The sequence below is a fragment of the Diospyros lotus genome, chromosome 14 (assembly GCF_014633365.1).
Source record: "Diospyros lotus cultivar Yz01 chromosome 14, ASM1463336v1, whole genome shotgun sequence".
Classification (NCBI taxonomy): domain Eukaryota; kingdom Viridiplantae; phylum Streptophyta; class Magnoliopsida; order Ericales; family Ebenaceae; genus Diospyros; species Diospyros lotus.
The window spans coordinates 5715874-5787427 of NC_068351.1; the positions used below are offsets into that span (position 1 = coordinate 5715874).

The 71554-nt window shown below is 35.7% G+C and overlaps 6 protein-coding genes across 11 annotated transcripts; 2 read left to right on the forward strand and 4 right to left on the reverse strand.

Moving 5' to 3' along the window:
* Window positions 1–258: 258 nt before the first annotated feature.
* On the reverse strand, window positions 259–1183 carry LOC127790592 (transcription repressor OFP6-like). The gene has a single exon (XM_052320162.1). The coding sequence runs from the start codon at window positions 1133–1135 to the stop codon at window positions 446–448; it is 690 nt and encodes a 229-aa protein (XP_052176122.1). The 5' UTR covers window positions 1136–1183; the 3' UTR covers window positions 259–445.
* Window positions 1184–9060: 7877 nt separating this feature from the next.
* LOC127790085 (putative HVA22-like protein g) lies at window positions 9061–11352 on the forward strand. The gene is made up of 8 exons (XM_052319362.1): window positions 9061–9247; window positions 9353–9441; window positions 9681–9736; window positions 9911–10009; window positions 10438–10482; window positions 10582–10645; window positions 10820–11026; window positions 11132–11352. The coding sequence occupies exons 3-8, from the start codon at window positions 9705–9707 to the stop codon at window positions 11144–11146; spliced, it is 462 nt and encodes a 153-aa protein (XP_052175322.1). The 5' UTR covers window positions 9061–9247; window positions 9353–9441; window positions 9681–9704; the 3' UTR covers window positions 11147–11352.
* A 2264-nt stretch (window positions 11353–13616) lies between these two features.
* Window positions 13617–15040, reverse strand: LOC127790086 (uncharacterized). The gene is made up of 2 exons (XM_052319364.1): window positions 14165–15040; window positions 13617–14068 (listed from the first exon to the last, which is right to left on the reverse strand). Exon 1 carries the CDS (start codon window positions 14718–14720, stop codon window positions 14178–14180), a length of 543 nt encoding a protein of 180 aa, XP_052175324.1. The 5' UTR covers window positions 14721–15040; the 3' UTR covers window positions 13617–14068; window positions 14165–14177.
* Window positions 15041–28143: 13103 nt separating this feature from the next.
* LOC127790087 (transcription factor E2FA-like) lies at window positions 28144–41224 on the reverse strand. Of its 6 annotated transcripts, none has more exons than XM_052319367.1 (14): window positions 40018–41224; window positions 31288–31477; window positions 30946–30999; window positions 30754–30839; window positions 30587–30675; window positions 30424–30478; window positions 30113–30165; window positions 29976–30026; window positions 29840–29888; window positions 29661–29729; window positions 29508–29584; window positions 29200–29419; window positions 28530–28596; window positions 28144–28430 (listed from the first exon to the last, which is right to left on the reverse strand). In XM_052319367.1, the coding sequence occupies exons 1-14, from the start codon at window positions 40969–40971 to the stop codon at window positions 28288–28290; spliced, it is 2157 nt and encodes a 718-aa protein (XP_052175327.1). In that variant the 5' UTR covers window positions 40972–41224; the 3' UTR covers window positions 28144–28287. The 6 variants fall into 6 exon arrangements, with proteins under 6 accessions (XP_052175327.1, XP_052175325.1, XP_052175326.1 ...); XM_052319365.1 differs by having other exon boundaries at window positions 31288–31480; XM_052319366.1 differs by having other exon boundaries at window positions 29661–29726; window positions 31288–31480; window positions 40018–41223.
* Window positions 41225–42111: 887 nt separating this feature from the next.
* On the forward strand, window positions 42112–49270 carry LOC127790572 (2-Cys peroxiredoxin BAS1, chloroplastic-like). The gene is made up of 7 exons (XM_052320144.1): window positions 42112–42523; window positions 43071–43145; window positions 43903–43984; window positions 44113–44192; window positions 45531–45656; window positions 48702–48815; window positions 48930–49270. Exons 1-7 carry the CDS (start codon window positions 42302–42304, stop codon window positions 49044–49046), a joined length of 816 nt encoding a protein of 271 aa, XP_052176104.1. The 5' UTR covers window positions 42112–42301; the 3' UTR covers window positions 49047–49270.
* A 2549-nt stretch (window positions 49271–51819) lies between these two features.
* On the reverse strand, window positions 51820–56442 carry LOC127790466 (cytokinin riboside 5'-monophosphate phosphoribohydrolase LOG7). The gene is made up of 7 exons (XM_052319995.1): window positions 56236–56442; window positions 55138–55235; window positions 53927–53957; window positions 53472–53571; window positions 53313–53383; window positions 52623–52766; window positions 51820–52257 (listed from the first exon to the last, which is right to left on the reverse strand). Exons 1-7 carry the CDS (start codon window positions 56344–56346, stop codon window positions 52162–52164), a joined length of 651 nt encoding a protein of 216 aa, XP_052175955.1. The 5' UTR covers window positions 56347–56442; the 3' UTR covers window positions 51820–52161.
* Window positions 56443–71554: the final 15112 nt, after the last annotated feature.

Below are 71554 nucleotides of genomic sequence, written 5' to 3' on the forward strand. Positions count from 1 at the left end.
CCAATTCTATAACAATGAATTTTAATTACTACCTTACCCAGTGATGAGAACATTTAATGATCTGAGTCTAAGGAGAAGATTAATTTTACGTCTAAAGATTAATCCCACATGCTTTTTCATTAATGGTGCACAATATTATAACTACAAAATTATCAATTTTGTTGAGACGAGGATGTTATGGTAAAGGGAAGAATAATGTTAGAAATCATGATTGATGACGGTGTCATAAGTTATGTGATACTTTTTTATTAAAGGAATTTAAGAAGACCGTGTGTTATTGTCTTCTAAATTTAGTATATCCTTTAATAAAAATACGACACATAACAAATAACACTAATTTATAATTTAGTATATCATAAATTATCAATTCTAGCATTAATTTTATTAATAAATCCTGCTACAGTGCTACCGATAAAAGTACATTCATGACGGCATGTGCGATGCCTTAGAAGGCACGTGACACGCGCCCACCATGCAGATGCAGGTTGGGAGATTTGACGGAGATTACGCCGTTCCAGATCTCAGTGAAAGCTCGAACGATGACGCCATGGAAGCACGGCGAATTCAGCTGCAAGAAACAGTTGAGCAGCTCCCGAAGATCTTCCCTGGAGTAAATCTCCCTCTCCAAAATCATCTGAAGCATCGACCGCCGGAAGTCGAGATAAGGGTCGTCGGAGTCCTTCTCCACCGCCACGCTCCCGCCGCCTACCCTTCCGAAGCCCTGCACCGCCCTCAGGCTCCTTATGTCCGACTCCTCAGGATCGGAGTAACACTGCGGCGTGCCGGTGTTCGGAGAGAAGGTGGAGGAGGCGGAGGCGGTCGCCGTCGTGGTGGTGGTGGTGGTGTAGTCGTCGGCATACCGGGGGTCGACTTTGTGGTATGTGGGTCGTTTGGAGTTGGGTTTTGGGTGGAAGATCTTGGAGAGCCTTGGCCGCCGGCAGCTGCTGCAGCCTATGTCCACTGCCACTGTGTTGAGCCGGAGCTTTCTCCGTCCGCCCGACATTGTAGAGAGAGAGAGGGTGGAGGGAGTGCCGGGGAGGCTAGGTTGAGAGATAACTGAGAGGGATTTGAATGACAATGAGAGAGGCATGGTTCGCTCTGTATAAATGGAAAACCATATTAATGCAACCTTCATTTTTTTTTTTTTTTTAATTCTCTGGAACACCGGCGAGCGACCGGGCCCCCCCCCCCCCCCCCCCCCCCCCCGCGAGGGAGGGCATCCCAAAATAATATAATAATATTATTATTTATATTAAAAGGAAGGAGAAAAAGAAGGAGAAGTTATTTTACAGCCTAATCTTATGTAGACCAACACTTAAATGTGGGAAAGATGTTTAAAGATGTGTGCATTCTATCTATCTATCTATATATATTTATCTGAAGAAAGTTGAGGACGCTGACATGACTGACAGTGGGTATGATGACCTAGGGATTAATACCAGATTAAATAAATTATTTGATTTAATTTGATGAATTTAAGTTAACTGCGTACTGATTTGGTGGGCTCGGCTGTCAGCTCTGCAACGAACTGCTGCATCGCCATGAAAAATCTTATCCATTCAACAGGTAAGTATTATTGGGCCTCATTTGGGCTTGTGGATTACTATGGGCCCAAAGAATTGGGACGAAGTAGGTTTAGGTATTAAAACCATTGTTTGTTTGGGAAAGATATATTAAACAATAATAAATGTTCATTATTACTAATCTCTCCCCCAAACTATTTTACGCAATGGAGAAGTTTCTTCTACGATTTAAATTTCATCCTTTGTCCTAAATGCACTGTTTGTTAATATTATTATTTTTTAGTTTAAAGACAAATAATATATAAATAGAGAAAGGCAGAAAAATGATTCTATTCTATTTTAGTGAATATGTAATGTAAACATATATATACCGCTCACAAGACAACAGCAGTATTTCATTTGCACACTACTTCACAGCAGTATTGATTTTGTTTTCATGTTTTAATTAGCAAAAATATATATTTTTTAGTAAGGAAGAGAGAATTATAAAAATATTTTTATTTTTTCTCCCAACCAAGAAATTATTCTTCCCATAATTTATCCTTCAGAATTTTTGTGCTGTGGCCCAAAACAAACCACAATTTATGAGCGGCCGTCGTACATTGCCCAAGGGTTTATCGAGAGACTTACCGAATATAGTCAAAAAGATTAAAATGTCCTCCCAAAATACAAATTTGCAAGGGATGTCACGCCTCTCTCTCTTCTCATGGCCGCAATGCAACCGCCAACTACTGCTGCCTTCGCCTCGTTGCCTCTCTGTCATCGCCTTGTCGCCATCGCCTCACTGATTGTCGCTACATCCTCCAATGGTCGGTGAGGTGATGGCAGTGAGGCGAAGGCAATAGCAGTCGAAGGTTGGTAGTCGCATCACGGGCATGGGAAGGGAGAGAGAAGAGAGGCGAAAGCAGTGACATAGGCATTTTGATTTTTTTACCCCCATTCGGTAAGCCCATCAGTAAATCCCTCGGGCAAAGTAATGTTTTCCATTTATGAGAAATGTGTTAATTGCCATCCATGAATGATTTTACACTAATTTTTATCCCAAAATATGTAGTTAACTCTGTTTTTTTTTTTTTTTTTTCTGCCATTGATCTAACATCGTCTCCATCTCTATCGAGCTCTTCCTGCTTCGTCGCCACTTGTGTTCGTTGATTCCTTTTGCGTCATAGCCTTTATCCTCAAGTTCCACTTGTGTCGCTATCTCCATCCAGATTTACCCTTCTACTTTGCCATCTCAGTCTTCACCTGTCTGTTTATCGAGCTCCGCCTTTGTTATCGTCTCCATCATTGCCTTCGGCCAAATTGACCTATTTATGTTGTCATCTTCGTCCTTCTGCACCAAATCCACCTCACTACGTCGTTGTCTCTGCCTCTGTCCATCTTCGCTTGGGTTTTCGTTGTCGTCGTAGTGTTCGCCTGCTTCACTATCTAGCCCTCTATTTGGCACTCTCTCTTATTCACTATTAGGTATTTTTAGGCTGAATTTATGCATTTGGTGAGCTATTATTCATTTTGTTCTTCATTGATATGTTTGTTTGATAATCTATCAGTGATGTTGTTTGTTGGTGATCTATTATTCCTTGGGGATCTATTATTAATTTTTTTTTTTGTCATTGTTCATGATTTATTATTGTTGTTGCCTGTTGGTGATGCTCCATTCTTCCATATTGTGTCTGTTGTTATTTTTTATTTGCAATGCTTTTGATGTCTTTGTGTTTTTGTTGTTGCCTTAAAATATTGAACAAAACTCTTTTTTATACTTTTGTACAATATAATAGGATTGTTCTAATTTGATCAAGTTTTGATAACAATTTGTGTTCTCGTATCAATCTGCTCTATATAGATGGGACAACCAATTTATTCGTATTATATGCAAAAAGGTTGTTGCAATTGTAGTTGCAGTAAACGGTTTAGTCATTGATGAGTGTAAAAATAGTAATAGCATACAAAGATAACATCGTCTTGATGCCAACCTCTTTAAAAATATTTTACATACTCATGTAATTAATTAAATCAAGGTGATAGGCATTGTTTTGAATAACTTTGTATGATGCCAAAAATATTTCATCAGTTATGTCATGTCTTAGAAACATTTAAATTTTTACAATCAATTTCAAATATGAGTGTCATGAACCAAGTGATGATTTTCTTGCAAATAATAGGACACAATATTAAGTTTCGAATTATTGGTGACAATGTCTAAAGATGAGTTAAAAGTGAACATTACTATTTTAGAATTGTACTATGTGCAAGTTTAAAATTATACAATATTAAAGATCTTGAAAGTGCCATCCTTGCACAAATGGTCAACAATGAAATATATTATCCATATTTTATGTGTTTAGTTTGCCAATCTAACAAAAGAAAAAGTTTTCACAAAGTTTTTTTTTTTTTTTTAATTAATTAGGATTGTGTTGGAGCACATGATGGAACTCATGTTCATGCAAATATATCTTACGAAATTCAATAGAAATTTTATGGTCAAAAGTATGGAACTACACAAAATGTGTTTGCAGCCATCTTTTTTGATTTAAAGTTTATGTATACTTTAGTTGGTTGAGAAAGAAATGCACATGATTTAGTATTTTAAATGGTGTATTATCAAGAGATGAGGGGTTAAGATTTTTAAAGGTATTCATAAAATTAAAATTTGTTATAATTATACAAATATAGACATGTTTTTTAGTTGTAATATATTTTTGTATTAAATGTGTAAAACAATATTATCTTGCCGGTTATGGCACCCAAGGTGGAGTAATAACTCCATACCATGGTATTCAATATTATCTCAAAGAATTTACTAATCACCCATTTAAAAATAAAAACAAGATGTTTAATTTTTGTCGCTCTTCACTTAGAAGCACAATTAAATGCAATTTTGATATACTAAACTAATGATTTCGTGCAATATATTCTCATCCATATTGGTCCTATAAAACACAAATTGATGTTCTGTTTGCTAGTTGTATTCTAATAACCATATAACGGGAGGAGATCCTAATGATTTTATTATGAAAGAAATTATTGCATCGAGTTAGAGTAACACACAAAGAACCTTTTCAAGTCAAAGAAATGAAAGAGAAGAACAACGGGAATATGCATAAAAAAGAGATACGATAGCCCCAACTATGAGAAATGATTATATTGTAGCAAGCGTAGAATAAATATGACATTCTTTTTTTATCTATAATTTTTTGTGATGGTTATAGATATAAGCAAAGTAAAAGACAATAAAAGTAAGATGAAATATTTTAAATGAGCTAAACTTATGTCTTACATGCTACTTCAAATCTTAGGTTAGGAGGCTACGAAAGGGAATAAATCTTCTTTATCTTTCAATTCTAAAAGTTTTCAACATGTTGCTAGATTAATCAACTTGAAATTTGGGGTGAATTGTGTTCCTCATCACGTTGAAAACCACTTGAAGATAGTGAAGAAGAAATGGAGAATTTTAAGCCAACTAAAGAAGAAAAGTAGTTTTGATCGGGATGATTTTTGTAAAGATAAGAACTACTGCAAAGGATGTATACGATAAGGAAATAATAGTAACTATTTTACTTTATTTTTTATGCATATTTTTTTTCTGTTTGCTTTATATTAATGATTCAAATTTAAACTTTGTTTGTGCGTTTGATTATGCAGGCACATTCTAATAATGAAAAGTGCTTGTAGAAGAAAATAGAGATATACAATGAGATGACACTTGTTGGAGAAAATGATACGGCAATTAAAAGTTTTGCCAAGTTATTTCACGATATCAATTTTGATGAGATCTTAAAAATTCAATCGATTTAATTAGATGATGATGTTGAGATGTAGGAGATGCAAAAAAATAAGAGAGACATTATCATCTAATGTACCTTTTGTAAATGGATCTCACAAAAAAAAAAGAAAAAAAATTACAAGTACGAGGATACAACTAATTCAATCTTGGTGTGTTTGATTGGAAAAAGATGGAAAAATAAAATATTTTTCAATTTCATGAAAAACAATTCTCATCCCCCTAGTTGCAATTTTTTATGAAAAATTGGTCAAAACATGTTTTAATGTGTTGTACTATGAAAATTTTTCATGAAAAATGCTAAACAATCAAACATGCAAGTATGAAATTTTTTTCATTAATGTGACATTTTTCATGAAAAACAATTTCAATCAAACATACTCTTAGTTGTGGACGTTAAGGAAGTGGCTGTAGCAATTGCAAAACTAAGCAAAAAGACACTTCGGGTGTGTTTGATTGAAAGAATATAAAAAAGAAAAATATTTTTCAATTCTATAGAAAACAATTCCTCCATTCCCTAGTTGCAATTTTCTACGAAGAATGGGTCAAAATATGCTTCAATATGTTGTATTATGAAGTTTTTCTATGAAAAATGTTAAGCAATCAAACATACAAGTACGAAATTTTTTTTATTGATGTGATATTTTTTATGGAAAATAATTCTAATAAAACACATCCTTGATTTGACATTTTATATAAAATAATAATAATAATAAATTTGACAAAATTACCCTTCCTTCATCTTTGATTACTTGCTTGAAAATGAGAAGACCACACAAGGTTTATGGCCAAAAGTGATAGACTAAGGAAGCTTTGCGCGTGTAACTTTATCAAAAGAGAGATGGTGGATATATATAGGGATAGATATAATAATAAAAAACTGATATTATAAATAGTGTTACTTGAAACTATTTTTTAGGGAAATTATTTTTTACTTTCCTACAAGAAACGGAGATCAAGGACGAGGAATTTAATATGAAATTATAATGGAGTTGCGGCGGTATTCAAACTCTAATTCGTTGAGGGATCCCCCAATAAGAATCCGTTTGGATCACGTAATTAAACATACCTAAATTAATCCCAATTTAGTCCTTAAACAATTCAAAGCTTACCTAAACATGTGATCTGAGAAATTAAATTATTATTAACATAAAAAAAAAATCACAATGTCTAAATTATAATTAAATATTCAACAGAAATTAAGATTGCGAATTAAGAAGAAGATCACAAGTATCACCTTAACACGTCTCTATAGTTTGAATATATTTGGAGAAAACCTTTTTCTTTTCTTTTTCTTAACAAAAAGAACTTTCGTTTAAAAAAAAATTAAACAAATGGTGAGGAAATTAAGTCAACTAAATTATATATTGATATTATAATTCACCATTTATATAAATATTTCTAATTAAACTTAGGGTGCGTTTAATTGCAAGTATGAAATTTATATATAAAAAAAATAAGTTATATCAAATTCAATTACTTAAAAATTATTTACATGAAAATTATTAATTAAAAATGTTTGATTGCAATTTTTTTTTTTATGAAATTTTCTTCCCAAACCCACCTTCATCTCCTTCCAGCCTTCTCCCATCTCTCTCTTTCTCCCCCTATATATCTCACAAACCCAGTTCTTCTCCCTGCCTTCCCCCCATCACCGCCATCATTGGAGAATGAAGAAATCCAGTAGCACGAAACCGATAGAACCTGCCTTCTCCCCTTACTAGAGAAAGCATAGTCGCCATTGCTGCCTTCTCCCATCAAGACCTGGAGAATAAAAAGACGTTAGAGGAAAGAGATGAGGTCAATGAGGCGTCCGTCGATCGGACGCCATGGTCGGTTGTAGCGGTAAGCGTCGCTGCCCATCTCTTTCTCCATTCCAAATCCATTTTTTCTCCCTACCTCCTCCCCCTATCATCGCCATCGTCAGTTGCAGCGGCCATCTTCGTCATTGCCATCTTCGTCGCCACCATTGTTGATGGCCGTTGCAACCGCTAATCTTCGCTACTCTTTTTTTGTGTGCAGTGGTGGAAGAGGAAGCAATTGTGTGCTTTCCGTGTGTGGTTTCATGAAAAATGAAATCTAACCCTCCATGAGAAAATCAATTACAACAAAAGTGAAATTGAGAGCCACGTGACTGCACTATGAAAAATATTTTTTATGAAAAGTTTGATCAATCAAACACTTTAAAAACAGGAATTTGAATGGATAATATTAATTTTTTATAAAAAAATGACCAATCAAACGTGCCCTTAAATGTCCCTGTCTTGCATGTAAGCCATGAATTCATTAAGATTCCGTTCACTTACGCCATGAGTGATGCAAATTAAATTAAGCACCAGCCTCAGATAAACCCACCATCAACCTAATCTCATCGGTCCATCCTTCCTACCTTTAATATATTTCATTTGGTACGTGAATCAATTAATATTACTATTTATTGTAGCAGTTTCTTGGACATATCAGTCGGTCAACCAAACCAACATTAATAAAAAACCATTCCTTCACGTGAAGAGTACCATTTTTATTTTATTTTAAATTAAAATGAACATGTATATATATTAATTGTTTTATAATTAATTTATACAACTATATATATTATTAAAACCAAACAATATATATCCGCCCGTCTTTTATATAAGATTCGAGTCATTGTTTGAACCCAACTTTGCTATCATATGCATCAACACTAAATAATTTAAAGATCAATAAATTAAATTACATAAAGCGATAAACATAAGTATCTCATGCACCAAGGGGCGGAGCTAAGAAAATTCTTCAGGGCAAAATTTATTAAAAAAATAATAATAGAGTAATATAAATATACTAAAAGTTAATAAAATTCATTCAATATCTTATAATAGTTTTTTTTTTTTGTGAGAATTTGAAATTGGATTATCAAAATTTATAATTTAAATTTATTAATTAATTTTTTTCATAACTAAAGTAATTGGGTTTAAATTAAAACCCAATCTAACATAAATAAAGACTTATTAAAAAATTTAGACCAATATAAACCTCAATGAATGGCGGGTCACACTCACTGGCCTTCACTGGCTCGCCCCTGCATGCACCACCTAACTTGCTTCATAACAAAGTATTCCTTATTTAATAAAGTTGAACAAAAAGCAGCCAGTGTTTTGGCGTATGGTAAGTAAGCTAATGCCCAGTAAAGGGCATACATACCTAAATTCTAAGAATTTGATACCACGGTTTGGTCGAAACTTAACCTAAACTTCAACTGCTCTTATAATTAGTTGAAAATTAAGTTCGAATAATCAAATAAACCCTGGATGTTATTTAATACTAATTTCTAGCCAGAATTTAGTTCCTAAATACATAATAATTTTTATTTTAAAGGGATGTATTTGATTAGAATTATTTTCTATAGAAAATGTCATATCAATGAAAAACTTTCCATTCTTGCATGTTTAGTTGCTGAACATTTTCTATGGAAAATTTCACGGTACAACACATTAAAGTATGTTTTGACCCATTTTTCATAAAAAATTGTAACTAGGAGAAGAATGTGAGAATTGTTTTCTACAGAATTAAGAAATATTTTTTTTTTATCTTTTTCTAATCAAACACACCCTTATTTTATTTTAAAATTAAAATCCTCATAATTGTGAATAATGTGATTCCCGTTGACTTGGAATTCAAAGTCTGCAGATTAAAATAACGTAAAACGCCATAAAAATAACGAATAACGGTAAATGAATCCGTTGGCCAATTCCGAAGATATCCTAAGCATCTATTTAATCCGCAAGGCGTCCGGCGCACGAAATCCCGCGCCTTCCTTCTCTCTGTCTCTCTCTGCCTTCTAAGTTTCATCCAAAACCAAATCCAATCGAATCGAATCGAATCGCCGTTTAACTTCCCAGGCACAACTGCTCATTCATAACCAACTTCTTCTTCTTCTTCGCGCTCGCCTGAAACACACCAGGTAATGTAATTACAGAAGCATGTATCAGAAACTGTTCGATTTTTCTCTCTTTTCTTCGTCGCCTTTTCATTTTGTTGACTGAAAGTTTCCGTCCCAATAATGCAGTCTCTGAATCCCCTGCTCGCGTTTCGAATCGTGTGATCCTTGTGGAGAGGGATCGCGATCACAAGTTCGTTTGTCTTGTCGCTTAACAGGTACGATTCCACTGTCTTTTGGATTGGATTTCAAAATATGAAAAGCTAAAGTTAAGATTAGGATATTTTAAGTTCAAGTCTTGATTAATCTAGATCTGTAGGTTTATCTTTATTTCTTGTGTATTTCACTTTATAAATTGATCTATTTGACAATTATATAATTCATTCAAAGCAATACAAAATCTATTGTTTTAAATTCCTTGTTTCTGATGAACAAGAATATTAATTTGGTTGTTTAGGAATTCGACACACCGGGATAGAAGATGCTGGGAGAGTTCATCTCCAGAGGACTTGTGTATGTTGGAAGCCAATTAATTGTTCCTCCTGGGATCATTCTTTCGCTTTCTCTGTTTTGTCTCTTGTTTTCGAATCTATCCTTCATCTTCAGCTTGAGCTGTTCAGAAAGAGAAATCTTGAATATTGACTGGGCTAATTAAAGATTGAATTGTATGCGTTTGGACTGTTGCAGAATGGTTCTGGGGTACGCCTACCCTGCGCTTGAATGTTTCAAAGCTTTAGAGGGGAACAGAGTTGAGACGGCAGACCTTCGCTTTTGGTGTCAATATTGGTAATAAATATTTAAACCCCATTCGTTTATGTTTTCTCTTTTGTTTCTTTTGAGCTTTAGTTCTAGATGCGGTTGACCGGCATCTGTTCAACTTCCAACATTTTGAAGGTTCCGTAGAGTTCTATACCAATGAAATTTCTAAACTGGAGTTATTTGACGAATATATATTTGTGTAAGAAAAAATGGATTGACCAAAAGGAATTATAGAAAACAAAGTTGAAAGAGATTAATCAAGAAAAACTTCATAAAAAATAATTAACGAGCTAAAAATAAGAACGAACTAGGACCACAGCGGTCAATATGTTTGACTTGTTCCCCCCCCCACCCCCCCCCAAAAAAAAAAAAAAAAAATTAAAATGTCACCTTCCCATTGAATTTTGAAGTCCAGATTTCCTAATGAGCTGAGTGTGTATATATGAATTTTTCAGGATTATTATAGCAATTTTGACGGTGATGGAGAGATTTGTTTCATGGTAATGCAGTGTTTAATTTCTTCCCTAAATCTTAATTAATTGATTGGCTGCTGTTTTCTGCTCTCCATTAATTATTAATGAACACGTTCTCTCCTGAAGGGTTCCAATGTATGACGAGGTGAAGCTTGCAGTGATCATCTATTTGTGGCATCCGAAAACCAAGGTCTTACAAATTAACCCTCATTAACTAATAACTACTAGTAGAAGCAATTGTAACCCCTAATAGTCTGTCTGCCTAGTTGTAAGAGATTACAATGATCGCCCATAAACCCTTTGCGACTGAATAGCAGTCTACTTATCTCGTGTTTATGATTCTGGTTCTGGGCATGTAATATAGGGAACTGGGTATATCTACGAGACATTCTTGCGGCCGTACGTGGCGAAGTACGAGCCCGGCATGGACCGGAACTTACAGGAGGTGAGGGCGAGGGCGTGGAACGTGGCCCTGTACTATTGGAAAAACTGCACCGAGCTGGGGCAATCAGCCTTTGTAGATATTATGGACTATTTGGCTCATGGGAAGGTTTCAAGATCGAGCAAGAAGGTAATATATACATAACATTTTTAATTGCTTTAAGCTTTGTTAAAACTCCATGGATGCTTTTCTACAAATATGAAGAGGAATTTGATCGGATGTGTGCACCAACAGGACAAGAAGAAGTGAAGTTGCAGCTTGGATTAATTCAAATGGGAGCAATACTTGTACAGAAATGTTTGTCTAAAACAAACCATACCTAGTTTTGTACTTCTATTGTTATGCTTAGAATTACTTGCCAAGATCTTTAATTGATGTTGTGAGTGAGGATCATCTTTATTCTTGTTAAGATAAATATCATTTTTATTAGATTTTATCGTCAAACGTTATGTCTATTTATTTTTTTCGGTTGCTATTAATTTTTTTTTTCAATGTATATTTGACTAAAATTGTTAAGTAACATTAAGGAGGTATGGTTGAAATTCAAAATAAATAAGAGACTCAATATATAATACAAGAAAAGGAAATTAAGTAAAATAATCATTTTAAACCTAAAAAGACCGAGAGGCTCGAAATGCCATACGATGATTTTTGAAGGCCTAAAAGTGCGAATTAGGGAATTAATTGCGGGTATTGCGAGGCGAAACTTAGAACTTAACTGCGATGGATGGGGGTCCAATTATAATGAGATTCAGAGCTCTAGCTGACAGTTTAATGCTAGAAATAAGGAAAATGATTTTTGGGCCTACTAGTTGGCTCAGGTTGGCCGACGGCGGGGGCAAATTTGTTCAATTGATCCAATCAGCTCCAAACATTGCAGTCCTAGAAATAAAGTTGGGGCGGATGGGGTTGGTCAATGGTCAACCCTTTTATCATTTGTCCATTGAGAGAACAATTGAAGAGTGTCAATAATAAATTTGCTCCAATTATAAAAAGTGGGCGAAGTTGAGAGGAAGGAATTGGGCTAGTATAATCAATACAATGGGCCCAAAGCTGAAGGTATGGGCTAGATGTGTTATGCACGTGATGAAAAAACAAAAGCCCAAATGAAAATGGGCTAATACTCACGTGTAATTAGAGTTGAAAAATAAGCGGGTCGGGCCGCCTCCTGCTTGGCCCACCGATTTCATGGGCCGAGTAAAATTTGGTCCACGAGGGAGGTGGGTTAGGCCAGGCAATAGAAAATGGGAGCGCAACACAGCCCTATGACTCTTAATAAACGAACTAAGGCAGGCCGGGCATGACCATTTTGGTGGGCCACCTCTATTTTTGGTGAGCTAGGCCACAAAACACTGACCCGGCACGTCCCGTTTGATATAATACTTGGTTAGGTTGCGAGACGGGCCACCCGACCTATTTACCAACTCTACCTGTAATGTGAAAAATTTATGAGATAATTATAGAATTGCATACAAAATTAAAATTTAATGATCTTTTTGTATCTTAGTAAAAAGTTTAGTAACATTTTTGTTACAAATTAAAGTTCAGTGATCTTTTTATATTTTAGTGCAAAATTCAACGACTATTTTTGTAATTTGGCCATAAATGAGATAACTAAAATTGAGAATTCATAGAAAAAAATCAAAATACCTTCTTGGTGGAAGGGCATATATAGAAGGAAAAAAGAGCGTTTTTGTTTATTTTAATATATTATATTTAATATCACCATTCTGCAAGATGTAATTCTAGTTTTACAAGGCTGTGCCCATGGCAAACTTTAACATTTGAATTAATGAAAATTTAATAATTTGGCCCTTGGGATTTTTTTTTTTATTTTAGTCAATTTAGCTCCTGAATATATATATATATATATATTTGCTAAAATTAACTCTTAAAATTTTTGAATGATTTTAATTATTAGGTAAATTTGAGAGAGAAAAAAAACTAACATTTAAGGAGCAAAGAAAACGATTTAAAAAAAAAAATTAAACGATAAATTTAGCACGATTTCAAGTTTAAAGGGTAAAGGCTAAACTAAAAAAATAACAAAAGTTGGGAGGCCAACGGTTTTTTATTTTCTTTTAACAAGACAATGGAAACTAAAAAGGTTGAGAGGCCACAGTACAGACCCACAGTTGTAGACGGGACACCACGAATTTCCTATGAAGACCAAGTACGCACGAGCCTAAACAATTTGTTTTGTCTGAACGTACGTGGCTGGGTCAGGACTCAGGGCTCAGGAGTCAGGAGGACTCACGACTTAAATACACGTTCACAGGTGGATGTGTGAGGTTTTGTGTCGCCATCCATTGCGACGAGGCTCTCTGTCACATGACATTTCAAGCTCATCTCTAAGCTTCATTTCAGTCCAAGGAGTCACATGTTAACCAAATAGCCTTCACATCAGCAACAATAAAGCTGTTGGATTTTTTTTTTTTTTTTTGCTGGTTCTGTGGTTGCAAGCAGCAAACAATTGCTGTTTGCTTGTTCTATGGTTCAGGTTAATGTTATGTGGATCCAACCTTTAGCGTGGCACCTAAAAGACAATATCGCTGTTTCTGTTGTTTAAATGTTAATTTTTTTACAGCAACAATGCTGTTTGCAATCAGACGAACGAATTGTAAATATGTCCACGCCTACATTTACTAATAAAACAAATATATGGGCCTAATTTTTTGAAAGAAATTAGGCTGCAGTGAACAAAATTGTATGCACAGAATATGCACCCAAAAATACATATATATATATATGTATACACAGGAATACATCTTCTTCTCCATACCCTCTACTCTATGTTGGTAACAAGAGTAACAGTTCACTGCATCATCACCAACACCATGGCTTCTACTATATTATATATATATACACGCAATTGCAAGGTCTAATTATATGCTTTACCAATATTTCCTTCCTGAATACTGCAAACCACCGCCGCACTTCATCGGCTCCTCCGCCCCTCCCACTGGAAGCAACCGCGCCAACATTGCCCGGTGCCATCCCACAACTCCCAGCAGGAAGCTGAACCACCAGACTCGAGCTCGAAAGTTGCAAAAACGAACAATTAATTCCCAACAGAGTTCATTTCAGTCAGGAAAACTCCGAATTAAGTTTTATTCTTTTCATTCTCTCTCTGTACATTGTAAGGAGATTCAAATCAACGAGCCCAAAAGCCTTGAATAAAACCAAAAACAAGATTTGGATCATTCCAAATAAATATTGAAAATAGTACACACATATACAAAGGGAAACAAGCGCCGTTAGTCTTACCGTCAGGGTTTCGCTATCTAGAGCTCCGGTCCGGGAGAGCTCCGACCAAGCAGTCCAAGGCATGGCTCAAGGTGCGAGTGAAGAAGCGGAAGAACGCGGCGAAGGGCCTGCGGCCGGTGATCGCGGCCCAAAGGCGGCGGAGGAAGTTGTCGCCGGGGGCGCCAGGGGAGGTGGACATGGGCTGGAGGTATGCCCAGGCCGCCTGCTTGACGAGGCGGTTGCGGATGGAGATTTCGTAGCCGGAGTTGCCGCCGTAGGAGGCGCAGCTGGGGGACTGGACGCCGGAGGAGGCCCCAGGGAGCAGGTCCCTCAGGGAGGTGTAGGAGGGGGGCTTGAATATAGCCATCGGGATGAGCTCGAAATCGACTGACGACGATGACGAGCACGACGTCGAGAAGTCGCTGAAGATTGTGGTGGTGAAGCTGGCGGCGCGATCAGTCTTAGTTGGCACCACCTTGAGCTTTCCAGGAACGACAACCGGCGCCGTGATGGAGTTTCTTCGGTGGAGTGGAGGATCTGGCGTCGGTGTCATCTCCGGCGAATCCATTAGTCGCATGCTCAGAGGCAGAATCGGAAGCCGTCCGGGAATGGTCTACGATGGATCGTTGATCTCTCTCTCTCTCTCTCTCTCTCTCTCTCAATGGCGGCGTCTCATCTTCAGATGTGCTCTGCAATGCTCTCTCCTGCTCGCAATTATTGGCTTGAACCGTCTCGTTATGATTTGATTTGTTTTGTTTTATTTTTCTTTGGCATTCATTCTTTCTTTCTTTCTTTCTATCTATTTTGGTGGACTGCGTAACACTCAGTGATGGGGCATTTTGTCAATTAGCATTAGTATCGGAACCAATAAATGTTGGGAAATGATTCAATCACCGTTTTGTGGTTCCACCACATTCACCACTTGTGCCTCCTCAATTTTGAGGCTGCAATAATCCTCTCATCTGATTTATTGTTATGATCTGTCCACGTGGAAATAGTAGAAAACGCGTTTACCTTTTAGAAAAAATTTAAGAGAAAACAAACACTCCCTACACGTCACAGTGTAACACCTTGGCAGTGAGAATTGTCTTTAAACTAAACCTATGTTTACAGAGGTTATGCCGTGTTTGACTTTTAGCCTGCCTTCTCTATTTGCCTAATCCACTCATTTTCACTCCTTTTATCTACACACTTGTATTATCCTTCCTTTGCCATAGATTTATACCACTATTTGTTTCACTTTGAACCTAAAACAACTCATCAAATTACTATTGACTGTGTTGATTTATGATTCAAAATTAATTAATATATTTTATATATTTCAATTTCATTTTATTTGCATGTCATTTGACTTTATTAATATATAAATCGACTAGTATTTGTGAGTTGTTGATCATCTCTTTAAACCCTCAATCCAAGGATTGTCATCAAAGCCCCTTTGTATATAAAGCCTGAACAAAAGCCAAAAGTCGTGCGAGAGAGCAGATACGATCGGAACCTTAAATCGCGAGAGAACAGATACGATCGGAACCTTAAATCGAGAATCAAGTACATGTATTGATCTTGCACTATTTTTTCGTGGGATTGAGTGTGAGAGATGCATATAAGATTGTCTTGAGAGTGCTGGAATCACTTGATTGATTAAGTATTGTATTATCTGTTTGTATCATCTTCTTGCTTCGGTTGTTGGTCTTGATTTCATTGTAATCGCTGTAAATTTTTGTAAATCCACTGTCTATCATTTTAGTGGATTGACTATGGTAAAATCCTGTCGTGAGTAAGATCTATTTCAGATTTGAACACGCAAACGTTGTCTCGTTATTTTGTGGTGTGTGCACCGTGGTTAGTGTGTTCATGTGCGTTTGTTGGCTTTTTGTTTTGGTATTTCCACATTGTTCTTGGTATTACCGTGGATGTGGTGCGTTGATAGGTTAAAGATATTGACAAGTGGTATCAAAGCCACTCGAGGGACTCAAGATCTTGATCGCGTCTCTAAATAGACAAAGGAGATCAAGACCAGAGAATCACGAAGGTGATCAGAAGAAGAAAAGATCGCGACACAAAAGGGAGATCAGAGACCGTAATCGGCTTCTGACTCTGTAAGTGCATCATATCCTTTTGTGCCCTAACCTCTCATTGTGTTCTTGAGTGCAATTGTGTTCGTTTATTTTCAGTTCTTCAATTTTTGTTTTGGTTATCTCGATTTTTGTTACTGCCACTGTTGTTTCTGTTTATTGTCACGTTTCTTTGTAGTCTATTGCAAGATTCATTAGGGATTGAAGTGTTATTACTCCCTGTTGTAAGTGTGAATCACTTGATTGTGTGGGAGAGATTGGTGAGGTTGATTGCATGTTATTGCTCGGCATATTTGGAGAATTGTAATATGATATTTGTAATGTTCTTGAGATTTTCTTTGAAACCTAGTTAGGGTTATAAGGATTTTAGCGAGCATTTTTCTTATTTTCGATCCATTTTTTTTGTTGATTCATTTTTCTTTTGTAGTCTGTGTTTTGTGTACGCCGTTTGTCTAGTGTTGTTGTTCCATTTTTTTGTTTTTTTTTTCTTCAATTATGTGTTGCAGTTGTTTCTTTGTTTTTCCTTGCAAAAATCGAACCAAAGATGACACCTATGAAAGTAGAGCTCGAAAAGTTTGACGGCCACAGGGACTTCCACACATGGAAGAAAAAGATGAAGGCTGTGTTAGTCCAACACCGATGTGTGAAGGCCTTGACAAAATAAAAGGAAGGAAAGAAAGGAAATGAGACACCGAAAGCAATGTTTGATTAGGAGAGATAAGACATTAACGAATTAGCCTCCAGCCTTCTAATTCTCAATCTCTCCGACAATATCCTTAGGCAAGTAAACAATAAGTAAACCATTACAAAGGTATAGAGTAAATTAGAGTCTTTGTATATGGTTAAGTCTTTGTCAAATAAAATATATCTTAAAGAACAATTCTTTGGTTTTAAGATGGATCCTTTAAAAACCCTAGAAGAAAATCTGGATGATTTCAAAGTTATCACCATAGGGTTAACAAATATAGATGAGAAAATTTCTGATGAAAACCAAGCAATTATTGTAACACCCCTATTTTATATTTAATATTTATATATCTTTTTCTAGGGATGCGACGCTAGCACGGCTATCAAAAACTCGTGGCGACCTCTTCCTTGGAAACTCCGGCCGAGGAAATCAAGGGGAAACGTCAGAATGATTAACGCCTGCCAGAGTCTTAAAAAAAGTACAAAAGCTGGCATACTTATTCCTGACATCAAAGCTTTGATATTGTCTTATCAATCATTTAACACATTCTTAAGCATTCGTCAGGATCAGTTACATTAGGCAACACTGAAGTTTACATGTTATCCTATTACAATATCTGCAGCAAAAAGACACCAGCAGGACCTTATGGTTGGAATTCTATACATGTCTAAACCCCGCCTCAAGCACTGCTTAGCTTGCCAATATCCGAAGCCTAGCCCTTACTTGGAATGATGCAAGCAAACGTGAGCCACAAGGCTCGCAAGCATAATAGAATAAAGACAACAGGTTAAGAATAGAACTTTTCCCATACCATATGAGTTTCATGCCAATGCAACAATTCATCACGCCATGTACAATATGTGTTTTTTCCCTAAATGCATAAACATAAAGTAAACTGCACATCTTATATGGGACTTGGGGCCCACATAAGATGTATACAATGGCGCCCAAGTCCTATATACAAACCTACTAGCAACTAAGCATAGGCTACCGAATCATTATTCTTCTAGTACTATTTATTTCATCATTTAACATCCCACGCCATCATGCATAACCATCATACATAACATATCGTTATCGTGGGTCTTATCCCCACAGTCTTACACATCTCTCTCTGATATTTTACTCTTGAGTAATGAAATGGTTTTGATGAATGTCTATATGAAAATCAATCTATATGGATTTTGTGAATGAGAAAATGAATTTTTAATATATGAGTTTTGAAGCAAGGTATGAAAACCTATAGAAGAAATATTGAGTAAGGTTGAGTGTGATTTGTTTCAAAATATACTTTTGATAATCTCAACTTGCTTTAAAGATAATCAAAATGAGTTTTTAAAGAATCGAATAAGGTTGTTTTGAAAATTCAAGTTTTTCTAAAGAATAGTCGACTATCAGGATCTTTCTGTCGACTATGCTTCAAAATAGTCGACTGTTTTTAATGTTCTGTCGACTATTTCAGCAACTGTCGACTATCGAGTGAAAATAGTCGACTGTGCATTCTGATCTGTCGACTATTTTTGTTCATAAAATTCAAAAATTTCTTCTCATTTCAGCAACTGTCGACTATTCAAGTATGTCTGTCGACTATTGAATTTTTGTATTAAAAATAGTCGACTATCAGTATATGTCTGTCGACTATTCTTAGTTTTACTTGTAAAAATAGTTGACTAATCTTTTCTTCTGTCAACTATTATGTTTCACAGATTTTATAACGGCTAGTTTCTTCTTCAATCTTTATGGATGCTTATATATTCAACTCATGGATGATCAAGGAGAGGCTAATGGACTGAAATGAGATGATCTAGCAATTGCAAACAATTTTATTCGAGCTTACAGTGTTTGGGCTTTCATTGTTTTATTTTTCTCTCCAAGGCTTTGCTATTCTATCATTGTAAATTTATTGTTAAGCCTTGTTTTTCATTGTGAGAGAACTTGTAACTAAGAGTGTTAACTCTTAGCTTATCTCTTTCATTTGTATTGTTTCCATTTTCCTAGCTTGTGTAGCTAGAGGGCCCATTAAATTGGGAGGTTGTATTTCCTAGCTTGTGTAGCTAGAGGGCCTACTTGTGTAAGTAGGAGGTTTTAGTGAATTGGTTTAAAATCCTTAGTGGGAGCTAAGGTAGTGGATTAGGCTTGGTTTAAGCCGAACCACTATAAATCCTTTGTGTCTTTTATTCTTCTTGCTTTACATTTGTCATTTCATATGTTCTATATTTTAAATCACTAAAACCTCAATTGGGTTAAAAAGTTTTTCAAGTTTTATCATTTAAGTTTTTAAATATCCAATTCACCCCCCTCTTGGTGTGTGCCATAGCATCTCTCGTTCTAACAATTGGTATCAGAGCCTTGTTCCCACTGTTTTTCATTGGTTTAACAACCTAGGAAAAAAGATCTTGTTAAATGGCACATATTTTCGGCTCATCAATAGTTGAGGGTCAAAGTACCACTCGTCCACCTTTCTTTAATGTTACTAACTTTAATTTTTGGAAAACAAAAATGCTCATCTATCTTATGCAGGATACAAGCCTTGTGCAAGTGATTAAGAAAGGGGTTACATTGGCCGATATGGAAAATATGGAGACTTGGACAGTAAAGGAAAGAAGAGATATGGAGATAAATGCAAGAGCCATGAACACTTTGTTTTGTGCTCTTTGCGTCGAAGAGTTCAACAGAGTCTCAACATGCAAAACGGCCAAGGAGATTTGGGACAAATTAGAGGTCACTCATGAAGGCACCAGTCAAGTCAAGGAATCAAAGGTAAATCTACTAATTCATGAGTATGAACTTTTTTCTATGAAATCTTGGGAACCTATTAATGAGATGTTTACTAGGTTTAATAATATTGTCACAAATTTAGAGGCCTTAGGTAAAACATTTACAAATGGAGAAAGAGTTAGAAAAATTCTAAGAAGTTTACCTAGATCGTGGGAATCCAAAATCACTGCCATAATAGAAGCTAAAGACTTAGATAACTTATGTTTTGATGATTTGGTTGGATCTCTCATGACTCACGAGATCATGTTGAAGAGAGATAATGATGAGATAAATAGAGATAAGAATCTTCTGTTCAAAGTTTCACACTCATCTAGTGATGATGATGATGATGATGATGAAGATGAAGATGAAGATGAAGATGATGATGATGCTGATGATGATTTGATGATAATTACTAGGAAATTCAAAAAGTTTCTTAGTAGAAAAATGTTGAAAGAATTGGAAAGAAGAAACCTAAGGAAGAAGAAAGATAAGCTTGAGGGGGAGAAATATAGAAATGCAGTTAAATGTTATGGATGTCAAAAGTATGGGCATATCATATCCGAGTGTCCATCATTTAAGAGGTATGGAAAGAAGTTCAAGAAGAAATCATATGATTCATCCTCTAGTGGCAAATCTCAAGTGGAGGAAGTGGTCAACCTATGTCTTATGACCAACATAGAAGAGAATCCTTCCCATTCTAGTGATTTAATTTTAAGTTTTACTCTTGATGAATTGCATGATGCATTCAATGATTTGATGAATGAATTTGAAAATATCAGTATGAAAAACAATGCCTTAAAGAAGAAATTAAAAACTTTAGATAAAGAATTAAGCTTATTGAAAGAAGAAAAAGATTCTTGGAATAATGAGAAGAAAATGTTGAAAGCTCAAAATGATGAACTTCAAGAGAAACATAAATATTTAAAATTATCTCTTGAAAAAGCCGACAAAGAGAAAAGGGAATTGAAAAATGCTCTTGAGATTCAAAGAAAAGATTTTCATAAAGGAAGAAAAGGGCAAAATGGCTTTGTGAAAAGAAAACAAAATTTTGCCTCACATTCTAAAATCACTTGTTATTATTGTGGTCAATGTGGGCATTCTGTAAGTAAATGCTTTATAAGAAACCATCCTACAAGATATAAACAAATATGGGTTCCAAAAGGAAATTTCAATGCTAACTATGGTGACCCCAAAGTGGTTTGGGCACCAAAAGCTTGTGGATGAGTTATTTTTGCAGGTTGCTTGACATCCAAATGAAACTTAAAGTGAAATCCTTGCGGATGAATCAAGCATGAAAGACAAGGGGATGAAAAAGAAATTCAACCCCAAAAGATGCTCATTTTTTTTCCAACCAAGAGTAAGAAAGATTGTTAAACTCAATCTTGGTGGTATATTTTCTATCCCTAAACTCTCTGTTTTTAAGTTTTGATGATCTTGAGTTATAAGTTTGCCTCTATGTTTTTGTTGAAGATCTTTATCAATAAGGGAGAATTATAGTGTTGTGATATATGCATTGATTAAGGGGGAGTTTTCATCTAAAGAAAATGAACATTTTACTCTTGCCAATGATTGCTTGCCTCTGAATGCATGCTTAATTTGATGAATGATTTCTATGAGGATTTGGTTTAAGGGGAAGCCTATTTTATTTATGCTCTCAGTATGTTCCAAAAAGGGGGAGTATTCATCTTTTTGATTTTGACAAAAAGGGGGAGATAAATTGAATGATTTGATTTTCATATTTGTTTTGTCATCATCAAAAAGGGGGAGATTGATATTTTACTCTTGAGTAATGAAATGGTTTTGATGAATGTCTATATGAAAATCAATATATGAAAATCAATCTATATGGATTTTGTGAATGAGAAAATGAATTTTTAATATATGAGTTTTGAAGCAAGGTATGAAAACCTATAGAAGAAATATTGAGTAAGGTTGAGTGTGATTTGTTTCAAAATATACTTTTGATAATCTCAACTTGCTTTAAAGATAATCAAAATGAGTTTTTAAAGAATCGAATAAGGTTGTTTTGAAAATTCAAGTTTTTCTAAAGAATAGTCGACTATCAGGATCTTTCTGTCGACTATGCTTCAAAATAGTCGACTGTTTTTAATGTTCTGTCGACTATTTAAGCATCTGTCGACTATTTCAGCAACTGTCGACTATCGAGTAAAAATAGTCGACTGTGCATTCTGATCTGTCGACTATTTTTGTTCATAAAATTCAAAAATTTCTTCTCATTTCAGCAACTGTCGACTATTCAAGTATGTTCCAAAAAGGGGGAGTATTCATCTTTTTGATTTTGACAAAAAGGGGGAGATAAATTGAATGATTTGATTTTCATATTTGTTTTGTCATCATCAAAAATGGGGAGATTGATATTTTACTCTTGAGTAATGAAATGGTTTTGATGAATGTCTATATGAAAATCAATCTATATGGATTTTGTGAATGAGAAAATGAATTTTTAATATATGAGTTTTGAAGCAAGGTATGAAAACCTATAGAAGAAATATTGAGTAAGGTTGAGTGTGATTTGTTTCAAAATATACTTTTGATAATCTCAACTTGCTTTAAAGATAATCAAAATGAGTTTTTAAAGAATCGAATAAGGTTGTTTTGAAAATTCAAGTTTTTCTAAAGAATAGTCGACTATCAGGATCTTTCTGTCGACTATGCTTCAAAATAGTCGACTGTTTTTAATGTTCTGTCGACTATTTAAACATTTGTCGACTATTTCAGCAACTGTCGACTATCGAGTGAAAATAGTCCACTGTGCATTCTGATCTGTCGACTATTTTTGTTCATAAAATTCAAAAATTTCTTCTCATTTCAGCAACTGTCGACTATTCAAGTATGTCTATCGACTATTGAATTTTTGTATTAAAAATAGTCGACTATCAGTATATGTCTATCGACTATTCTTAGTTTTACTTGTAAAAATAGTTGACTAATCTTTTCTTCTGTCGACTATTATGTTTCACAGATTTTATAACGGCTAGTTTTTCAACTCCAACGGTCACAAAAACGGCTAGTTTCTTCTTCAATCTTTATGGATGCTTATATATTCAACTCATGGATGATCAATGAGAGGCTAATGGACTGAAATGAGATGATCTAGCAATTGCAAACAATTTTATTCGAGCTTACAGTGTTTGGGCTTTCATTGTTTTATTTTTCTCTCCAAGGCTTTGCTATTCTATCATTGTAAATTTATTGTTAAGCCTTGTTTTTTATTGTGAGAGAACTTGTAACTAAGAGTGTTAACTCTTAGCTTATCTCTTTCATTTGTATTGTTTCCATTTTCCTAGCTTGTGTAGCTAGAGGGCCCATTAAATTGGGAGGTTGTATTTCCTAGCTTGTGTAGCTAGAGGGCCTACTTGTGTAAGTAGGAGGTTTTAGTGAATTGGTTTAAAATCCTTAGTGGGAGCTAAGGTAGTGGATTAGGCTTGGTTTAAGCCGAACCACTATAAATCCTTTGTGTCTTTTATTCTTCTTGCTTTACATTTGTCATTTCATATGTTCTATATTTTAAATCACTAAAACCTCAATTGGGTTAAAAAGTTTTTCAAGTTTTATCATTTAAGTTTTTAAATATCCAATTCACCCCCCCTCTTGGTGTGTGCCATAGCATCTCTCGTTCTAACACTCTCATCCCTTATAACCACTTTTACTCACCATGCAATATAACATATAAGAAATGCAATAGCTTCTGCAATATAAACGTAATGACAAGAACCCCATAAACTAAGCATCATACCATATTACGCCCACATAAGAACTCACACGAGCAAAATGCTCTAAATGCATATGTTCACCTATCTTACCCAAGTCGGCACTTAAGCCAACCGAGTCATGCCAATTTGCATACTTCCCCCTCCCCCCCCACACAAAACATGTCCCCCCAATGAATGCAACACAACCCCATGTGTCACACATCATGATATGCACAATAACAAATGTGGGTGACTGATAGTACTAGCTTTCCTGGCTCATATATGGCTTGTCACAACGGCTGATAGTTGGTGTCCATATATCTAACAATTGATTGTCACAACCCAGCGGTCGACAACCAATAGATGCGTACCCTACACCCTTAAATACCCACAAATCCACACATAACATTCTCTTCGCAAATAGACACAATTCCTTGCGTAATTTGAACCTAACAATAAAGCTTCATTCTTGAAGAATTTGAGGGCGAATCAAAACTCTCGTTTAGAGTATGGATATGACTCAACCAGATTTTACATTACAGGCCAAGAAATTAACCAGATCAGACTATTCAATATTGAAAAGGATAGGGTAAGAAGAGCTTACAAAAGAAATCGAGAGAATGAATAACCCATAATCTGTAAGAGGGTTATGAGCTTGTATAAAAGAAATAAAGGAGTGGGAGCTTGTCTGTTTAATGGTGGATCCGACAATTTTTTGTAGAAAACATCAGTTCCTGCAACCCAAACATCAAATATTATTATATAGGATTGTTCTAAATGATCTAATTTATTTGTGTGTAAAATTGCAGAGAAAAAGAAATAGCCACACGCCATCACGCGCCTATGGCTCATGCGCTGCACACGTAGCCTTTCCCAACGCGTGTACTGCACACACCACCGTCTTCTCCAACGACTAGTGTTCTAAAAGACGGTCTAGGCGGCCGCCTAGGAGCCGACAAGGCACTAGGCAGCCCCTGGCCATCGCGAATACCTTCAAATCACCCTCTTAGGCATTGTGCATAATTAATAAGGCCCGGGCGGCCGATACGGCCAAGGCGACGCCTCGCTAACGTGCTTTTTGTGCTCGATTTTTCTCTCCCTTTTATATCCTCTTTTCTCGTGATTGTGTTTGGGCTCGTCTGTCACTCGACTCCATCTCCATCCCAGATTAGATGGATGGATCTAACATCCAACAATCGGATCTAGCGATGCTATAGAAAAGAGACGATGATGGAACAGTGGCAAAGCAGTGGCGACGATGGCCAATTGGCATGGGTCGACTTGGGTTGTGGTCACTCTGTAATGGATGATGGTAGTGATCACCCTGATAAGCTCTAATGAGAGCTAAGGATTTGCTAATAACTTTATATATATATATATGCATAATATTATATATATAATATCTGTTTATAACTTTATATATATAAATAGAGATAGATTTATATATATAGTCTCTATATATATGATTTGTTTATATATATATATGAACATATATGTATGTATGTGTATTTGAGATAATATAAATTTTATTTAAATAATTTTTTTATGCACCGCCTAGGCGCTAGGCCCCAACTTGGCGCCCGACTAGCGCCTAGCGCGTTTTAGAACACTATTGACGACAACACGATAGCTTCTCTATTTTTTGGCCATATCTCCCTCGTTTTAACTCCGATTCAACCTCCATTTGAACCTACAACTCACTTTCTTTCCCCTTTACAGGAATATAATAAAAAACCAAACTTACCTCGCTATTTTAAGTAGTTTCTGCCCAGATTCCGGCAAAATCTCAAACTTTCCAGCAAAGCTTGTTTCTTCCTCATTTCTTCCCCGATTCCGCTCTTTTTTGCAAAATCTTTCCCACACTCTCAAGATCTTATTTCTCATATCAAACCCTCTCAAGTGACTCAAAATTGTCCCAAAATCTCGCTTGAAGTTCTCTTGAATGCTTGTTTTTCTTTCCAAGGGTCTTATTTATAGTTTTTCGGGCCAATCGTCTTTCACCAAGTGACCCGCCACCTAGTGTCGTAATCATTACATTGCTACTTGTCTTTGCCACCTCATGCTTTGTTTTGCGTGTCTCATCATGACCTCCAACGACCCATTCCACCGATTCGTTTATTTAATGACCTAGTTATGGGCTTTCAACAATTATACCATGGCGCAAAGTTTTGCATTATTATACTTTGACCTTGGTATTATTGTACCTTGACCCGAACCTTTCAAAGATTACACTCTTACCCCAAACTTTTCAAAAACCATACTTTTACCCGAGCCTCAAAATTACAATTTTGCCTCTTACTTTCTATGATCCTTTGGAGATTTTCTATTTCATTAAATATGAAAAATCTCAAGTGTTACAATTATTCTATTAAATTCTCTACCAGATGAATATAAAGACATGAAAATTGCAATCAAATATGGCAGGAATTCCCTTACATTAGATGATATCTTAATGGCTTTAAGGTCTAGGGATTTAGAAGTCAAGAAAGATAAGAAATTAAATCCTGATATAGGCTTTCATGTTAAAGGGAAATCAGACCATAATGCTCAATTTAGAGGTAGGAGCATGTCTAGATCTCAACCTAGGAGTAGAGGAGATTTAAGGATAGTGAACCGTTGGTTTTGTAAGAAAGAAAGTCATCTTAAAAAAAATTGTCCTTCAAGACAGAAAGTTTATAGGTAAGAAAATGCAAATCTCTCATATGGATATGAGAGTAGAGAAGGGCTAATCATTTTAGAAGATTTGGCATAAAAGATTAGAGAGCATAGGCTTAAAAGGGCTAGAAGAGTTAAGCAAGTAAGGCATTTTGGATTTCAAAAGGGATTAGTAATCTAGAGTTTTGTGAATCCTATGTTATAGCTAAGTAAATCTCATAGTGTAGTTTGCTTCTTCTGTTTTTAGGGTTCTCCCCAAGTTCTTTCTTTTTCTAAAGCTTAATATTTTTTCTTTATGTTGTTGATGATTCTAGAAAGATTTGAGTATACTTCCTTAGGTATAAAAGTGAAGTTTTGGAGAAATTTAAGCAATGAAAATCTTAATTGAATATCAAATAGGGAAGAGGATTAAAGTTTTAATAACTGATAATTGACCTAGAAATTAATGTGCCTAATCAAAGAATTAGTCAAACCTAAACAAACTAATAATTTTCAGTTTGAGGTGAAAATGTGCAAATCTTATGGTCGAACCTTAAGAAATACCATGTCTGATGATAGTCCTAATGTCAGCCCTGATGTCCTGATCATAGTAGACTTGATAGAGTTAGATGATCATGTTGCTTTTAGTGAAGCCCATAATAGTTAAGTCTGTCCCATGTCATAAATTTGAGCAAAGCATTATTTTTGCTTAATATGCTCCCGACGTAGTTAAGAGAGTTACAGGGTCTCTAGTCAAATTCAATATCAATTCATTCTTGAATCAATGTGAAATTTGTTGATTTGTGATTCAAAACAAATTAATATATTTTATATATTTGGATTTCATTTCATTTGCATGTCATTTGACTTTATTAATATGTAAATTGGTCAATTATTTGTGGGTTGTTGATAATCTCATTAAACCCTCCATCCAAGGGTTGCCATCAAAAGCCCTTTGTATATAAAGCCTATTAGTATTCCAATCAGCTAACACAAGAGAACAAAAACCAAAAGTCGCGCAATAGAGAACAGATACGATCGGAACCCTAAATCGAGAATCAAGTATTGATCTTTTATTGTTTTTTCATGGGATTGAGTGTGAAAGATGTATAGAAAATTGTTTTGAGAGTGCTGAAATCACTTGGTTGATTAAGCGTTGTATTATCTCTTTGTATCATCTTCTTATTTCAATTGTTGGTTCTAATTTCGTTGTAATTATTGTAAATCTCTGTAAATTCATTGTCTATCATTTTAGTCATTTTAGAGGATTGATTAGAGTAAAATCTTACTGTAAGTAAGATTTATTTCAAATCCGAACACATAAACGTTATCTCGCTATTCTGTGGTGTGTGCGTTGTGGTTAGTGTGTTTGTGTGCATTTGTTGGCTTTCTATTTTGGTATTTTCGCATTGTTCTTGGTACTGCCGTGGATATGGTGCATCGATGGGTTAAAGATATTAACAGACTGCATTGACTATTATTCTTATGGTGAAATGAAACTGAAAGTTTTAAAATAATTAAATTATGCTATTGTTATCTAAAAAAGATAATTTTAAACACATGGGGATAATTAGAGTAATAGGGGTTCGGGTACACTTTTTTGGATTGACATTTTGAAAGCTTTAGTATGGCATGGACGGAACAAATAAGAGGCAAGAATTAGGAGAAGGGAAAGAATTAAGAATAGAAATTAAGGTGTAAAAGAAGAGCAAGTGTCCCTCAAACTTCGCTTTCGCCTTTTGCCGATAATAATAAGAATGAATACGATATTGGTCTTCGGTGAGTGGTAGCTCCGAGAGATTTTGCTCTCAAGTCCCTGCTTTCACAGAGCGATAGTGACTTTATTTTCTCTCTTTCTCTTTGCCTGACACGTTCTCACAAAAGAGGAGCCAACAGCTTCTTTCCCAGTCAAAACGTGTGGTGGAATAGTACACAAAATGAAATTTATAATCACCTTTCATTATATACTGACAAAGACCTCAATTGGAAATTTTTTAGGCCCATCAAGATTCATATATCCTCCTAAAAAATTAGTGATTTTTGGGTTCTCATCAAAAGGCCGCAACTGCACGCTACAGCAGTTAGCAGTTGGCTCCACCTAGCAGTGCATTATCTTTCTAAAAAAACAGATGGGGCTTAAACTTCTTTATTGAATCAAAATATTGGATTCAATTAGTAATACAACAGGAAGCCATGGCAGTGCCAGTGACCAAAAGCTACGATTTTTAAGCATATATGAGCTGCTCACTTAAATATATATTGCAGAAATGGGAATCACCTTTGGTTTTGATCCATGTCAACAGCATCCGATGGAATATCAGCACAAATGCAAGACGGAGTACTTGACCTTGGGGTGCCAATATCAGCCATTCCAATCTCCTTCCCAAGCATATCCACTCCATCCCACTCAACACCAGCTATTGCTCAAGTCAAGGATTTGAGATTTCAAACTTGGTTAAAATATGTGCCAGAACAGAAAAGCAAGAGGATAACAAGTCTGATATATTAGAGGATACAATCTGTCTTCCACATGTCAGTGATGCTAACATCGGCATCTGATAGGAGCCAGTAATCTGCATCGTTCTATGAGGATTTACAAAAAGAAGGGCTCAGTATTTGACAGAAATTACACAGTACTCCGACAATAAATTATGTACAACCTCACTTCTAGAAAAAAGGGAACATGCTATAAATAACAATGGTTGAGGAAATTTGGGAGAATGGATTACTTCATAGCCTTGTATACGAACTTTATGCATGCACTCTAGTAGGTGATGGGCACAGCCACCGAGACTAGATATATGGGACCAGCCAAAATGCCCCACAGTGAAGAACCAAAAAGAAAGAGGATGAAAGTTGCAGTGTTTTGGATAAGCTTACTTTTCTTTGGGGGTGCATGCAAGAATTAACTTATACCCCTCAAATCAGAAATCCATTCATATGTACCATGAATGATGACAGCATTTATGTATCCATCCTGAATATATAAACTTCTATAACGTAGTTGAGTGGTGAAGATATTCATGTTTCTTAAACATCAATTCAAATTAATTGTGCCATGAAAGAAGTTGAAGTGCTAAAATTATGACAATTTATGTATCCATTTTGAATATACAAACTTCTATAAAACAGTTGAGTGGAGAAGATATTCTTGTTCCTGAAATAAATATCAAAATAAGGACTTACATCAATATCCGACGGGACAATCCTCATGATCCCTCCAGCATAGTCCTGTGAAACATTTAAACTAGAGCTGCCATCTTGTGGCTGTGGTTCAATCTCTATTTCACTTCCAATAGTGGTCGCCTGTGTTGCAGGATTTTCATTGGAGCCTGAACTTGAAGCGATTGGATAGCTCATGGATGGCTCAGCACCATTCACATCCTCAAACTTTTCCTCAAATTGGCTAAATCAAAGAACAAAACTTCAGCTTTGGAAGGACTAAGTTTGTGAATATACTTGTGCATATTCTTGTACCAGAGTGAAGCTATTACCTCACAAGGTAGACATCAATTGGTCCCATTGAGCTACGCAGGATTATTCGGTATCTCCTCTGGGCATAGTCAACAGCCTGTTATGCAGAAAATCAATTTTTTCATGCATCTGAAACACAGAAATAAGGACATCACAAGGGTTCCTCTCTTAACCTCATCAGGATCTGGAACTTCAAGAGTAGTCCCATGTGGAGCTTTGATTGCAATTAGGGTTTCATTCTGCTAGGAACCAGACATAACAGGTTCAAGTAATTGGTCAGGCTAAAGCCTAAAAAAAATACAGGGCCAAAAGGGTGTTAAAGGCAACATTCAATATGCCAAAAGATACTGACCTGAAAGCAAGGTAGGCCCTTGATATCCTCTTCAGTTACAAAAAGCCACCTGAATTAGTTGGAAGATGAACAGATATTTCATTGAGAAAATTCCAATTATGAAAGAAATGAATCAAGCTAGTTAGGAGAACATTACTTTTGATTGCTTTCATCTTCACTCAAGTCCCTCAATTTCTCCTGCATTTCTCTGCAATAACCTGGAATCATCAGCAAAATCTAATGGTTTCAAGATAGCACCATTCCCTGCTCCGAGAATGTAATAAACCATATTACCTAATCCTGTCATCTAATCGCTGTTCTTCCATGGAAAGCTTTTCAACTTCTGCCTGCAGGGACAAACAACAATTATAAAGAAACAAAAAAAAAAAAAAAATGCACCTGAGTATGATCCACGACTCTATGTGCAACAGCAGACAATGATGTAAACCAGGAATAGCAACATATTTGCAGGTAATTCCAGGGAAAAAGGCTCGTCATTCACCAATTAATGCAAAGAATTTGGAATAATAACACTAAATTATATATTAAGAGATCTTAACTGCATAAGCATTTGTATGAGAAAATACACATTAAATGAAGCATACCTGCAAGGTAGTAATATCATCTTTAACCTCCCCTGGTCTTGAAGCCTCAAGTCCCCTAATTAATCATTTAAAATACTCAGGTAAATCAAATGATTTTAATACTCATTGCCCCAAATAAATGTTATGAACATGAAGTAGGTAATATCCTGAAAAAAAGACTTACTTCCACCGAATTATGTTCTTCAGCTTCTTTTCAATTAGACCAATTCCTTCAAGGACATTTGTTATGTCATAAATTCGCCTCTTCTGCACCTGTAACATGAAAAAAAAATATTAATGAGAATTGCCCAAAATGCATAAATAGTGTACTTAACTGGTGAAAAAATTCACCTCCAGGGTGTCAGCAGCTTTGTTCAAATCTAGAATACCATCTTCTGCATACTTAATCAAATTGACAAACTTTTTTGTCAAAAGACCTGAAAAGGTTGACCACTAATACCTCATAAACTTGAAGCTCCACATTTAACAGTTCTATAGCCTTACATACAGAGCTAATCTTAGATTCACTAGTAATGAAATTACCTAGAGAGCTGTCATAACGGCAGCTACCAGCAGGAGTTAGAGGTGATGGAGATCCTGCATTATGCACAGTAGCAACCTTGTTAAACATAATGATGCCTTTTTTTTTTTTAGCCTATGGAGACAGAAAGAATGACAGGGTAAAAGACCACCAAAGTGAGATACACAGAAAGAAAAAGTAAGAGAGATAACCCTATACCATCTAATGCAGTTTACATCCAGCAGTATGATTTTATAGATTCATGGTTAAACCATGGTAATATAAATCAATTTCTTTTTTTTTTCGAATTAATATAAAATCAATTTCAGTGACTGCAATTAGAAGATTTTAGTAGTTTATCTCACCAGCATTTGACATTGGGGTCAGAGGCCCAGATCTATCACTTTTTGAGACTCTTGTCCTGCCATATACCCTTCTTCCTTTTCCAGATACCGGTGTCTGCAGGGGACTGTTAGCTTTATCAGCGCACCCAGGACTACTGATCCAGTTAACTGACTCAACTTCATCATAGTCCATTCCATTCTTCCGCTTCAACTGCTGATACAGACACATAAAACAGTAGATAGCATTGAGATTATGAAACAGTAACTGCCATTATGAAACAGTAGGATCTGTGTAAATCAATTAGTACGTAGATAGCATTGAGATTACAAGCATGCCATGCTTTAGGGGAAGACCTCAATACAACATGTCAATTAAAGTTCTTCTACAAAAGAAGACATTAATGCAATCAATCAATAACTTAACATCAAATAATGACAATTAGCACTCACAAAATAGAGAGACCAAGGCACCAAAGATGGCACCAAAGATCTGAAACAAAACTTGAAACCATCATTTCGGCATAATTTATCCGCCCCCCTCCCTCCCCAAACCCAAAAGATAATAATAACAAAATCAAGGTGGAAAATTCGAAAGGCAAAGAGGCTCCAATATAATCCAGCAAATTCACAAGGCATCATTTGGTTAAAACTGAAATGTACACCAACAAGTGAGAGGAAAATACATTTCTGCTACTATATCTCCAAAATAAACAAGGTAAAAATTATAGACTTAAAATGTAAGAGTTCATCATAGAAGAAAGGATTCACTATCTGATGGTAATCCAATAAAATATACCAGCAGAACTGGAAAAGAACAATCTTTGCACGTTCCCAGATAGACTAAGTCTCCTTAGGATCCATCTTGACTCCGGATGAGCAAAAGATGCACCCTAATTTTCCATTTCTATGGTAGGTAGTCAAGAGAAACCATTAGTTTACCATGTTTAATCTGTTGATGCCTTCATTAAAAATCTGTGAACAAAACATACCATAGCCAACCAGTACCCATTTGCTTGTCCTGCCACTCTTCAAGAAAAGCATAGCAAGCTAGTGCTTTTATTATGGGAAATGAACCAAATGACATTGCATGTAAAGGCTCTGAAGAAGAGCATAACAACTTTACATGGACAGACAGTATAAGAGAAAGTTGATATATCAAAAAACTGGCACCTAGATGAAAACCTGTGCCCTTTTCCAACAAGAAAGATCAAGAATTTAGGAGGGCTTCACAATCCTAATTTTGACTCCGTCTAGGATGTTATCCACTACTAGTCCCAAGCCCGAATAAAAGAGGAGGGTTGTATTAGGTAGCCGACAACCAACGTAAAACCTAGTCGGATCCAAAACATGAACTCCAGACAAACTATGAAAAACCATTAGGGCGTAACCCTTCATAGCAACGAGCTACATTGCCCGTGTGTATTGTCGAGTGAGTTAAGGCCGCTGCATCGGCGCCCGGATGTAGTGACAAAAGAGCAAGGGTCTCCACATTTGCTTGGATGGATGTGGGTAAAGAAGCTAGTCCAAAATCAAAATAAAAAACAAAATCAAATTCAAAGTCAAAGTTAAAACCAAAATCATAGGTTAAGAATTGGGTCATAGAACATAGGAACATTAATAGGCAAAGCTATGGAAGTGGTAGATATGATGATTAAGAGAAAGATTAATATTATGTGCCTTCAAGAAACGAGATGGATAGGGAAAAAAGCAAAAACTTTATTAGAAACTAGATATAAAATATGGCACACAGGAAATAATCGAGCGAAAAATGGAGTAGGGATTATTATGGATAAAAGCTTAGCAGATGAGGTAGTGGATGTAAAGAGAATAGGGGATATGATTATTATGGTGAAGGTTGGTTTAGGAAGAATGACTATAAATATCTTTAGTACATATGCACCACAAGCGGGGTCAGGTGAGGAGATAAAAGCAAAATTCTGGGAGGACCTAGAGGGACTCATACAAATGATACCAAGGGGGGATAGAGTGATTATAGGAGGTGACTTAAATGGTCACATGGGTAGAGACGAAAACAGCTATAGAGAGGTATGGAAGGTCTGGATTTGGAGAAATTAATAATGAGAGTAAGTCTATTCTAGATTTTGCTAGGACATATGGGCTCATCATAACCAATACTAGGTTAAAAAAATGGAACGAACGCTTAATCACATATAAAAATGTCGCATTAAGCACTCAAATAGATTACTTCCTCATGAGACAAGAAGATCGGTTATGTTGTAAGGATTGTAAGGTGATACCGGAGGAGTGTTTGACTACTCAACATAGACTTTTGATACTTGACGTCCAAGTAAGAAATTGGAAGAGAAAAAATCACATAAAACAAAATCCAAAAATTAGGTGGTGGGATTTAAAAGGGGAGAAACAACTAATCTTTCAAAGAAAAATTAAGAGATAGAAGGGAATGGAATGAAGAAGGACAGACAAACCAAATGTGGAGGGAAATGGCTACTATCCTGAGAAGCACGACAAAGGTAGTTCTTGGAGAGACAAATGGTAGAGCCCCAAACCTTAAGGAGTCTTAGTGGTGGAATGAAGAGATACAATTGAAAATTAGAAATAAGAAAACTTGCTATAAGGTTATATATCAGTGTAACAATGAAGAAAATCTAAAAAATTATAAAGAAGCAAAAAATGCAGCAAAAAGAGCTGTTAGTGAAGCAAGGTCAAAAGCATATGAGAATCTATATAAACGACTTGATACAAAAGATGGAGAAAGGGATATATATATAAATTAGCTAAAGCAAGAGAAAAAAAAAAAAAAACAAAGGATCTAAACCAAGTGAAATGCATAAAAGATGAAAATCAAAATGTATTAGTGAATGAGGGAGCGATTAAGGAGAAATGGAATGAGTATTTCACAAAATTATTCAATGACGGTGGGAACACAAGAGTTAGGTTGGGACATCTTAGTAACTCCGAAGGGAACGTGAGCTATACATTTTATCGACGAATAAGTTCAAATGAAATAAGGCAAGCATTAAAAAGATGAAAAATCATAAGGCAGTGGGACCGAATAATATACCAATAGAAGCATGGAAATGCATGGGAGAAGAAAACATCTCTTAGCTAACGAAATTATTTAACGCAATCCTTAAATTAAAAAAAATTTCAGATGAGTGGAGGAATAGTACTTTGGTTCCTATATACAAGAACAAGGAGATATTCAAAACTATGAAAATTACAAAGGAATTAAGTTAATAAGCCATACCATGAAACTCTAGGAGAGAGTAATAGAGCAGAAGCTTAGAAAAGAAACAAATATCTTGAAAAATCAATTTGGTTTCATGCTCGATAGGTCAACAATGGAAGCTATATATCTACTGAGGCGCCTAATGGAAAGGTATCGGGATCATTAGAAGAACTTGCATATGGTGTTTGTAGATCTAGAAAATGCCTATGATAGGGTCCCTAGAGAAGTATTATGGAGGGTTTTAGAGAAGAAAGAAGTTCGAATAGTCTATATACAAGCTCTTAAGGACATGTATCACGGTACAGAGACAAGGGTCAGAACATGCAAAGGGGATACTAAACTGTTTAAAATTACAATGGGACCGCATTAAGGTTCTACACTAAGTCCATACTTATTTGCTTTAGTAATGGATGAACTCACTAAACACATTTAGACAAATGTGCCATGGTGTATGCCATTTACAGATGACATAGTCTTGGTGGATGAAACAAAAGAGAGAGTGAACACTAAGCTTAAGTTGTGGAGAAGCTACTTAGAATCTAAGGGATTTAAATTAAGTAAAAGAAAAACAAAATATATGGAATGTAAATTTAGTAAGAATGCAAGAGTGGAGGATGTTATAATAAAATTGAAAGACCAAATCTTACAAAGAAAATACCATCTTCGATATTTGGGATCAATAATTAAAAAAGATGGAGAAATTCACACGGATGTCACGCATAAAATTAAGGCAGGTTGGCTAAAATGGAGAAATGCATTGGGGGTGTTATGTGATTAAAATACCATTAAAATTGAAAGAAAAATTTTATAGGACAGCTATAAGACCAATGTTGTTGTATGGTTCAAAATATTAGGCAGTCAAATACCAGCATGAGCAAAAGACGAGCGTAGCAGAAATGAGGATGCTAAAATGGATGTGCAACCATACAAGAAAAGATAAAATTAGAAATGAGATTATTCGTAATAAGGTAGGAGTAGTGCCAATCGAGGAGAAGATAAGAGAGACTAAACTAAGATGGTTTGGTCATGTGAGAAGCAGACCAAGGGACGCTCCTATGAGGAGAGTTGATGAAATAGAACAACTAGTAAAAAAAAGAGGTAGAGGTAGACCCAAGAAGATTTTGGGAGAGATATGAAAATTTGATATGAAGTGTATGGGCCTAAATGAAGATATAACAAAAAACAAAAATACATGCAAGTCTAGAATTCATGTAGCCAACCCCACATAGTGGGATAAAGGTTGGATATGTTGTTATTGTTTGTTGTGAAACTTCCAAAATGAACCTGAATAGGAAAATTCATATTTAACAATGAGCTGCAAACGGACAAGGAAACTAAATTTTCCTGGTTGCAAAAGGCAGCAAATGAAAACATCCTTGTGCCAGGAGATAAATTAACTTTTACAACAAAGCAAATTAGTGCCATGGTGAAAGAAGATAAAAGGGAAGAGGTATAAAGTACATGTTGAGTGCACCTTTAATGTTTCACTATTGCATTTAGTCTACCATGCAGATTGAATCTGGAAGAGAAGATAAGAACCCATGTCACAACAACAATCACAAAAATTAATCCCACTAGGTGGGGAAGAGCCCTATGTCACCAGCATAAACTAACAAATACTGTTTTAGGCTGCAAATCTGACCCCTACAGTTCTACTCCAGTTTAAATATAATCAACAATTGTTTTCTCTCCTCCATTCATATAATCAGGCATAAATAACTTACCAAAGAAAATCAGTAATAACATTCCGAACTTTGTGATCTTTTACACAAGAACCAAGTTCAAGCGGGCAAAGTTTGCAACACAGATTCACAGACAAGAACTTAAAGTCTACTTAAACCAAAGTCTGCAAGGAGCTAAACTAAGGAGGGCAAACCAAAAACCAAGTAGCTCATAGAGTAGAGACTTCACAAATCACAACTACTCACTGCAAAATACTGCAGAATTATTTCCATGAGGCATTTATTTAAGCAAATACTGAATATGTGTATGGGGCTTTCTAATTTAACAAACTAACAAATACGTCAATAAAAGCAAACAAGCTTCAAAAACTACAACTGGAATTACTGTAGCCCCCAACTTATAAGACAAGAACCCAAGCATGTTCACTTTGGAAAGCACTTGGTCATCATCCCAAGCCATATGGCTAGGATAATATTATTTGCCGAATATATTGAAAATTTTTGTGTCAATAGAACCATATGCATTAAGCTAGTACCAATCTTGTACATCACGGCCATACTACCATTCCTCAAGGAATGGCAGCGACTTAATTATTACATAAGCTACATACTGTTTTTTAGTTGCCAAAACCATACAATTTTGCGAGAAACTAGGATAGTTGCATCTATTATAAAAGTGCACAAACAAAGCTACATAAGTAACAGAAATCATCCTGAGTCCGGACACATTATAGAGCAAAAACACGCACCAACAACCCCAATTCAATTGCAGTGGCGAATAAATCCCAGATCGCCATCGAAACCAATGTCAATGACTAATCCCACAACCACCGGAATGCCAACTTCAAAAGATTTCATTGTCCAGTGGACTCGAAATCATTTCACAACAAAGCGCATCATTAACAAATCAGAAACCTACGGTCAACAAAACGGATCCCAACTCATCGGAAGTTTCAAAGAGCTGTCAGAGATTAATCAGGCTCGCAAGAATTTCAGAACGACTAACGCCATTAACAATGCCCAAAACCACAAACTAATTAAACCATAAATCAGTAAGAAAACACGAACCTTCAATCAACGAAAGGAACAACACTTACCGGAGATCTAACTACGATAGCTTCCGCGTCCTGATTGACTCTGCGATCATCCGAGGAGGAAGAGAAACGGTGGTAATCGCCGTTAGGGACGAAAGGCGGCATTGCGGACGAGAAAGGAAGCCGGCGCTTCAGTTGCTGCAAAGCATGCCCACCGCCAGCCTCCGCCGCGGCAGCCGCAATAGGCGCCGCCGGCCGGCGGTTCTGAGGTTGAGCCCCCGACATTGGAAACAAACTTGGAGGAAAGCGAAAGAGTGCATAAAACGAGGGAAGGTGGGAGCTTTTGGTTCGGACGCATTGTGGAGGGAAGTAGTGGAAAATAAATACGAATAAGTTTGGGTGATTTGCTATCGTGCCCTCGTGTTATGACTTTATTACATTGTAGGGCTAGGGTTTAGGTCAACTTGGCTGCTGGGGGCTTCTTTTTGCGAGGGCTTGGCTTTACTTGCTCAAAATAAGCATCCACATAGACATAGATGATAAGATAACAGTTAGCTATTGTGATTTTATTGAAAAAGATACCTACCTCTATCTGCATCAACAAAGAAAAAATTTAAAAAAAAAAAATCGCTCCAGATTTTATCACAGATGGTACATGCTTCTTTAATTCATTCCTAACCGTATATATTTCTTAATAATTCTTATTTCATGTACCTATAATTTTATTTTTTATTTAAATGTAGAACTTTTATCTCAAAAAGTCAAATCTTTTTAATATTTAGATCTACTCTTTATTGTTAAATTTGACCCATATCACTGTTCTTTTTTTTTTTTTATGGGTACAAACGTATTTCAGTACCCACGAGAATGAGCAGAAAAATTCAGATGAAAAATACCTTAAATTCTTTTTTTTTTCCAAGTAAAAGTTGGTAAAGTTACAAATTATAATTGGAGAATTGGACACCTGAAGTATTCGTTTCACTTTATAATCCCAACTTTTTGTTTCTCTCCAATACAAGGCAAATGGGAGTGGAAATGGAATACACACATCAATGGAATGGTTATTGCGCGGGTACCCTCCTAATTATGCTCAATATCACTTAAGGTCCGCTGAAGAACGAGTTCGCACAAAAATCAAACCCTCAAGCCGGTCACTTCATCTTCTTTTGTTAGCCTTTCATAATGTGAGGGTAAAAGTGACATTTTTGTCATTCCACTTGAGGAGACGAGCAGTCAATTTTTGCTCTTCACAGAGAGTAAGGAAATGTTTCAATGCAAAGCGAGGGTCCATGCATTGAGACACTTTTTAAGGGAACCCAGAGATTGAGACCTGAACATTAAGAGGAAATGTTGGTGCATCCTTGCATGAGTGAATGGCTTCATTTTCTATGAAACTTGCTTTCCACAACATCAGTTAGTTAAAGCAAGTGAAATAAGCCCCGAAGGTTGGGTAGTAATAAGCTTTTGTTGCAATCAAGATTCAAATCTCCAGACTCGAGGTGGGTTACGCATAAATTTCCATGTATTTAACTGGTGCTCGCGGTTTATAAGCTTCATTTATACCAAAAAGATAATGCCTGCAAGTTCTCATTGTTAGAAACAAAAAAGAAAATATCAAGATAAATGGACCAGTAAATATCAAGATCCTTATACATGCCTGTCCCTGAAAACCTCCTCATTCAGTACCAAAGTAGAAGGAAGAAATGACTGTAAGCTTGGGTTTCATTTTAACTGTGTTTGTGGTACAAGGAAGCTACAAATGTCTTCATCAACTGTGAAACAAGTGCAACGTTTACACATCCAAATCAATTGGTTTAAACATCAGATGTTTGTGATTAAAGCAGGGCCAAGATAGGCAAGAAAACAAAATGGTCTTTTTTCTCTATTTAAGTTTTCCATTTGTTGGTGTTATGGAATGAGAAAGATGGGGTATAGCGCTAGCAGAAACCACAAATTATGCAGCAGAAAGCACATATTCATCCATTACTCGTAACAAAAACAAGACAGAAGTTAACTATCCTAGGCCAAACTGCATTAAGATCCTAAAAGTGCAAGCCTGTATGACGGCAATCGCATCCCAAAATCTTATACAAGCACTAGACGAAGGCACATTGTATGGTAGTATGGAGTTTGCCTAGCATTAGCCCTTTCTAAGCAAGCTATAAAACCAAAAACATCACCAGAATCAGCCGCGGCATTTACATGACCTGTAAGCCTGCCATAGGCTGAAACTCAATCCCAATATCAACAAATGAAACAACAAGAACATAAACTATCTTTGAAACTCAACTCAATTTACACATAAAACTGCTTCAGAATAATAGAAGAACCATGTTGCCAAAGGCAAATACCATAATATCCAAAGAAATCACATTTATGGGCACAAAAAGAAAGGTTAAAGCATATTACTTAGAGAATTGATAGGTACACTTTTGCCAACTTTCTCGGCACAAATGACAGAGAAAATGGATCCAGTGTACCATAATGGGCAAAGAAATCCAGGTTTTCGACATAACATTTCAATGGATCCTTCTTTTATTTTTGGATCAAAACCAAAAAGAAATATAATTGGTCAAGCATAGACTTCTCATGACCAACATCAAAACACCATTTCTCATATCTACATTCCGTTCATTCATTCATTAACCTTCGAAAATTTGATCTCGTCGTACACAACAACTTGCTGCTACATTGATGGGTATGCAAAAGCTCAACACAAACATCATTTTACTGAACAAAATGAACTAATAGTTTCATATATAATCAATAAATTCTATAGTACATTATCATCACAATTTGTACACCACAAAGGAGAGGTTCTCACCGGCATTGAAGAATTACAACACACCTCCAATCTCTCCCGGAACCGCTCCTCAGTGGATTTTAACATCACCGGGAGCGATAAAAATACACCCTTTTCTACGCAGCGCTGGTGCCTCGGCTTAATCCTGTTTTCCAAGCTGAAAGAAAAGTACTGAGGAAACTCTTTAAGCTCTTTCAATTCCCTCCCCATATCCACCATGAAATAATCGAATTTGGGCTCGAAATTTTCCTTAATGCTGTAGCAGAATAAAGGGGAGAATCTACGGAACATTGAGATTGTATCCCGGTATGAGAATCCGATTTTTTGGAAATATTCGATTCTGGGTATGAATTTCTGCTCCACGGAGCAGGAGAGAAGGGAGGTGTGTCTGTTGATTTCGGCTATGCCGATGGTGCTTTGGAGGAAGTAGAGGGAGGGGCGGAGCCGGGTCTTGACGCTGCAAGAGAGGAGGCGGGGCCTGCGGTGGAGGACGCGGCGGAGGTCGGAGCCGGCGACCCCGGCCTCGCGGAGGAGGAACGTGAAGACAGGGACGAGGGCGGAGACCCCGGCGGTAAGGACTTCGGGGCACATGGCGGCGACGCGGCGGATGTCGGCGGATGACAGGTCGGCGGCGGAGCGGAGGAAGTCGACGACGGCCTTGATGTCGGCGGCGGAGGCCGAGACGATCTGGGGGTGGGCGGCGAGGAGGGAGAAGAGGTCGATTCCGATTGAGTCGAGGTAGAGGAGTTTCTCTTGGAACTCGGAGGGGTGGCGGTGGTGGGCCGGCGGGGATGCGGCGGCGGGCTCGGGGGTTTTGGGGGGCTTGGAGGGGAGGTGGACGGAGGCTTTGGCGGAGGAAATGGTGGGAAAGTGGAGGTTTCTGGGGCGAGAAAGTGAGGAAAAGTTTGGGGGTAGATTGGGGTGCTTGGGAAGGGCATTGGCGGTGTTGGGAGAGAGATGGAGTGTGTCTTGCATGGTGTGGATTGCTACATGTTTGGTTGGAGAGAAAGCTGTATTTCCTGGGTGAGAAAGTTTTTTGGATAAGGCTCGGTAGATGATTCGATTGCGTTTGTGCTCGGAGAGGCTATCGGAAATCCGAGAGCAAGAGAGGGTAAGGAACGACGATGGATCGTACGTACAATATAGAGCACGCTCTTATTATTGGGGTCTCGGCTCGGCATGGGATCCAAATGGAGGGCTTTGGGTTGTCAATCAAATGGGCTTCTTGGGTCTCTTCCCCACACTCCACTGTTGGGTTAGTCTTAGCGTCAATAAATATACCCAACCCAACCAATCCATAAAAAATATTATATATGAAATAATAAAATATAATAACTCGGTAAGTACACTTAAATGTTACATCTCCCCATAATTGTTTCCAGTTCCCCCCCTTCACCTACCTTTGTTCATCACTTTTTGACATCAGGGTTAAGGAAGAGTTAATGGTCCAAGTGAAAGGGAAAGAGAGACAAATGAAGATACTATCTGTTTTGATGTCTAATGAGAAAAATAAAGTAAAATTTCTTCTCTTATTAATAAAAATATATAAATATGATAAGATGTTTTAACACAAGTAAGATACCAGTGGTTAATATTTTATTTTCTTAGTAAGAAGTCTAATATTCTCAAAATGTGAGACAACTAAATCATACCCAATTTTAATTAACTTGATTTACTTCAATTCTCCAATCTGATTGCAGTGGTCATAGTTCTAAAATTGTAAATTTCATTATAATTGGATTGATGTGGATTCATTCATATAAAACCCATCAATGGAACCCAATAGACATCATTTAAATAAAAAAAATTATATAAAAAGTATATTTTCTCAAAAAAAAAATTTAATAACATTTACTCAACCTTAAAAAGATTTACCTAAAACTAGAGTATTTGATATTGAGTTTTCACATCTCATTAAAGTGATTTTAATGCCAAATATGATAAATAATGTATTTAATATATTTATAAGCTTTTTAAACGTAACACGTTAAATAACTCAAACTCAATTTAAATATTTTATTATTTTGAATAAATTCAAATATTTTATTAAATGATTATAATTAAAACTTAATGTAATTAAATTAATTTATCAACTCAGGGCCGGGCGAGACGCAAACGCAAACACACCAAATCTCAAAATCCACCAGCCCTTAACTCTCTCCTCTACTGCAACTTATCCACTCGCTCCCCTATCTCCATCTCCTCACCTCAGATTGGCCGCTGCAACAGAGAGAGCGAGAGAAACAGAGAGAGAGAGAGAGAGAGAGAGAGACCTGAGAGTTGGAGAGCGTTCGATCCAACAGCAATGGCTTGCACAGCTACTTCAACTGCTCTCATCTCGTCTTCTTCATCTTCCAACCCTAGGGCTTCCGTTTCCCCCAAATCCCTACCGTCCAAGCCACTCTCTCAAACCCTATCCATCCCTGCTTCCTTCAACGGCCTCCGCTCCACACCTTTCCGGTCTCTCCCCCCTCGATCTATCTCTTCCCGCCGCCCTCACTCTCGCCGCAACTTCGTTGTCAGGGCCGTAAGTACATTTGCCCACACTTATATCTCAATTTCATTTCTCGTTACGTTATAGCACATTCTCTTGCCTATCCGTTGGGCCAATTCCATATATCTTTACCTAAAGGTTTGAATATATGTTGACTTTGTTCATTGCCTTTGAAGGACTTAGCTATACTTGTTTACTGTGTATGTCCATGCTCATTTCTGTGCAGACTTCCTTTGCTGAATGTGCAAGTAGTTCTCCCCGCCCCTTTATTCATGTTTCTGGTGTATAATGCATGTTGCAAGTTTGGTTGGTAGATTTTGGTGTTGGTTGCGGAAATCTGGGGTTTAACAAGATACTTTGACATAAAGTTGAAGCTTGTGAACATTAAAGTGTATATTTTTGGCTTTCTGTTTTAAGGTTGTTCTCTTATTTTTAGTTAATTTCCATCAGCAGGATGATTAACTGGGCAAATAATCTATAAATGTTCAGAACGTCTGTATCAAATTCGTATACTTTAGTTTTCAGACTAGCTTTGATGAATCCTGTTTTCTTATTGTCTTTCTCTATTTCTTTGTGACAGAGTGGGCTTCCTCTTGTTGGGAATCAAGCCCCAGACTTTGAGGCAGAGGCTGTTTTTGATCAGGAATTCATCAAGGTAGTTTGTTATATTTTATTTCTAACGAATCCTTGTCTAAATGATTGACAAAGAGAACATTGTTTTAGGCACACATCATCTATCGAAGTAGTTCATTTTAAGTTATTTCTAAAAAGTCTTTGTCTAGGTGGGTTATGAAGAGAACATTGTTTTTGGCACAAGTTATTTATCTAGACTTATCAAGTAAACAAAATATCTTGGAATCTTCAGCTATGTACTCCCTGAAATGAACTGATTTCTGGGGTTTGAACTGAGTGAACTCTGAGTAAGAACTCGATGATTATCTTTGAGGTACCATTGATTCTAATTTTGAATTGGGTTTCCTGTACTCCTACGAGCAGTTAAGTAATCAGGATCGACTTATGCCAGTGTTGTTACACATGAGAGAAAAATAAGGAAGATCCTAGTTCTCTACGTGTAACAGCTAAAGATTATTAGGTCTTGCTTGTTAGTGATGAATGATGATACCTTATTCAATCATCCTTTTTGACCATTTTCTTATATGAAATTCATGCGATGATTTGCCTTTGGAAAGTGTAATTTTTTTCTTGTGTGTTTTCTTTTTCTTTCTTTCTTTTTTTTTGGGGGGGGAGGGGGGGGGGGAGTTGCTTGGGGGATTTACTTTTAATACATGGCTATAAATTCATTTCTCTTAAAGCCTGAAGATAGCATTTCAGGATCAGACACTTTAATTTACCAGTGCTCCGAACATTATTGGTTTTAGTTTATATTCTTATTTGACGGTATGTTGTTGCAGGTTAAACTCTCGGAATATATTGGAAAGAAATATGTGATTCTCTTTTTCTACCCATTGGATTTCACATTTGTTTGTCCCACTGGTGAGTCTGACCCTCAAGCAAATGTATCTCTTCTGTAATTTTTGTAATTCAATTATAGAATATAAAATAATGTCTTCATGGATCCAAACATGACCTATTTCTATTTCCTTTTTGTTCTTGATAAATAGAGATCACTGCTTTCAGTGACCGTTACGCAGAATTTGAGAAGATAAACACTGAAATATTGGGTGTTTCCGTAGACAGTGTTGTAAGCACTCTTTCCTTTTCTCTATTTATATGAGCATATAGTATTTTATATTATTGATACCTCCATGGTCCATCCTCACTTGTCGATGCATTTGCAATAATAAAACTTGCTAATAATGTTCATTGGTGGACATGTCACTGCCTTGGCCCTCATTAAAGATTTCACCTGCACATGGCATGGAACTTTCTTCAGTTTGATGCCTTTAGAATAAGGATCCAAATAAGGACATCTAGTCTTCACTAGTTCCTATGGTGATTTGAAAGTTTAAAAATTGTTCTCCTTTTCATGCTACTGAACTAGACCCTTCAAATATTGCAACCTTTCCAGAATACCACTCTATATATATCCTGAGTTGTTTTTGTGTTTGACCAAGCTTTTGCTATGCTGTGTCACTAAAATATCTGATGTTTTGTCACTTCAGAATAGGCCTTTTGAAAGATATTTCTTATCGATTCCTTTACCCATATCAAATTTTCTATTAGCAATATGCATAGCCCTTGTCTTGTACCTCGCTATTGGTATGTTCACAACATGAAAAATTTAATTGCATAGATTCTACCCTTCTGCATTTTTTATGCTTCAGAGATGTGGGTGGAAGCTGGCTATTCTTTCCCCCTGTCCCATGTGGTCACCAGTTTTTCTTGTCCTGATATACTTTACAGAACTGAAGTGCATCATTGCAACATCTTCACATCAAATCCAGCGGTGCCCCACTTTCAACTCAGTTGATCATGTCTGTCATCCTTTTTGACTTGGATGGATGCTTTTCCCATCCATCATATCCCTCTATAACATTATGTTGCAGGGGCTAGAAATCAATTATCATATTCATTATCGTATTCATTATTCTTTCAGGCAATCACCACTTTATGTTTTTTATTTTTTTTATTTACTCCTCTGATTTCTCAATCAAGTCTCTTTTCTTATTGTAGGCATTCTCTAATTCCATATTAGTCTTATTTTTATTTTTGTTGGTATGAGTATGCTTGGATAGAAGGTGGCTTACTTCAGGGGTTTTTGTTTCCGGTTGCTGAGTGGTAAAATTTTTGTTCTTTGAGCACTTGGGGTCTCAGATGTAATTAAATTTCTATGCAGCATAGGACTACATTCCGGACAATTATTTATTGCTGCTTGTAATTGCTTGGTCACGTATCCATTTATAAATATCACGACTTTTGAATCCCTCAAATTCTGTAGTTCTCTGGATTCAAATGATTATATGATCCACCTGCACGTCACCTATTGTAGTTTTGTTTTGGTTGCTCTTGTTTTGAAATCAAATTTACTTTTTCATTTTTTTGTGTAAATAATAACGAGAATATATTGTTGTTTGTGTAGTTCTCCCACCTTGCATGGGTACAAACAGACAGGAAGTCTGGGGGCCTTGGTGATCTGAAGTATCCATTGATTTCTGATGTCACTAAGTCGATTTCAAAATCCTATGGTGTGCTGATTCCTGATCAGGTAAGCTTTATATCTTTATTGCAACTACTCTACTTCCTTGATAGGTTACCATTAGTTTCTGAGACAACATATAGGTTATCTTGTTCAGCAGAATTATTCTAGGAAGGATCTATGTTTTGATGAATTCATTTAGAAATATAAAAGAATACTAGTTAGTAGTTACGAAGATGGTTATTTAATCTTACCAGAACTATTTTTTTGTTTTATGTTTAAGGTGGGGATCATTTTGGTTTTCACATTTGGTGTTGTGATGCTAGCATAATTTTTTCCATTATAAGGTGATTGATAATCAGATGGTGCTGCCTTGACAACCCATTTTGTTTGTTCTGATACATCTCTTCATTGGTCTTGACAAACAAGATCCCCTAATATATGTAATGTTCTTATAACCAATGCATTCTAATTCTATTTAACAATGCACCCCCCCCCCCCCCCCCCCCAAAAAAAAAAAAAAAAAAAAAAAAATAATAATAATAATAATAATAATAATAATAATAAAAAAATAAAAAATAAAAAATGTAAGGAACAAATAATGGTAAATTGGAAATAATAAATTAGTAAATAAAAAGTAAAAGTCTCCTTCAGCGCAGCCATCCCATACATGGCATTTAACAGGGTGCTGGTTCTACTGTGTGTTGAAACTGTTATGACAATGTGGATATTCTAGGAATGGTAATCTTAGGGAGTTCTGGGGATTGTTATATTACTGGAGTGAGTGCTGATGACGGTAATGCTGGAATTTTGTCAAAAACATAATTTGGCATTGAGCAGAAAACCCACATGTCTTGAAGAAAATAAAACCAAAGAAATGTTATACAACACCCAACATAACTTTTTTTTGATAGACATGGAATTAGTGGCGGGCACATTCCAAATTGGTCTGGTTTGGAAGAATATGGAAACCAACCTATAAATTGCAATTTGAATGTATTTCAAACCAAACCATAAAATTATGGTTTGGCTAAAGATTTTACCATTAAAATATTTTTTTCGGTACAAGATATTTTTAGTAAAAATATTTTATGTCATATGTATATAATATATAATGAATATTATATAATATTTCAAATGGTTTAAAAATATTTGCCGTTTGGTTTCAGTTTTCTTGTCACTGACTGAAACCAAGCCATAAACCTTATTTCTCAAAATTTTCAAACCAACTGTTTAAAAAAAAAAAACTTAAACTAAATCGAACCAAACCAAATTAACTAGTTCGGTTAACGGCTTGAACCAAACTATGCACACCCTTATTAAAGCTATAAGATGGGCTTGGGTGTGAATGTTGGGATATGCATCCAAAAGTTAGGTATGGTCATGTAGGATAGTGGGAACATTTAAAAATAATGGATGTTGCATAGCATTTCAATGCAATAAGGTAGATATAGTTTTTAATTAGAGACATAGGAGAAAGTTCTGTCTTTTATTCATGCAGGAAGCTAGATATATATATACTTGGATGAATATATTCATTTGCTATGAAACTTGGTCTGGTACATTTACATCATTAGAAAAAATTACAAGGATTCAAGTATGTCATCCTGATATATTATTACCTGAATCATAGCCATAAGAATGGATATGTTAAAGGGGAATAAAGTGTACAGTAACCATCTTTGTAGTTAATATATTAGAAGCAATAAAAATGGTGATTGTTTTTCAAGAGGATTTATTGTCTGTGATAACTCTTTTTTTTTTTTTTTTGTTCCTTTTTTGCTTGTGAAATCAAAAGGATATTTGGCTTTCTATCAACCAGGCACCATTTTTCTCTCAGTTATTTCATTGGTATTTTTTATTGAACATCAGCTACGTTTTTGTTGTCCACTTTCTTTTGGTAGGACCTTTTTGGTTGTCATGTGCCAAACCTTTCTATGAACATTACAGACACCTGCACACAAAGAGATTCATATGCAAGCAGGCATTAAGTTCTCATAATATTATCATTCATCTGTCAAAGGAAATCTTTCACGATTACTGGGAAAATTCTTTGCCTCCTGGTTCATCATTGGGGAGATTTACCATGTCAAAGCTGTGTTGTTTGCCATGTCAAAGTTCCCATTTTACTCCTGCCAAGGACTGGAGTATTAACAATGAACAGTATATCTGTGCTTTCACTTCAGATAACAGTCCATTGGTTTGGTCATTTCTCTATGTTATTTTTATCGTCTAAACTATGCTTTCAAAGGTTTGCCTTTATCTGGAGAGTAAAATCATTGATGAACTGTGGGGGAAATATAGGTACTTTGAAGATGTCTGAAAATATTCTATATAGAGGTCTGATGGAAAATGAGACTCTGCCACTGTTGCTGCAACACCACTGGTCCTCTCTCAAAAGTACTAGCTAAAGGTGACTTATAAGTTAATGGGACCAAGTTTTATACCCAAAACCTTCCCAATAGACTACTGATGTGGGATTGGGTTGTGACGGTTGTCTTCAAAATGATAGTTTGCATTAAATGTGTTTGACATTGATAACTCTTTTGTAGTAGTGTTCAGTGTTTAATTTTTCATGCAAGTTAACTGCCTGGACAACTTTATGGGCTCTTTTGTAGTAGTGTTCAATTTTTGCTTCCTGCAGCATTTCTGCCATTAGTTTGCCTTCACTAATGCACTGTATACTCTGAGAGGATCTTTTTTTTTTTTTTTGGTACGTCTAGAGAATTTGTTTATAATTGATACTGTTGCAGAAATCTGTGTTTAAAGTCTCCACAACAAAAAAAAAAAAAAAAGAAGAAAAGGGTCTGAGGCATTATTTATTTTGTTTATTCTCCTCAATTCTGACTTGTTATTGTTTGTAAGTGATGTATCAATTCATGTATTAATTTGATGCTTCAGTCTATTGCAAAATAAAAACAGTTTTGCACAGAGTGTTATTTGATAACAGAAAGTACAAGAACTTTTAAAGCCTGCTTTCCTGTTGCCCTTCTGATATATGCTTCATATTTAGTTTAGGAACCATTCCTATTATCCTTGCAAAAGATAAACTCAGATTCGCGATCATTTAATATTTTTATAGTATACCAATGTATTTTCATGTCCTTGGTATAGGGAATCGCATTGCGTGGACTTTTTATCATTGACAAGGAAGGAATTATTCAGCACTCGACCATTAACAATCTTGCAATTGGCCGGAGTGTGGATGAGACAATGAGAACACTGCAGGTAAATTATTCATTAGAAGTCTGGGCTCAATTTTTGGGCTTTAACCTATATGGAGGTTCGTTGGCATCTATTAACTGGTTTTGAATGTCTTGTTTCTTGTTTAATGTTCTGCAGGCATTACAATACGTTCAGGAGAACCCAGATGAAGTATGCCCAGCCGGATGGAAACCTGGAGAGAAGTCCATGAAACCAGACCCTCAGCTCAGCAAGGAATACTTTGCTGCTATATGAGGAGGAAACAGTAAAACAATCCTGTGGTATCTGTCCCATTCACGATGTCGTGAGGTTTTATAGAGTTTTGTTTACAGTCACTGCCTGCCTTGGTCTCCTTATTGATGAGTTTCCATATGCGGATTCTGGTTATAGGCAAAGTGAACCAGATGTACCATGTATTTAAAACTCATTAACGTTGGCATTATCTGTTTTGTAATAATACTGCAGAAGAAATTTCGATCCGGATTGTCTCATGAGCAGGCTTTGTCATATTCATTAAACCATAACATTTGGGTGCTAGCAACCAGATTTGTGAATTGCGGAATTGGCCGTTACCTTTAGCTTAAGCTTGCATCCAGTTATCGACGTGAATCAGTTATTCTTTGGACACACTGAACTGTTTCCTTATTTTGAAAGGTGTTTCTTTTGTACGAGGCTTTGTAATCAAGGGTTCAGGTGGCATGGGGTTTTATTTGTATGTAATATTTTATTTTTTTAAAGAGCTATTTTATAATTTAAAAACCCAAGTTTTTAGTAGTCACAGAAGAGAATGAATGGTCAAGGAATTGGCCGTTGCATTGCTTAAGCTTGCAACCGCAGCCAGGTCTCAATCTGAATCACCTCAACCTCGGAGACACATGGGCTTTTCCTTATTTGTAATGTGTTTAGTATACGAGAATTTTCCTCTTGTGAGAATTAATTTATTTATTTGGTGGAGGGTTGTGCTTAATCTGTTTTTATTTTTTATTTTTTCATAATTTCAACCCATAATTTTTGGGTCAATGACGTAGCATTTTGGTGCATTCTCTATATCACGCAAACTGAAAGCAAAGAAGACCAAAGGTTGCTCACAGCCGCGGCTTTCTTTTTCCTGATGTCTTGCATTTCTCAATCCCATTGATATTGAATTAACGACCGTAGATCAAGATTACCAGATTTCCATTGACCACAGATAATCTTTTGTGGATTGCAGAAGATTTTGCACAATCTGATCTTGTTGGCTGCTGAATGTGCCTCACATGAACACTCCCCCAAGGACAATAGTTTACTTATGAGGCAAATCCCAGTCTTCATATCGTATGGGTTTCGGTTATATATACACAACTTATTCTATATTACTAGTAGTTTAAATTTATTAGTGTTACGGCTTGTGTTTTGACCTTAGTTTGCATATTACACATCTTATTCTTAATGATTTTTAATGGGTGAAACGTTCTTAACAAAAATTGTACAATCAATGGCGTCAATATTCATATGTAATATGCATGATGATGGGTGATAGGCTCTCTAATCATTTAGAACCTCAAGTTTTAAATACTGCTTTGGACGATTAAAAGAATTGAAATTCGGGCTGGCAGGAAACTACATGGAAGGAGATTTCAAGCATCACCTTCTATGTTTAGTAAACATATTCTTTTTTAAGAGGTCACCAGTTTGACCCTCATTAATTTTTTTAAATGTTAAGAGTACGAGAAAATTTATTCATTAGATGCTAGTTACGTGGGTGACACCTAATTTATTTATATTTTTAATTAAAATTATATATATATAAATTTATGACTTATTCAAATCTCTTTCAAAACAAATAAAAATAAGAATTATTTCAATAAAACATTAGCGAAGAGCTATCATGGTCGGGTCACTTTAATTTTTTTTTTTAAATTATTAAAAGTAAGTTACAATTTTATCCTCACTCTTAAAGACACCTTCTTGAGTTTTAACAACAATGTCCTATAAAAGAAAATTTTTATTTTATTTTATTTATGAACAATGCTATTTGATTTAATTTTCAAATCAAATAGCAATGCCGTCTTTTGTACACAATTAATAATTTTATATATTCAAAATAGTTAATAAACCAATTTACAATTACAAAATATAGTCATTATATTATTTATTTTCCATTACAACTAGACACTAGACAGGGCATGCAGGCGAGACAAAATTTGGATTCTAGGCTTACGATGGCAGAGGTCAAAAACGAAAGGCAAAGATGTGTGGTCCATGGACGGTGGAAACACGGGCTGCCCCACCTTTGTCGTCCCTTTCAGTTGATCAGTCCCTATCCATCTTTAACACATGGCCCCACCGTTGGATCCCATCGCAACGGTGGCTACCCCACACCCCATCGAATCTGACGGCTCATGCAACCCGACGCAACGTCCTCATCACATTAGCCTCCTTCTTCATCATCAAATCCAAGCTTTGAAGATTCTGCACGAGACATGGGGGGACTCGCCGGCGCGTTGACTGTTCTTCATAGACTGCCGACACGCCGCGGCATGGAGAGGGTGATTCATTGTATGTGCAACACAACACTGGTTTTTTTTTTGTCCAGGATTTTGGGCCAAAATCGCTGGAGATATTGTTAGAGATACGATTAGATTGGTATGAAACTATCACATAATTAATTTGCTCCCTCAATTTTGGTCCTTCATTTCATTTGCTTTGGTTTATTTTCATTTTCTTAGTTTTTTGATTAGTTTGTGCATGAATAGATGTAGCTTTAATTAATATATTGAATACAATTTATCCTTCGTACGTCTCTCCAATTCTGACTTGAGGAAGGGTCTGAGTGATAGATATATCATTTCAGTTGCTCAACCCTCACTTAGTCCCACAATCTCAAATTTCCGTTCCCCTTTCTTACGTATTAAATCATGTTAAATTTATATTATGTTGTTGATTTTGCATGCCAAATTTTATTCTGCAAGTTTGCAAACAAGGCGCATCAAAGCAAAAATTAATAGCTGGCAGTATACGCATAGATGGAGTTTAATTGAATCACCTAACTTCAGCATTAGAAACTTTTCTGCAACTGTTTCCACATTACAGGATTTGCCATTGCCTGGCTTTCACAATTCAAGACAGACGCATTGTTAAAGCAACAGCTTGAGCTTGGTATAATAGGAAGGAATGCACCCTTTGGCAGCTCCACAAAAAGGACAAGTTACATCTTCTCCAGGCGAGTATGGAACTTAGTCATTTTAATGCACAGCCCCAAAAAAACAAAAGAAAATCCTAAGTATATGTGTCGGGACATTACGGTGTCAGACCGTATAAGCCTAAGTATATACTGCTACTGCGTATATATGCTAAATTCCAAAAAGCCGGGTACGATTCATCCGGTTCGTCAGGTGGCAAGGTCCGATTGGGGCACGTAATTTAGTCTGTCCACCTCCTCCCACACCAGTTTCGATGTTATTTCGTCGTACTGGGGCACATGTTCCTGATAAAAGAGAAAATCAGGTCTTTTATCTCAATTGCACCAAGAAAAGGGAATAATCAAGAGTGAATAATTTAAGACCAAATTTTTGGAACATTCAAAAGCAGTTGATCCAAAACCAGAAGAAAGAAAAAGGCAAACTTGCATTTAACTAGTCTTAGTCTCCATTAAAGAGATGAAGCATGGCACATTCTAATTAATAAAGTGTTCTTGTGGGACACCACGCCTCTCCCTCGTTAATATATATATATATATATATATCCTATTGGGTTAGATTTGCGCATAAGATGGCTTCAATGGTGTTCTTCCATCAGCTTTTTTAATGTTCTTCCTCTTCTAATTAATCCATAGTTAAATGGTGTTCATACCTCAAGTTCCCTGACCAATTCTTTCGCTGTCGGGGCAGACACGATAATGCGACGTGCAGTTGGCGAGATAAAGCCTTCATCAACGGCCTTGTCGAGGAAACACAAGAGGGAATTATAGTATCCCTCCACATTCAACAATCCCACCTGCATAATCATATGCCATTAAATTAGTGTAATTTAAGATTATAAAGCATAAGCATCCACCTTTTGACCAATACACACACACACAAAAATATATATATATATATAATTTTCCTCCCATTTAAACGGAGATTCCATTCCATGGTTGGACTGGAACTCACTCCGAATCATGATGACTCATATTGAAGCATGAATATGATTGAAATCACAAATCCTCAACTATCTTTTCATGTGAACCAAAAAAAGCACAACATGCATTTATTCTATTTATGAGCTACCATCTTAGTTTCTATTTGACAAAAACTACATACTGACCAAAACCCCTGCAAAATATGCTCTCTTGAGTATTTTGAACTCAAGAAAAAAGTCCGTGTCGGGGGACACGGCGGCATGCTGTCAACACACTAGGATTTCAGAATCAAAGCTCAAAGTAAACTACATTCCCAAGGTTGGTGAAGAAAGTAGTAAATTCTTGAGATTAATCAACAAGCAGCTAGCTATTTTTGACTCGAGAAAAACGAATCTGTGGAAGTTAATTAATATCCTTACGGGTTTACGGTGGATTCCAAGTTGAGCCCATGTAATGACTTCCAGCAATTCTTCAAGGGTACCATAGCCACCTTCAGATAATTAATTAGAATTTGTTAATTAAGGCGGAATCTTCACATTTGATAATTCTGTAAATAGAATTAAGTATGATCCGCATACCAGGAAGAGCAATGAAAGCATCGGCTTGCCGGGCCATCTCGGCTTTCCTTTGATGCATATCGGACACAGTTCTCAGTTCTCCAATGGTTACACCAGTAATCTGTTACAAATTTTGCAAGCAAAATAAGTCCAAAGATTATATCCATGTATTCTCTATCATGTGAAGTCCAGTGCATGAATTCTCATTCACTCAAAATTAATAATTGTATCCATTTATGAAAAAAAAAAAATCTAAGAAATATTATTGCCCCTGTGCAGACAGAAAAGGCAAAAGGGCAAGAGAGGTAGATAAAGTAAATGAAAGAATTGACAAGATTGATATCCCAAGACCAGACCAATTAAGCATTAGTGTCCCACATATATAACATCCATGCTCTGGTCACATTCTTAAAGCACTTCACCTAACAATCCAAAGGAGAAAAAGGAGGAGTTTGAATTGAAGTTTATGATTATACCTCTCTGGGCATGAGTGTCCTTGGAATAACCCTGCAAAACAACCCACAGAAAACTGGAATCAGGGGCCCTCCAAAAATGGCAAAAATAATTAAGAAAATTCTATATGCATCCACCCTTTTTACTCTCTACCCCCACATTGAAAAACACCTAAAGGAAAAAGTCACTTTTACCCTTGCTTTGCAGCCACCCATCATCGCTGGCGGCCCAAGCTCCCACCGGCAGCCGCCATCAGCTCCCACCCATCATCGCACTCATTTTCCCCCCTCTCTCTCTCTCCCTCTCTCCTGGTGGCGTTCCTCATGGCTGCCATCATCGCACCTGAACCCAGGGTTCGGGTGTGATGATAGCGGTCCTTGGGTTCGGGTGTGATGATAGCGCCAGCAGGAGAGAGGGGGGGGGGGGGGGGGAAGTGAGTGCGATGATGGGTGAGAGATGGGAGTTGATGGCAGCCGCATTTGGCGCGGACGGGAGGAGCCGACTATGATGGGTGATGATGGTCAGGTACGGGTGATGCAAGTGGGAAGGCTGTGTATAAGAGTATTTTTAGAAAATAATTATGTAATTTGTAAAAAATAGTCATGGAGAATAAAAAAAAAGTTAAGTGCAAATAGAATTTCCAAATAATTAATGAGCTCCGAGTGAGAAAACCTTGCAGAAACACCACCACATTAATAAAGCTGGTTTTCCAATCCCCTTAGGGGCAAAGCAGTCGTTTCAGTGAGATTTACCCTGTTTATGAAGGTGAGAAAACCCACAACATATTGATTGTTGGAAAAGGCTCTAATACTTTCTACAAAAGAAAGAAAGCTTTTTCCATCACTTTTCAACTACTAGTATAAACTAGAGACACCGACATTGTAGATCAAAAATAGAGGCCACTTTTGTTTCGCTGATCAAAGCCGCCCAAAAGCTCCCAAATACATATAAAGACACTTCAGATTTGCAACTTCAGAGACCAGGCGAACACAGGCCTTTAACGTCCTAGAAGGCCAGAACCATGTCCATAGAAAACCTCGTTTTCTGCTAAAATAAAAAAGCAGCATAAAAAGGAAAACAAATACTATGAGGCGGAGCCAGCTGCCGCATTTGATCCAATGATCCCTTCCTTCGGGCAGAGTGCACTTTGAGTATACAAAGGAGGGACATAACCCATTGACACAATTGTCATTCAAACATTGGGTTTGAGAGAGAGAGAGAGAGAGGGACATACCCTAGAACATGGCGCCCACCATCATGAACAGCCTGAGAAACAAGACCCATCAGACCCACGCTGCCACCTCCATAGACCAAATCAATCCTTCTCTCCACCTTCATCAAAACAACACAAACCCCCCCCATTAATACGTGTCAGAGAACCCATCATCTCCCGTCCCAAAATATTTTATTATGATAAGCATATATACGTATACAAGTTAATTTATTAGGAGTCTAGCTAAGTAGAAACTAGAGAGAGAGATGAGAAAAAAAAATTAGAGAGATAGCCCCTATAAATATAATTATCAAATATATATACACACATTATATTAATATAACGGAGCATTCATGAATGCGAAACCCATAAACAAGAATCATGGAGGCTTGGTGATGGAGAGGTAGTGGGAAAGCCCAAGAAGAGAACACGCTCAAAGCAGTAATAATACCAAGAAGGCACGTTTGGTTCCCTACCAGAGACACCCCCCCATTTTCATTTTCATTTTCCTTTTCCTTTTATATTAAACTAGAGAGAAAGAGAGAGAAAGAGAGAGAGAGATCATGCAAGAAGGCTGCTCTCAACTGACAGGCAGGTCACAGCTAGCAATCGATCTTCTCTTTCTCTATCTCTCTGATGCCGAACATAAACCCTAAAACCTTATTCTCTAATGGCGCTTAACAATCATATCCCCATGTTGACAGTTTTGTTTGCTGGGAGCACACGACCATACCCAACCCACTTGGCACAGAGAAAAGTGCAAAGAAAATGCAAAACAAAATTCACAAAACTAAGGATGAGAAAGCCAGTGGAGAAAAAGAAAAATCACAACGCTATGCGGTTTGGCGCAAAAATGCATTAGGAAGGATAATACGTTATGTGAATTCAGACTTTCAGAAGAAAACCGTATAAGGAAAGATGAAGGATCGTATCTTTGCGGGGAAGAGGTTTGAATCTGTAAGTCGTTGGTGAACCAGAATGGAGCTAGGCCAGGATTGATTGGACATAAAAAAAAATAAAAAAAAGAATTGAAATGCCAATCAGGGGTTTGAATCAACTGCTTTGGTTGATCACAAATTAAAGGGAAAAAATAAAAAGAAGAAACAAGCTGAAAATTACCAGTTCTTTGCCAAGCTCAACAGCAGCTTCTTGGTAGCTAGGTTTCTTCCCCGAACTGCTTCCACAGAACACACAAATTCTCTTGAATCTCGATCTTGTCTCATCCTCCATTGCTCTCTCTCTCTCTCTCTCTCTCTCTCTCTCTCTCAAATAATAATGAATGATGTTCTTGGAAAAGAGGTAGAAGTAGAAGTAGAAGTAGGAGGAGGGTAGAGAATGGAAACAACACCCACATATATTTATAAAGGCCACATCCTAAATTCTACACAACCAGTCGCAATCTTTCTGGCTGGTACCGTGGCCAGGTAATTGAATTCCATTTTTTATTTTATATTGTTGTTAGCTCCCATTGTGTAGGTTTATATTTTATCAATATACATGCCTGGTGTGACGTTTGTATACAATAGTAATTAACTCTATTTGTCTAAGATACGTATACAAATATATCCGCTTCCGCCGGGGTCCTAGCCCGGAATTGATGACCCTTTTTTTATATCTCACGTAATATCTTTGGTAACAGCAGTGAAGGTATAAATCCAAATATAATATCTTAGTAATAATCTTGAATTTAATTTCAATTTAGTGATAGAATAAAATAAAATTTATTTGATTAAGTGATCCTAAATTGCAAGAAATTCAAACATTAAGTATTGTGTTTCATATTTGAATTAAACTCTTAATTAATTACTTCATAAAAATTTGGTCATGTGACACCACAGATGGAGCCCATATTTTCAGGCGTACTTGGAATTAATCAGCTCAATAATTAGATTCTATGATAGGCACTAGGAGGGACCCTCAATCCTCTCTCTATAGACATTAAGCTTGTTTTTCAAAACACAAAGTATAATTTGATTGAAAGTTTTTTTTTTTTTTTTTTTAATATCACGCTTTTGCTTTACTACCCATAATTTGTTAAATGCTTTGCTTTGTTTTATCTTGCATGGATCTCATGAGTGGGCCCTCTTTTCATGGTTGCGCCAACCACTCCAAATGTAGAATAAAAAAAAGTTGCATTTTTAGAACAATTATATATAAATTGGTGTAGTTCTAGGCATTATTTTATAATCTATTATACTTTTCCAAATCCTTTTTTATGCGTACATAACATCTTTTTTTTGTCCTTATCTTAGTTGGGCACAACATAGCAAACCAAATTTCATATATGAAAAAGCTTTTGCTCATATTCAATCTTCAATTTTTAATTATTTGACTCATTCCACAGCTACGGGCAAACATTATCATCTCACATTTCTTTATATATTTGTTGGGAAGTAGGGGTGGGGTTGTGAAAATTTGTTTGACATGGGTGACAAATGACAATCTTATTAATATGCCTTTGCCCCAGAATACTAGTGCTTTTTTATTTTTTGTTTCTTTTGTGGGATCTTAATGATTTCCTCCATTTATAAGTTATTTATCTGGTAACGGAAGTAAGTGAGGAACTTTGAGAAATCGTGGGATAAAATTGAGAAGTGCAAAATGTGTAAAAAGAGGGTTACTTTTGTTTACAATAAAAACTCAAATATATAGTTCAAAATTTTCTTTAATCAATAAATTGAATTAAATTAGCTTGAAGTGAAATGTATGGGGAATCGTGAATGGCAAATTGCTGTCATTTTCTAGCGAAACAAATAATATTTTTTAGAGGCCATTAATGAAAGAGACAATCGTGCAATGATGTAGAGAAAACACGAATTGCTCATGTTGGGAATTGCACGATGGCTTCTGCAAGAATTTACAACACTATGTGCAGACTTATTTGTTTAATAATAATAAAACTAATTTCCAATTAAAGTTGATGTGATTTTTGACTTTATAATTTTACCTATGCTCGCGTGCCATAGTTTGCATCTTATGGATGTGTAAATGGGCTCAAAACTAGAGTAGTGGAGATCCTCTTGAACAAGAAGCTTTTGGAAGATCTTTTCAGAAGACTCTGACAAAAAAAGCTCAAGAGTAGTGGAGATCCTTTCAAAAGCTCTTAGGCTTTTGGAAGATCTTCTCAGAAGACTCCGACAAAAAAAGCTCTCTCGCAGGACACCTTGTATGGAAGAGACATGCAAATCTATTTTCACAATTCCTCTAGTGACAGATAACTAAGATTAATGTCAATCTTATAAAATCAGAAAAAATTATAATTGACTCATAGATTAGTTATAAAAGGGTGAGATCACATTTCTTCTTGTTTGCCACTTTTACATCATCAAGAGCTTCACACTTTTTTTTTTTTTTTATGACTTCATTAGAATTTGATTTAAGCATTCAAGTGTTTGTACTAAAAATATTTTATGCTCTTTGACTGTTTCTTTCTTACAAAATTCTTGAATTTTAGAGACGAATTCATTGGTACAAAATATTTTTTAGACGAATGATTCAAACAAGATCGTAAGTGGCTAGAAATAGACAGAATGAAAAAATATATAACATCCACAGTTCCTTGGGTATCAAGAGACTCCCTAGTTAGGACTCTCAAAGCAAACCCTTCTACAAATTATCCCTCTAAACAAGTACGAAGCTCCCCAAAGGCAATATAAGGAGAGCACTAGAGCTCTCTGAGATGTGGTAATCTTTTTGCAAATGTCATGCCTCACACCCCATTACTGTTGACTTTGCAAAACTACGCAAGAAATAGGTAGAATGACCCAACATGTGAGACTTGGAGGGTTTCTAGGAGAACTAATGAGATGATCCACTCCTCCTACATATCCACCAAGAGAAGGATGTTTGGAAGACTCTCCCAAAACTCATTCAGCAAGGGAAATGATCACAAAAATGGGAAGAGTCAACGCAAATGTAGACCTGACATAAGGTAGGGATTGCCCGACCATGCAGGGAAGTACCACGAGGTGGTCGACAGTATGAATATAGACGTCTTTTTGAAAGAAAAAAAAAAAGCCTAGTAAGTAGTTGGAGGTTAATAATCAGACTACCTTAGCTCGTGAAAAGTGATCGATTTGAAAAAAAAAAAAATCAAGTGTTGGAGTAGAAGAAGCTGGTGCTAGTAGAAGAGGACCAACAAAGAAAAATGATTCCCTTCAATCTTGAGATCATGAAAAAACCTCTCCCATCCAAGTTTAAAATGCCTCATCTTGCTATGTATTTAGACAAATGAGGCCTCTATGATCACATTCATAAATATGAGTTAGTAATGCTACTCTATGAATGGCAGGATACAACAATGTGAGACGCTTTCTCCCTAACTTTGACAGATAATGCTTAAACTTGGTTTAGCAACTTAGCAGAGGGCTTCATTTCCCCTTTTGAGCAACTAAGGATGGAATATATTACAACCTTTGTCATTAATAGTAAGAGGAAGAAAGTCACCACATATTTGCTTAACATCATACAAGAAGGGTAAGGAAACCCTTCATAAATGTTACCCTAGAAATTTAGGACTTGTAAGTGGGTATGACAATTGCTATAATGCTTTAGGGGACAAAATAAGTGCAATTGCAAGAATCACTCTTTTTGGATCAACTTGTAACTTCGGAAAATTTATTCATTCGAGCTAATAAATATATCTTGCAAGATGAAGTAATTAATGAATATTATTGGAGGACATGTGAAAAGAGGCATGAAAAAAAAGGAGAAAGATATGGGCGAGGAAACAAGCAAATGGAAGGAGAAGCCTAAGAGGTTTGATAGCCCTCTTAGACTAAGTTTGGAAATTATACCTAGTTCACAACTATCAAAAGATTTGGTCTCATTTGGTTTTCCAAGAAGACTAACCAACCCCTAGGAGAAAATAAGGAAGCTTTTTGTAGGTTCCATGGGACTTTGATTGATAAATCCTATTTTTTAATGAACCAAATTGAGGCACTAGTGAGGGAATGAAAACTAGGGCGATTTCTATATACTGAGACCTTTAATAGAGTTAGAAGGTATGACAAAAGGCAAGAAGAAAGACTAGAAAAAGCAAGGAAAACAGGGTAAGGAGTAGGATGACAAAAGAAAGGAAAGACAAAGAACTCCCCCCTTGGACAATAAGCCTACCCATCAAGCCATTCGCGTCATCTCTAGAAGGGAAAGCATGGCGAGAAACATTTCATCCTTTAGAAAAGCCTATGCTAGGCAGGCTTATCAAGTGAACTTTATAATAAAGGTTCAAGAGAACAAGAAATGTATCATCTTCAGTCTAGTAGAAATAGGGGATGTCATCATGCCTAACAACAATCCCATGGTAATTTCTATCACGATAGCCAAGCATCAGATTAAGAGGATATTTATAGAAAACTAGCAACAGTTCAATCAATTTGATTTACTAGAACTGTTTTAAGAAAATGAACATCTCCTAAAACAGGTTTGAAACTATATCTTCTACCCTGTATAGTTTCACTTGGGAAGTTGTACTTGTGACCGGATAAGTGCAGCTAGCAATGACCCTAGGGACCGAGCCTCAAAATGTGATGCGGCAAGCAAATTTCATGGTAGTTAAATCATCCTCGTCAACTTATAATGTGATATTGGGATATCCACTATTGAATGATATGTGAATTATAATTTCCTCAATATATTTTCTGACAAAATTTTCAACATCTCATGAAGTTGGATAGATGCAAGGTGATAAAAGGAAAGCAAGAAACTACTATATCTCTTCTACTAAGGAGAAAGAGAATAAGGAAATTCTTTCCATAACAAAGCAACACATGATTAAGCCTCAGCCAATATGGAAGAATAAAAGGCTATAAGGTTGAAAGATGAAGATGTAGAGAAGTTAATGTACATGGGAAGCAACCTACAAGAGGAATCAAAGAAAGAAGTCGTAGAAGTGCTTACGAGCTAATGCAGATGTGTTTGTATGGCCACTGATGGGTATGCATGGAATTAGTCCCGAGGTGATCTTCCATCATATGAATGTAGATACAAATATGAAGCCTCTGTTAATTAGAAGAAAAGAAACATCACCCCCGAGAGGCAATAGGCCCTGGAAAAGGAAATTAACAAGCCCTTGTTCGTCCATGAAGTATACTACCTTAAACAAAGCTTGCTCAAAGGATTCATACACTATTCCACAAATCGATAAATTGATAGATGAGATATTAGGGTTTGAACTTCTAAGATCCTAAGATGCCTTATGTAGGTATCAATAGATCTTGATGTACCTATTCAACAAGGAGAAGGCATGCTTCATCATTGAGAAGGGAACCTACCAGTATAGGATTATGCCTTTTGTGCCAAAAAAATGTGGGAGCTACGTACCAAAGCATGGTTAACAAGGTCTTTAAGAACCTACTAGGAAACACCATGAAAGCCTCCATAGATGACATGATTGTGAAAATTTGACAAACTGAGTCATACGCAAAAAAGCTTACCCGAGTATTCGAAGTTCTTAAAAGATATAACATGAGAATAAACTCTAGCAATAGTTCATTTTGTATAGCGCAATCTAGTAATATTAAGGGGTATATATGAACACATAGCGAGGGATTGAGGCTAATCATGAGAGGACTCAAGCTATTCTAGATATAAAGTAGTCATCCTCGATCAAAGATGTGCAAAGGCTAATTGGAAAAGATTAATTTGTTAAAATCAAGCCATCAGTGATTGAGCCAATAGTGGCAAAGTAGGTCAGAGAAGAGCACAAGGGTTGAGTATCGTGGTGATAGAGCACAATGGTTGAGATCTACCAAAATATAATCCCATAAGTGTACATTGCGTAGCCATGGGAAGATAGAGTAATAACATTGAGTTACAAGCTAAAAAATAATCCACTTTGCTACTTTCCAAACTAGATAGATTGTTTAACTCAAGGAGTGGGGGACAAGTGATAGGGTACCCAAAAAAGTAAAATTACTAACATGCCTCCTAAAAGGTATAAAATTCCACACTGTCAAGTGTCCCTATTGGCAAGTAACAAAAAGATGACACATGGCCTCTCATTCAATCCAGATTAAAAAGATAAACTCACAAAATTTAACTTCTGGATCCTAATCCCAAACAACCCAACTCCTATTGGTACAGTCTAAGATAACTAAACCTAGAGGCCTTGGAGATAATTTCAACCCAACAAATTTGGTGCCAACATGAGATAACTGGACTTGGAAGTCTTGGAGATAATTTTGGCTTGTCAAATTCATCGCCAGCCTAAGATGACTGGTCCCAAAAATCTTGGAGATAATTTCAGTTAGATGAATTCACCATTAGCCCAAGATATCCGAGCTTGAAAATATTGTAGATAACTCTGAGAATGTTGACTCATTAAAAGCTAAGACCATCACAAGTAAACAAATAGAATCATAATATTCAGTATACATTTATTGCTCTTTTATTTTACTAGATTGAGTATCGGAGGTTATATTAGGAGAATCAACTAACTTTTTTTATAGGTGCTCGCATTGAGTCAAGTCTTGGTGATCAATACCAACAACCATTTTTAGAATTTCCATTGTTATTAAAAAAAAAACTCAATGACTAACTATATATTTGAAAGCATAGTTTTTGGAATCGCATGATTCATAATTCGCATTGTGTGATTGGATATAATTTTAAACTAAATTGATAAGAACTTATGGGAGAGTTGAAAATTGGAAAGAGCATAAACTCAATGACTAACTAAATTCATAATATATACATGATTCCATCTCTAATGATATTCATACTCAGGAAGTTAAGGATTGGGACTGAGTGGCGGGAGGGAGCTCCACAAGAGAGGGCATCCCAAGAAAATTATGGATTGATGGAAAAATAGATGGTAAATCTGTTTGAAATAGGAAAGTATGTGGAGAAGCAAGTGATGATAATATTCACTTGCGCCAAGATATGGATAGGCAACAAGATACAATTTTCTATTAGATATCCAATTAAGCACTTAATAACCCACATCTCCACTTGTGACCATAGTAACATTTCAATTATAAAAGTTATAAACTATGATCATAAATGTTTTTCTACTCGCATCGGATCGGGCCTACACTCTTCCTATGAATTTACTCAACAAATGTTATGTTATCTTATGGGGGTAATATAATAATCTTAAAACTATAATAACCCATGAAAAGATAAGTTTTCAAAATCACTCTACAACCCCTTACCATCTACTTTTTTTTGTATTCATTAGTTTTGCTGGATCTAAACATTTACAACACCTAATACCAAATTCAATCAACATGGCAAAGACGTCAGCGACATCACAAGCTACTTTAGCCTTTTGACTTAAAAGAGTCGGGGATAGGCGCAATTGTGTTCATTTTAAAAATAAAATTTGTTATTTTATTTAACAAATACGCTTAAAAATTAAGTAAAATAAATAAAAATATGATCTCTGATTATTAATTATATTACGATTATTAAAATATAATTATAGGCGTAATCAATTTGTAATCATAATTCATAATTATATAATATAATATTAATTTTTAGTTTTGCCCAATTTGGTTTATTTTTGTGTGTTAGTTGTTTATTTTTAATTATATAATTTATTAAAACAGTTAAAAATAAAAATCATGAATACAGTTAATTCGTCTATTACACAAACGGATATATAGACCAAAAACTACTGCTACTATTATAATTCTCTTAAAATTTGTAATTAAACTGATTCATATCCATTTCTATATTTCTATTAAGAGGTTATTTGGTGGTGTTATATTTTCTAATCATAATTGTTTTTTATTAATTTTTAAAAAAATCTCGTTAAATAAAATATAACTTTTCTTTTAAAATATAGTTAATTTTTCTAAAAAAAAGTAAGTTAAATATTACAGCGTAACATAAGATGGTAATACTAGATACCCTTTGTAAATTAAAAAAAAAATAAATGGTAATTTTTTTTTTTAATTTTCAGATGGACTTAAATAAAAGACTCATTTATTAATTAAAAATAAAGTAAGTCTTAAAATTAATATTTAGAAAAAAAATATATAATGTATAAAAGGAGAGAAAAGGGGGAAATTAAGGGGAGAATACGCACGTGCGGACAGTGACAGATGAAGGGGGGAAGCCATTATTAATTGGAAGCGGCGGAAAGGGAATTAAATGCCAAAACTGCCGACACTGTCGACGAGGGGGGTATGAGGTGAAGTGACATGGCGTAACAGAGCCATCCGATTGGCCCCTGCTTTCATCTTCCCTGTCCTTCGGTTCCACATCATGGTGGGAAGTGGAGCTGTTTGGTTACGGCTTTACTTATAATAATACTTTTAAATATACTAATACTTGTACTCTTTTAATTTAAGTTAAGTGGGTCTTTTTCTTATTTATTTATTTATGCTTTCTTTTCTTTATTTTTAAACCTAATAATAATAAGACAATAATATATTATCTCTTTATAGTCAATAATATGAACTTTTTTATTAATTATTTTTTATTTATAATTCTATCTTTTTATTTTATCACTTTCTTCTTCTAAATACATATTTTTTTCCATTCACTCTTATATGAGCCTTTGTTAAATTCTTATATATCAATAAATCATTTTAGTTGTATTTTATATAATTTAGAATCACAAATACTTAATTTATTTTATTTTATGATTATATATTTAGGTAAATGTATTTAGTTTTAAGCACGTGCAGGAACACGTACGCGGTCCGGGGGGGGGGGGCCAGTAGCAATTGGCAATTGGGAGAGTGGAAGGAACAAGCCGCCGTCAAACCGACGGGGGGGGGGGGGGTGCAGTCGCAATTGGCAATTGGGAGAGTGGAAGGAACAAGCCGCCGTCAAACCGACGCCATGTCTGCACCTTATCTCTGGGAGTTTTCTTGGAACTTGTGATGCGTCAAAAACTTTAAAGTCCTGTTTGTCTGGCTCCTTTTCCATCACCAACTCGATTTGACTCAAACCGGGTCGATTAATCAATCATTCCTTTCATTTTAATTTCTTAATTAGTTTGGGTTTTCTTTAATCAGAAAAATTAACATGCAAGCCAATGGTGCATCATGCATGATGCACATCAAGAGTTGAATAAGATTCCCACAAAGTTGGGTACAGCCAATTCTTAGGGAATACATCATATGTATTTTATAATAATACCAGAAGATGTGTCACAATGAATGAATATTATAAGTTTGTTTTTAAATTAGATGCCTTAGAAATGAATTAATGCCAAGTAATTTGGTCTAAACAGCAAGACATGTACGTACTAGTGAAGGGTAAACATCGGGGAAGCCAACTAGACCTTAACCTGTAAGATTCCCGGCATTAATTAATCTAATTGAGAAAGCCCCATTATGTTTATGTACTCTTTTAAGCATACAATTAATATTTGGATATTTAAGAATCTGTCGAGAGATTTTTTGGACATGGTCAAGCCATTCAATTCTCTCAAAGAATGTATATAAATTTGTATCAATAACTATCTTAACCTTGTCAATTAGAGACCATTTTAAATGTATTTGTTAGAGATATTTATGTGAATTATTGATATACGTACACACTTTATCTATAATAAACTAGCTATTAAAGGTGATTTCTCCATCCAAATTAGCTACTCGGGCACACTCAAAAAATAATAAGTACACTTCAATTAATACTATCTAAAAATTAATAAATAATTAACGAAAGTTGAATGTCCAACCATTAATAGTAATTTATTGTGTCATAAAATATATTTGTACAAAATCATGCCATATATATTAATGAAACACAAACAAGTATATGAAATTAAAATGGTTCATAACTATTTTTAATAGCATTACAAAATTGCACACTAACACTATTTTCTCTTAGAAAAGAGTCATCAAATGTTTCTCCAAGTGCAAGCCAACCATGAAGTACCTCTCTTTTAATTAGTATCTATTTTAATGTTTTATTTTGTTAATTGTAAGAGTTCCCATGGAATAGGACAAGAAGTTTGGATAATGGAAATCCTTTTCAATAGATATGTTTATCTCAATTGTAGCTGTGTTTGTGATTTAATAACCAGCAGATCTCATTCTAAAGGTTGATTATTCTCCCAGAAATGAGCATATCATTCATTTGGAATAATGTTTTTGATGGAATGAGATAGCGAAGAAAGGCATGAAATGATCAGGCATGGGAGAAAGCTAGATCATCCTCCTAGTCCTAGCTAGACACACATGCAAGATCTATATATAAATTCAGTAGGTAGCTGTAATATTTAAGTTCGATCGGTTTGATGATAAACAATTAGGTCGTCCAAGATTTAGTTGGATCCTCGGACTTGTCAACCACTCCAGCTTCCCATGTTATTATTAACTTTGGCATTCGAAGCTTCTAGTGATTATAATTCCTAACATGTGTGAACATTTTCAAGATAAAATGATATTATTATATATATAGAATTTATGATAAAGATAAAGACGAGTTTATTATGTAATTGGGTTTTGTTTGATTGGATTAAAGTTGATGATTACTATTGTCGATTTGGATAAATTAAGATAATTAGTAATGTGTGGGTGGAATGGATGATTGGGTCGTTGGGTTTTGGGGGTCTGATGGGTCATAATGAGAAGCAAGTTAGGTGGAGTCAGTTCCATCATTTATCTCAAAGAAGAACATATCTAATTAATTTAGTGATTAATTACTCACTTATAATGTTGCTACCACTTAATGGGAATATATTGCTTGTTAGAGACTCGTTTTCTGTATCGCCAAGGCCTTGGCTTGTAGGAATTAAAAACTTGAAATGGTTTTGGATATATATATATATAATTAATTCTTCCAGTTTCATCCACCATTTTTATATTATACACATTGTTATAATGGAACTCATTCTCCTTTGGGGGGCTTCGCTCAAGGTCGGCCCAAATGATATTGGGCCGAGCCCATATCATTAACCCAATTTTCAGGTCATTTGAACTATATTAGGCCAGAGCAATGCAAAGAGATGATAACAGAAAGAGTCCTAGCCCCGCTAATGCTTAGGCGATGGGGTGCTCATCATAAGTTAGGTAGATCAAGAATTAAATTGATTAAAATTAAATGTGTTGGGATCTATTTGATTTTTGTTTTAATTTTTCAGACCTATTTCATGCTATATTAGGTCTAAGTTAGAGTATCGAATAGATATATCTATTTGACTTTACCCTACAAACTAGTATATCACCCGTACAATGCACGATAGTTGTTTTTCATGATAGTGATTTTAAAATATTTTGAGAGTATATTATTTATAATATTTAAATATTTTTTTATATAAATAACATTTTATTACTCATTGATATTAAAAAAAAATAATAACAACTAATCCAAATTTTGAAACACTTCTTTGAGGATCATGTTTGTAGTCGAATTGGTTGGCCCTGCATCCCTATCACAAATCAACATCTTTAATTTCATACGATTTGTAACTCTAGACACTACAATATAAAGTTGTCCATGACTAAAAATTAATTTTTTTTTCATATATAATCTCACGTGAGAGTGAGAGAGAGAGAGAGATTGACTCTAATTCTTATTAATATAGTTAAAGTGTATGAGATAATTAACAGATACTGTCTTCGTTAAAACTTAAAAGGCAATCTTGGATCTAATAGAGTTAAAGTCATTATTGTAATGAAAACTTTATTCCTACATTGTGACTTGAGATAACTTTGGTTTCTAAAACATGATTTCCAAACCTTGTAATGACCGATCTAGTCCCATAACACAACCCAACAAAATGATCGATATTTCTCAAGAACATAACAAGAATACCAATCTTCAACTTCAACTCATGATTAGGCATCTCAGAACATCTGATATCATTCAAAAATTATGGAGTATAAATATTTGATAATAAATCAATATTAGAATTTGATCTGCAAGTTGCCTTAGAACTTAAGTTCGTCTTTCCCTCAATTTAATTAAGAGAGTCATGTATTCATTGACTGATTCAAAAACATCAAGAGTTGGAGCAAGAATGGTAATTTCTTACAAATATAATAGGTCATTAACATGATCTGAAAAAGAATGATATGTGCTATTTACAATTGTCGTAATTGAATCTTCTGACTCCTTTATCAAAAGATCATCATGTATTTTAATGGTTGCATGACCATCATTTTTGCCCAAATTAAATGTTTTTGTAAATTCCTTCATTGAATCATAAATATGTTTTCTTGAGCTCTGTCTCCCTTCCTTTTTTTTTTTTTTTGTGTGTGCCTTAATAATATATTTATATTTTTTATTTATCAATTTTATATATATCATGAAGAATTAAATATTTTTTTTATCCTTAATAAAATCATAGTAAGATTGGGATTATTATTATTATTAAGATATAAAGCTCCTTTACCTAAAATTGGCTTTCTTTTTGTTTTTAACTCCAATTTGGTTAAATCTTGCTTTGTCAAAGTAGTTGGTTGTTTTTTTAATTTTTCTTCGTATTTATTTTTTAATTTTTTTTTTAATGAATCTTAATGTATTGGTGTGTGCTCTAAAGGTTTTAGACTATAAAAAATTGATAATTTTATGGACTTTGGAACCGAGACCAAACTGTCTCGCTATTGCATTTGATAATTTTTGGATTGGTAGTGATATATTAAAATGTTGATTAACAGCAGAGACATCGAATCTAAACTCTGTGATTCATCTACAGACCTCAAAGATTCGAAGAGAAAATCACATACCCTCTAAAGGCTATTTTGGTTGGGCTACGTACTGGTCTGTTAGGCCCAAACCTCTTTATTCTCTCTATATAATATGCCCTTTGTAGTAGGATACTCATTGTTTACGGACATAATTTTACATAAACTTAGTTCTTGTATAATATGATGTAACTTAATTAGCAGATTTTTTTATAACTGCATACTTAGTTTAAAATATGAAATGCAACCAACTATTTATATACCAAAATTATGTTATATGATAATTTTCTCTTTGAAGAGTTATGCTTGTAGCCTTGGTGAATAGTGGAGGTATAAATGTATCTTTGTACTTTACCATAAAAGTACCGTGGCACTACGAATTTTTAAATCTGTCCTATTAGATACCCATAGTTTAAAAAAGTAAAATTGTTAAACCCCTCAACAAACAATAATTATGAACCAAAGGTGGTAGTGAAATGCATGCGCGAGGGGTTTTTAGGGCTTTTTGTTTTTTTTTTTTTCATTTTTCTATTTTTTTCTTGTACGTTATAGGCTGTCCAACTTATCGTTGTTCCATATGTCGTTATTCCTGTATCAAAATTTCGGAACTTGTTGAGCCAATCGTCGTTCTGTTAGTACCATTCTCTGTTGCAATGGATTAATTATATATATATATATATAAATCTACTATAAATCTAACATTTGGTATTGTAACGACCCATTATAGGGCTCAATATTTATTTAAGAATTATTTAATTAATTGTTAAAGTATTTGATTAAAAGATGTTTTCAATTAATTATTTAATGCGATAATTTTTTATTTTGAAGGAAAAGAATAGCATTTATTTCTTTTAAATTTTGGAGTTAAAAGAATTTGCCAATATAGCAATCTAGTAATTTTAATTGAGAGAATAGCATTTAAAGAGCATTTAATTCTAGTTAATTAATGTGGAGATTAAATGTTAGGACATGAAGGTCATTTAGAAATTTGTTATTAAAATTTAATTATTAATAGAGTTATTATAATTAAGGGATTGAGATATCCATATGTGATATGGTTTTGGTTTAAAGTCTCCTAGTTATATTAGGAGAAGAAGTCCAGGTTGTATAAAGAGATTGTGAGGGCTTTAGGGTTGCTCTCATTCTCTCTATATATATATATGATCCCTTAGCCATATTCTCCTCACGCCAAAGAAGGAGAAAGAAGTCTGTGAGTTGATGAGCAAAAGGTTAGGCAGTAGTGTTTGCATAGAAGGCTCTCGTTGAAGTCATTAGAGTCGATCAAGAAGCTTAATGCAAGTATTCCTCCTGTAATCCCTTTCCATTACAGGTTCTTATGAGTTGTTTCCAAATTATCTAGTATTGTTGTTTAGTTTTCAGATTGTATATCAGTTAAACAGATACGTAACAGTGAGTTTTTCAGGCAATTCGTGTATGTTTAATACAGCGATTCAAGTTAATATCATCGTTGAATCATTCCTAAAGTTGCTTGATATCAGTTGGGACTTGTTTTCCCAAGTTTTAATTCAGAATGGTATAGTTTGTTAAGATTCGTTCAAGATCAGAGTCTCTGTGAGCGTTCGTTCTGAGTTTAAGAGTTGCAGATATCCGGATGTGAGCCTTCATATCCGGATAAGTTTTTCCAAGTTTGTGAGTGATATCCGGATAAGCTAGAGGCTATCTGGATGAGTAAAAAGTTTTATGTGAGTGACATTCGGATGTCCTATGTGCATATCCGGATGGCTTGTTCAAGTTTTGTGAGTGACATTTGGATGACCTTTGTGCATATTCGGATGGTCTTAGTTGTATCCGGATGCTTTGTTTTCGTATCCGGATGTGTCAATATTAATTTGTGAGTGATATCCGAATATATCGTGTCGTATTCGGATGTGTTTTTTATAAGTGATATCCGGATACATTGAGTCGTATCCGGATGTGTTTAGTGAGATATCCGAATGCCTCGTTTCACATCCGGATCAGTCCTCTAAAGCTTGTGAGTAAAATCCGGACACCTCAAGTTGTATCCGGATGCGTCCAGTGTTTGTTGAGAGTCACATCCAGATGTATTGATTCATATCCGGATGAGTTCCAGTGCATTGCGTATGATATTTGGATATTTCTTCACACATCCGGATAGCTCATATCCAGATACCTTTTCTCCTATCCGAATCGGTCTAATACATCCGGATGCTTCCTTCTGTATCCGGATGCATTTCTCCAAAGTTGAATTTTTCTTTCGAATAGTCTCCAGTTATATCCGAATGCATCAGTGAGATATCCAGATGACCAGAATCATATCCGGATGTCCTTATTCATATCCAAATACATCCTAGCATATCTGAATAGCTTCTCCTTTGAGCGTCAGTGTATTCAGATGAGCCTTCTTCATAGTCGGATGTCTTTCATCATATCCGGATATCCTTTCTGATATTCGGATGGCGTTTCCAGAAATCTAATTAAACTTCCAGAATAGTTTAATTAAGTTAAATAATTCAATAACTTCCAATAATGAGTTTATATGCCATAATATAACATGTTAATCATGCCCATACCCTAAGTCATAATTCATAGAATCTTTGTATTCCAATATGTAGATGAAGATCATATCATGTACAACATTATTTTATTATGACATGATCAACATTATTTTGTGAGATTATGTGCATACATTTTGGTATGAGCATTGAGCATGATTTTATATGGAGCACTACATTTCGTGTGCCAGCATTTATGTGAGCATTGCATTGCATTATGCGCGCCAGGGGGCTTGTCCGCGGGGATCCCATCAGTTTCAGTTTCATCTCAATTTATGAGTTGCCCGCTTGGGGGCTAGGGGCTTTGCCCACAGT

Coding starts and splice junctions, on each gene's coding strand:
- LOC127790592 (XM_052320162.1), bottom strand. CDS start 1,135: ATGAAGGTTGCATTAATATGGTTTTCCATTTATACAGAGCGAACCATG.
- LOC127790085 (XM_052319362.1), top strand. CDS start 9,705: ATGCTGGGAGAGTTCATCTCCAGAGGACTTGT. Junction 9,737..9,910: donor TTCATCTCCAGAGGACTTGT/GTATGTTGGAAG, acceptor GGACTGTTGCAG/AATGGTTCTGGGGTACGCCT. Junction 10,010..10,437: donor CGCTTTTGGTGTCAATATTG/GTAATAAATATT, acceptor TGAATTTTTCAG/GATTATTATAGCAATTTTGA.
- LOC127790086 (XM_052319364.1), bottom strand. CDS start 14,720: ATGCGACTAATGGATTCGCCGGAGATGACACCGACGCCAGATCCTCCA.
- LOC127790087 (XM_052319365.1), bottom strand. CDS start 40,971: ATGCAAGACACACTCCATCTCTCTCCCAACACCGCCAATGCCCTTCCC. Junction 29,889..29,975: donor GAAGATGAAAGCAATCAAAA/GTAATGTTCTCC, acceptor CAACTAATTCAG/GTGGCTTTTTGTAACTGAAG. Junction 29,420..29,507: donor ATTGATGTCTACCTTGTGAG/GTAATAGCTTCA, acceptor TCTTTGATTTAG/CCAATTTGAGGAAAAGTTTG.
- LOC127790572 (XM_052320144.1), top strand. CDS start 42,302: ATGGCTTGCACAGCTACTTCAACTGCTCTCATCTCGTCTTCTTCATCT. Junction 43,985..44,112: donor CACATTTGTTTGTCCCACTG/GTGAGTCTGACC, acceptor CTTGATAAATAG/AGATCACTGCTTTCAGTGAC. Junction 45,657..48,701: donor GTGTGCTGATTCCTGATCAG/GTAAGCTTTATA, acceptor TCCTTGGTATAG/GGAATCGCATTGCGTGGACT.
- LOC127790466 (XM_052319995.1), bottom strand. CDS start 56,346: ATGGAGGATGAGACAAGATCGAGATTCAAGAGAATTTGTGTGTTCTGT. Junction 53,958..55,137: donor GGTGGGCGCCATGTTCTAGG/GTATGTCCCTCT, acceptor GTTGTTTTGCAG/GGTTATTCCAAGGACACTCA. Junction 53,384..53,471: donor TGCTTTCATTGCTCTTCCTG/GTATGCGGATCA, acceptor AATTATCTGAAG/GTGGCTATGGTACCCTTGAA.